This window comes from Diplotaxodon limnothrissa, linkage group LG7 (assembly GCF_057381915.1).
Source record: "Diplotaxodon limnothrissa isolate DT_005_m linkage group LG7, D_limnothrissa_male_GT1.1, whole genome shotgun sequence".
Lineage (NCBI taxonomy): Eukaryota > Metazoa > Chordata > Actinopteri > Cichliformes > Cichlidae > Diplotaxodon > Diplotaxodon limnothrissa.
In genome coordinates this window covers 55326168-55398256 of record NC_140602.1, presented here as the reverse complement: position 1 = coordinate 55398256, position 72089 = coordinate 55326168, and the positions used below count along the sequence as shown (strand labels likewise).

At 39.3% G+C, this 72089-nt stretch overlaps 1 protein-coding gene across 2 annotated transcripts; it reads left to right on the top strand.

The window, feature by feature from the left end:
* The first annotated feature begins 56552 nt into the window (after positions 1 to 56552).
* LOC146629273 (uncharacterized) lies at positions 56553 to 59121 on the top strand. Of its 2 annotated transcripts, XM_085358469.1 has the most exons (5): positions 56553 to 56759; positions 57094 to 57185; positions 57564 to 57758; positions 57847 to 57923; positions 58180 to 59121. In XM_085358469.1, the coding sequence occupies exons 1-5, from the start codon at positions 56609 to 56611 to the stop codon at positions 58817 to 58819; spliced, it is 1155 nt and encodes a 384-aa protein (XP_085214595.1). In that variant the 5' UTR covers positions 56553 to 56608; the 3' UTR covers positions 58820 to 59121. The 2 variants fall into 2 exon arrangements, with proteins under 2 accessions (XP_085214595.1, XP_085214594.1); XM_085358468.1 differs by lacking the exon at positions 57094 to 57185 and having other exon boundaries at positions 56677 to 56759.
* The last annotated feature ends 12968 nt before the right edge of the window (positions 59122 to 72089 follow it).

Below are 72089 nucleotides of genomic sequence, written 5' to 3'. Positions count from 1 at the left end.
GGTGGATCACTTGCTGTATACTTTGTGTTTGTATTTCAGTGGCATACAGAGTATTTCAGTGTTAGAGAGAAAAATAGAGTCAATTAAATTACGGCAAATTCTGAAAGCAAACACGTTCATTTTTGATGAAAAAACACATTAGTTCCACAGTGTACTACCATAAGAGGCACAAGTGGAAATGTTTGAGTTGGCCCTTACAGTCCCCTGACCTAAACTGAAAATCTGTGGATGCTCTTCAAAAGAACAGTGCATGCAGGACAGCCGGAGAATCTCACAGGAGCAAAAAAGCTTTTTGCAGAGAGAATTGGTGAAAATCCCTTAAAAGACAACTGAATTTTCTCAGAGGCTTTAAAGAGCATTCACAAATTGTACTTGAAAAAGGGGATGTAGGATGCCCAAACCTCTGCTTTTCTGTTATTATGAGGCTATAAAGTGTGCAAATGCCCAAGTAAGATTGTTTAAAATATATTTCAAAAGAAATATGTCCCCTTTAAGATTACTCCTCATCTTTTACTCTCTCAGCTATTCTCAGAAATTTTGCCCCAAGTGTACAATCGTTTGCATGCCACTGTAATAGTATGCTGGCTTGTTCTTTCCTGCTTCCTTGCATATTGCTCCCTCTTGACTCTATGCATTCAGAGGTCATTCAGCCAGTCCCCTGCTGCTTGGCCTTGTATCTTGCCAAGCTCCACTCTCAGCGTCCTTGGCAATGCACCTTTCCCAGGAGATTGTACCCGCTCACCCAGCTTATATACTGCCAGAGCAGAAGCTGGAATGGGAATGTAAGAGTCAGTGTACTATCAAAATGATTTTGAAGCAGTTATTTTAATGTATTCGAAGGATTTGGCATCTAATAAAAACATAATCTTACAGCTTTTATTTTTGTATGTCATGCTTTTAATTGACCCAATAGCTTTATAGGCCACAAAAAATGCACATGAAAAGCTTGTATGTTTAAAATTAAAAACGAACGCCTTCTCTGTGGCAGATTATTTTTTTAAAAAGCAGGACTGTGGATTACATATCTCAATAAGAGTAAAATTATGTGTGTAAAAAAACACCCAGCTGCAACTCAGTGATCTCAGATGTACACAAAACTCTAGACTTATTATAATATATGTGTAATCTTGTAGACATTAGACAGAGTTTAAATGAATAAAGAAGTAAAATACTTCAAAATCACATAAGCTATAGCCTAAATAAGTACATAATGAGAACAGTAAACAAGCTAGAGCCTATTCAAAATTGAATCATAATGGTATGCAGACAGGAATGCCACAGGCTTGAAAGATAATTGTAGACACATGGAAGATTGCCTGCTTCCCAAGGTAAGATATGTGGGTGAGTTGAATTTTTCCACTCAAGATAGTGGGAGCGAGTGAAAGAGAATCTTCTTTCCTGCGTGTTCATAAATGAGGACAACTTTTTAAAAGTCAAGTGGCAACCTGAGGGTAAAAAAAACTGTACTTTACTCAGACTTTCATGCAGCAAGTGCACGTTAGGCTTAAAGCCTTTGGGGATTGTTACAAGTTTTAGACATTTTTATTTAACCCCAAAAACACTCCACAGTGCACTGCCTTTACCTTCTCTAATGACTCCCTGTTCGCCCTGCCATTACTTTCTGTCATCAGATAAACTTGGCAGGTCTCAGTGGTAAGTGAGGAATGCTTTGCTCAAACGACCAAAAGGTGCACTAGTGAAACATCTGTTGAGATGGTTTGGAGCTATACTTTGTGTCAGATCATGTCATTGGCAATTATAGCAAATTGCATCAGTACGCTACTGTGCAGTGGCTTATATAAGCTACAGCACTTGACTGCTACAGTGCTTAGAGGCTCCGATGAACATGAACAGCAAGAAATGGCATGATTGGCTGCTGATGGCTAATGCCATAGAATTTCATGGAGGAGACACATTTCTGGCCCCAAATTACAGTGGCCCTGAGTGGTCAAACGCACTGCAATGTCAGAAAAGAGCAGCAAATAGAAAAACATCACAACAACAAAATCAAACATGTATCTACAGTATTATGTGATTCATGTGATTACAGCACACGTTACCTTGCATCTTTTTCTAAAAACACGACACAAGCGAATCCTGCACAGCTCTTAAGTGCAATCCTTTGCATCTTTCGGTTCCTGTCATTTACGCAGCTCTCCCGTCACATTAGTGATTTTGTATGTTGAACTTTTACTTTACTCAACTTCTGTTGTGTTTTGTGTGCTTTTGCAGCAATTTTCTATTTGTCAAGTTTCAGTTTGTTTGACCTCTCAGGGCCACTGTACGAAACTTGAAGAATGAAGAATGAATGAAGTTTGAAAATGAGACAAATCTGTGTGTTAAAATTTAAGGAATCAAAAAAAGGACACCAACAGCAAATCTTCCAAAGGATAAAATCATCAGCATGACCCCTCCTGACATCTTGCATTGATTTATTCGCTTTATAAAAGAGGACAACTGTTATAGCTCACCAGGTTGAGCAGGTGACCCATGTGCCAAAAGGCTACCACGGGGGCCTGGGTTTGATTCTGCCCTGTGTTGTGCAGTGCAATGTCCCAAAAAGAAATCTAAAAAGTAAAAATAAAAGAAGAAAATTGTCTCTCTGCAACTAATAATACCGTAGTGCTGGTATTAATGTTGTTGGATTGGTTCCCTTATGTGAATTTGCACCGCTACTCATCAACCAGTCATACCACTGCACATAGCTCTAAGCAGCCTGACCTGGTGCAGCATGAAGCTTGTTCACCAGGGGGGAAAATGCTTCCAATTTTTAAGAAATCGTGCTTGAAGTCAAATTCTTCTGACTTACTTCTTTTCAGTTTTAAAGATTTTTTGTAAGCTAATCTAACAGTAATCCAGTAAATTGCTTAATTTGTTGACTGCGTTATCAAAATAGTTACATTCCTGCTTGGTGCTAGCTTTAGTAATTAGTCGCCTTATCAACTCTGTGTATGGTTAGTGTGACAGACAATTGAATGTTTCACTGGGAGAGACAGATATACGCACAAAATATCTTGTCATTTCGCCACTGCTCCAACAATGTTTTTATTATTGTTTTCGTAGCAATGCAGTCCCTGCTGTTGTGACCTCCCAGTTTGCCTTTGCTTGTTCCACAGCACTGCATTAACCAATGCAGTTTGCCACTGCGCCTGAATTGGTTTAATTAAATCCAGGAGCTTTAACACCGTCATGAATTTCAAAGAGCGAAGGGATACGTGTACACATATGCTGAAAACCTGCACTAGCCTGATCCTGCTAACTAAATGTTTGATCGTCATTGGTATTCAAGCAGCACACACCAGAGGTCCTGAAATTGAATTTTACATTCTTTAATATTGCTATGTTCATCAGCATGCATATTAATCATAAAGTCTGAATCATTGGATGATTTGTCTCTAATGAACTGTACTACACATCTTTTCATCAGCTTTCCTCATTCCTTTTCTCATCTCAGGTGCTCATAAGCTGACATGAGACTACATAATTAATTCACTTAGTGTATAGACGACAAGGCAATCAGTCAATGTGAGAGACACAGTAAGATTAATTCAGCCTTTTTATATTGATGACTGCTAGCGGAATATTGGATACATTAATGAAATTGTTCATAAGCACTGTGGAAGCTACAGTATAATAAATGACCGCAGCACAAGGGAGTGCATATATTATTTCAAAACAGCAGGGAGGAACATATATATGCATTTTTTATTGAAACCAAAGCTTGACTTAAAGCTGTGTAGTCTTGCATGCATCTCCTTCATCACTTCAGTTTTATCCCTCCGCATTCTGAAGTAAAGAAAGAAAAAAAAAAAAGCAAATTGCTGCTGAGCTGACACCTAGTGAGGCCACACACGGTTATAGTTTTGCTAGCTTACATAACATTTTGCGGCAACCAAAGCAATATAAGGAAAATTGAATTTCATCTGATTGATCTTTGATGCAAGAAAGCACTTCTGTTCATCAAAGCTATATATTGGCCTGTATATGTCACCCTGTAATGTAAACAGAAAGCTGCTGCTGGCATTTTTGAAATTCCATCAAATCCAGGCAGTAGCGAGTGCAATAGGACATACTGGTTTTCTGCTGTGACAAACAGTAAGGCTTTCGTGATCGGTGGTGAAAGGGGTGTCTGTAGAAAAAAAACAACATTGTCGTTGATATATGATATGTGCTAAGAACCACCATGAATCACCCATGTGATCATATGAAGCTTTCCTGTAAGATCCAGCCTTTGATGTTTGCTCTAATTAATCTACTTCCTGTCTTTGATGTGCAATTTTCATTAAGACCACATATGTTCTTTTTTCGTTTTCTTATGAAAACTGTTGATACCCTGAGAACGGTATAGGGTCTGTTATTAGTCTTGCCACTAACCCATGTTTGCTTCCTTTTTAATGTAATAGATTATATTAACAGGACGAGTCTTGAGGGAAAGGTTATTGTGAACACCTTTCAGTCAGTAAAATATGAATCATTTTTACTATACTCAAACGACTTCAGGCAAGACTGGATAAGCTTACTGTAACTTTAGTTCTCCCTTGACCTTTCCTGTCTGCCATGTTGGTCAACTTGAACTAATGACAATAACTGAAATCTTGCCTCTTGTGGCTTTGATCTCATCTGGAATGTAAACATATGGCATGTTAAGTAATGTGAGTAAGTAATAATGGGCAGGCAATTAGTATTTGCGTAAATACAGAGTTTCAGTTGTTCTTGGATAGATTACCAGTAGTGTGCAAGTCTTGAACAACCCATTCATCTTCTAAACAGACTCTCCTTAATCTGCTGCACATCCTTTCTAGCTTGATCTCTCTGTCTAGCCCATCGATAGTATAGAAGTTCATTTCTACTTCTTTATTGCCCAGCCTCACATACAAATCACTGTAAACATTCTCCTTTGAGTTTTAAATCTCACTATACACCAAGCCTCCCAATACTCCTGTCTACTTTCTTAAGCTCCCCTAGCTATCTCACTTTTTCTTTGCTAACCTCTTCCTTTGACTACTTTCCTGTGACTCCTTTTTGCACCCTCAGATCTCATTGTCTTCTTTCCTCTGTCCAGAGGATACATCAAATATCTTCTTCTCTTCCTCACAACTTCAGCTGTACTTTCACAATCATCTGGTAACCACTCCCTACCACCTAGAGTCAGTCTCAACTCCTCATGGAATACTGCATAATGTTCTTCCATCTTCAGCTTCCATCATTTAATCCTTCTTTATTTCCAAAGTCATCTGACACACTACAATCTGATGCTTACTAGCTCTATTTTCCCCTACCTTGTAGTCTCCTATCTCTTTCAGCCTGTGACCCTATGTTCCTCAGTTATTGAAGTATGTATTCACTAAAGTCATTTCAATTCTTTCTGCAAGATCCACTATCACCTCCCCTTCTGTGTCCCTCTCCTTACCACCATACCAAGCGCCTCCTTATCACCTCTGTTCCCTTTACCTACATCATCCTTGAAGTCCTTTCCAAGCACCACTCCTTACCCCTTAGGGATACTTTCTACTACTTAATCAAACTTACTCTAGAATTCTTCTTTGTCTTCTAACTGTCATCTCTTTTGGGGCATATGCACTGACAGCATTTAACATCACACCCCCGTTTTTCCAGCGTCAACTCATGATTCTATCTCACACTCCCTTTTCACCTCTACAACACTACTGACATGTTGTTTCTTCAAGTTTACCACTATTCCATTTGGCTTCTTCTCTACACTGGGGTCAAACAGTCTTGTATCCACCCCCTGGCCTTACTTCTTTTTAACTTGATCTCTCACACGCACAATACATCTTCTTTCCGGCTCTCCGTCATATGAGTGACGTCTCTCACATTATTAGTCGCTACATTTAAAGTCCCTACTCTCACCTCTGCACTCCTGCCTTTTGTTCTCTTTCACTGCTCCCAAACATCCCTTCCACTTCTTCTCTTCCCTTGTCTTAGGCCAGCAGTAGCACAGTTTCCATTGTGGATCAGTTGGGGAACAGGTTAATAATGGCCAGATTAACAATGACAGTAGGTGTCATTGTTAATCTGGACAGCCAGACTGGTATAGCCAACCAATCCATTTTTATTCTCATCTGATGATTTATTCTTGATGATCTTCATGAGCATGTTTGATTTGGCAAAGAGTTTATGCCAGATGGCATTCCATACTCAACTCTCCACATTTAGCCAGAGCACTGGCTTGTGGCCTTACTCATGGCTGGATTGTTACCTCAAAAGACCAAATGCACCTCTCACTGTGCCCAGTCTGTGCCCAGTCTTTGCTGCCCCCCCCCCCCCCCCCCCACCCCCCACTATTATAATTTATATTTAATTCTGTTGTGGTTTGCAGTGTTTTGTGTTGTTTCACTTTAAATTTGTAAAAGGAAAAAGCTGAAAATTTAAATAGTTAAAAGTTGAAATGTGAATAGTTGGTTTTTGTATTATATGATTTATTTATTACATTTTATGTGGAGTGAATAAATAAAAGTATATTTACAGTGGCCCCTACAGACAAAGCACGTACAAACTCCAAAACACGTACAAACTCCGAAGCACGTACAAAACACAACAGAAGTGCTCCAGGATGCTAGGCGCAGTGTTGAGCTTTTGTTACCTAGTGGCTACACAAGCCAGCAAGTACCAACGTAAATAACAGTAACAGGTAAATGAACTTTTTTTTTTAAATTATTTGAATATATATGAATGTTTGTGTATAAATACACAAACAATACACATATGCTTTCATGCTTTCAATTGTGCAATTTAAGTGATCTAGTAGCTCTGTTTTGGAAGTTCAGTTCATGCTAGAAATGTGTTTTGGCGTTTGTATGTGTTTTGTCTCTAGGGGCCACCGCATATATTTATATATAAACATATATAAATAAAGCCACTTTTTTCCTTTTGTGCATAATTTTATATTGTTGTGAATAATAGATTAATTAAAGCAACAAAACAACCTGAAGAGCTGGTTCGGAGCCAAAAGAGCCGGTTCTCCAAAACAGAGCCGGAAATCCCATCACTACAACTTTACTGCACCTCAGCATTGATTAACAGATATTCCCTCCCTTGGTGGTTGGATAGCACTGCCTAACAAATCTTTCCAAAATCTGACATGGGTGTTCATTTAAAATTTTATTGACTGTAAAAATGTACATATGAGTCACATCATACATACTGTGCTGTCATTTTGAAAGAGATTACTCCCTACTCTGGGGAGAAATGTTTCCTGTTTTCATTTATAATGAACAAACATTGCATTGATTTTGCATGACAAATCAAGGCAGCAAAATGCTTCCCACAACATGACACATGCTGCAGTTTTCAGATTCAAGGGTTTATTTTTTCTTGCATTTTTAACTCATTCTTAAATCTCCAGTATAATATGTTGGAATTTGGTCCTAGTGTCATATAGGGTACCTATAGCTTGACATTTTATGTGCAAGACTATATATGAGAACCAAAATGTTCAGGGCTTGACCTATAACATTTTGTAGCTAAGCTGTAGTCTTTGCTTTACTGGCCCCCCTGGTGGGCCAAAAAGGATACTTACAGTGCAGTGCAGTGATAAGAGAAACTAGCTTTGAAATTATTTACAAGTATGTTAAGAGACATATTTATATAACTTTATTAATTTTTATAAAGATTCAATTAAAACTGGTAATCGAAGGTAGTTAGTTTGTGATATTATTCATGACTCTGACCTAAATTGACTGATATATATGCTTTAACACTTTGCATATGAATGGGTAGCATAAGCAGTTTACAGCCATTAATTTGTGTGGTTTATGATTTTTGAATAAGAATTTTAAGAAAATACACTTTCTGTTGTATTTTGATTAGAATGAACACTTGAGATTTGGCCTCATGAAATGTTCCCGTTTTTAAGTGGGCAACAGCAGTCGTGACTTTGGGAATGTCTGTTTTATTTTATTTATATTTAAAGCATTACATTATTATGTTATGATATGCAGCAATTTGTAATTTACTTTCAACTAATTTGAGTTTTTTCCTAACTGGGTCCTAAATATGCTAATGGTAACTTTGTATTAACAATAACTAGCAGCTTAGCTTCATGCAAAGAAAGACGGTTTTGATGCTCATCTTTTTAGTTATTCATGTGTGGGTGTGGACGTTAGCAATCTTTACACTATATTCAAAAACTCCTGGCAAATAGGATCAAAAATGAACAGTAGTTGTTCTTGGAGTAAGCTCTGTAAAGGGTTAAATTCGATTTTTTTCTACAGGGAATTTTACTAGCTGTCACTGCATATTACATGGCAGCTGTAAAATTTACCAGTTATCATATTTTTGCCCACTTGATACAAGTTGTTACTGCGGAAAAACGTCACACAAAGGATTCTGTCTTTCTGTTTCTCAGTATTACTTATACATCACATATTGTGGCGCCCTGCTGTGTAGGGCTTCAGAACATGAGGAGTGTATCCTTTGGGATCTGGGAGTTGCAAATGGTTTGTGGCTGGTCAACACCTTGGGCTCTTTGTTGTATCCTTCAAGCTGTTCCTGAACAGTTTTTGTAGTGTGTGAGGCACATTGTTGCTTGGTCTGCAACAATGCCAAGGCTACACATTGCATTTTAATGAGAGATCCAATTCACCTGTCAGTATTTTTTTTTTCTTACTGACTTTATAAGTCTTGAGTGTATAAGAAGAGGATAACAAAAATAAGCAGGGATTCATATTGTTTTACTGAAAATGTAATATTTGAAAGAAAGTTACAATAAAATATTATTAAGATATTATTGACGTAATGTTTTATTATTTGATTTTATTACTGTGGTCAGTAGCTGAACTCGTATGCACTTCTGTGGAAGAGAGGAAATTCAAAAGAAAATAGAATATCCAATCATTGTGATTAGCCTTTATCTTATTGTAGACACAAATAGCAGCATAGCAGTATGATACTTCATATTGAATAGATTCACAATTTACAGCATCTCTGGGGATTTTTGCTGATCTGAACAATGCAAAACCCTTATAGAGCCGACTACTGTTGACCATACTTGTTAATAGAGACTCACCTAAACTACTTGCCTTGAGCTGTTATTTCTCTAATATGTGATGCTATGTGCCAAGTGAAAGACAATGTGGATGATGGCATTGCATGCATGCATGTTTTACGTGAGTACATATCCCAGCAATTTAAACATACATGGACAAACCTTTCTGGGTTAATTGCTGCATTCTTAGTAGTACAGCTATTTCACACAAGAAACTGCAAACATCAGAGTGGTGGTCCTAGCCTGATGCATTTCACAAGATGATGTATGTATAGTTTATGCTCAGAGGCTTCGCTGCATATATTAAGTCACTGGTGTAATATGTGATATGTGCATCTTGTTTTGATGTGTACACTGCGTGATGTTGATGTTAGTCATTAATAAAAAATGGCACCATCTGTTTCCTGCCTGTGCCAATTCTCTGAGCAGGATATCTGTCTACTACAGTAACGAAGTGATGGACAGCTATTCAATAATCAACCTTAGAATAAGCATGTGTTGGCCCGCAGCAGGAAAAACTTTCTCCCACCATAAGCAGTATATTTACAAATTATGTACCTGCAAGATATAGCTGACCTTCATACAGTCAATAGTATAACAGGAGCAGACCTCAACCATACATACACAACTCCGGTCTGCTTGTTTTAACTTCGACTTCAACTCCTTAACACACCCATGAATCGATTGGTCATGATATGCTAAACAGACTGCCTGTGCTGTTGCTTTAGAAGATTGGGGCAGCAGGGTGGGGGAGATATATAGCACTTATCACTATATCAGCAAAGGCATTGCCACAGTAAAATTTTTTTTGAAATAATGTCAAAACTGGTGGCCTTAGTCAAGATAAATGTGTTTATCTCAGCCTTAAAAACACTCAAGTCAAAAAATGTAAATTCATGATTTATGCATACAATGTGTCCATAATAAGCATTTTTCTCACCAGTGACAGTGTATATATTTTCAGTTTTACTCGGTGCGGAAAACGTATTTTTCTCAATTGCCTTCACAAAAGATCTGATAAAAATGCAGCCGGAGTCTTGATAAAACTGTTAGCGTTAAACTCTCCATATCATAAAATCTTTTCAAAGATGATGCTATTTATTTAGTGCTAAATAGCTCATCGATCTTATAAATAAATAGTTAGAGTTTAAAACCAAGTTTCTATGTTTTAAAAGTCCCTCATCTAATGAAAATTATGTTTTACAGTCGCAATATGGCCTGAAGTTCATGTTATTTATGTGCACTTGACTATATTTAAGTGTGTTTTGCTCTCTCTACTCTCCTTACCTTTCCTCTCCTGGACTGTGTGTGTGTGTGTGTGTGTGTGTGTGTGTGTGTGTGTGTGTGTGTGTGTGTGTGTGTGTGGGTGGAGTGGTGCGTGTATTAGGACACATGTTAGTAAAAACAATGTCATGAAAATAACTAATTGCAGTTCAAAACAAAATATTTTAGGATAACAAAACCCTGTTAAAAACTATGACAACATTTCTGTTCAAGGAGTTAATATCTGGCTACATTTCAGGGGAGCGCAAGAGAGCGCTGTTGGAGAAGAGAGTGAGTGTTGACGCTGATTGGTGGTTTGAAGTTGGCACAGAGTCTTTTGGATATTCATTGTCTTGCTTTTTTCATAAGCGAATGAGATCTCAGGAGCATTACTAGGGTGGGGTGGGTGCAGGAGTTACACATTTCACCATTGCACTCTTGTCCTTTTGTTTCAATAAAAAATAAAAAGTTTGTATTTTCCCTCTAAAAAAGCAAAATCAAATCAGCTGATTGTAGCCAATGCTTATTCACCTGGCGTAATTACATAATTACCTTAACGATTATTAAAGTATTCTGATTCTGTTTCAAATAACTGAAGAACCTTTGCAACACTTTGGATTCCCGCTGGTGCAAGATAGTGTGTTGGAAGTTCCTGCATAGCAAAGGTATTCATGTCACTGACTGACCCTCACTCGCCCCAGACCTGACTCTGAGAACATCTGATGTCTCTGTGAGGAGATCCTGCAGGACACATCTTGTCTCTCATCAGCAGACATTGTCAAGAGTTCATATAAGCATGTTGGAGACATATATTTTACTGAGTGTTGTTTTATCACTAAACCAAATGACTTCTTCAGTCTCAGCTGACTGCTGGTTTCCTTGGCCTTATGAACAGTACAGTTGCAGTATGCAAATTATCATGATCGCTAATGTGATTGAAGCCTTTCCCCTGCTCTCTGTGAATGGTTCTTTCTAAATGGTCATGACATTCAGATTAACGTTGTAGCATTTCCTTACCTGGATGCATCAAGACATCAGTGAACCACACTATGACATAAGCTAGACCAGCCTGTAATTTCAATTTCCTTTGAATTTTTGGTATGACTTTTGAATCCAGGCCTCAAAACTTAACCATTGTTTTTGTCCTTTTGTTCTCAGCAAATGACACAGTGCATATCAATAAAGATTTTCTCCCCTTATTGTTTTTTGAGTAGTGCATAACTAAACGAATACTTTGTCAGTTATTGCAAAATGTCTATACAGAGGCACATAAAGGACATTTAATGTTCACGTCATCCACGTATCCATGTCAGACAGGGTAGAGAAAGGGGGGTATGACTTTTTACTTTCCTCTAGTCTGTATTCCTCCCTCCAGTCTTTATTCCAGGCTAATGACACATGGAGGTTAAGGACCATTAGTCTGCTCTTTGGACTATAGCTGCACCTATTTTAGTGCTACAGCATAGCTTTCTTCAATGGGCCAACCCCACTTTATCACTGCTCACCCAAGACCTTTCCCAGAAGGTCAGGCTTTTCTAATGACTCGTGACTTGAGTCATGAGGAGGAGAAAAAAAGTGAATGGGTAAAATTGCCTGCTGAGAGAGACAGAGCAAGAATGAAAAGAAGGAATGGAAGAAAAAAGAAGGCAAGCAAGGAAAGAGTTTTTGGAGAAGGATATACTGTAGCAGCAATTTTATGTCTCGTATGGATCGATGGTTCGACTGATGGTTCGACTGATTTAACTGGGGTCCCATTCAGAAAATGTTTTAAATAATCCTAAATAAATATTGACTTGTGACATATTTTATTGTTGACTTACATAAACTCCATCACTGACTACAGACGGGAAATTGTACATTCAACTCGGGAATTCTTAATCCAGAAATATAAATTAAATATGTTTTAGTTTTGCTCAGTCTAAATCCCTCACCTTTATTAAATCTAGTTGACTTGTGAGTTTATTGCAAATTACTCTTTGATGAGCCAAATGTTTAGTACAATTTAAACTTACTGACCCCCTTAAAGTGTTTTCCCAATGTAGTCTGAGGAATGGACAAAGGGCAATTCTTATAATTCTAAAAAAGTGAGGAATAATGAGTAACACACATAATCTGGCTAAGCTAACAATAACTCCTTTCCATTTTTATAAAGCTATAAAACACACTCCTGCTGAAATGTAGCAGACCTTGCTACATTTCGATTTCACTGACCAGTGGTTGATTTTTCTTTCTTACAAACATCCCGTAGGGTGTCCACGATACAGCTGAGCCGAGACTCAATTTAATGAGCAGTAAAGTGATTTCACAGCATCAGCTCTTCCTATTAGAACAGCATGGTTTAGTTTTAATTGTCAACAAGTAAGCAGGACAAGCAACACTATCTCCATAATTTTTTGTCATATCTATCTATCTCTATATAGATATATCTATATAGAGATAGATAGATAGATAGATAGATAGATAGATAGATAGATAGATAGATAGATAGATAGATAGATAGATAGATAGATAGATAGATAGATAGATAGATAGATAGATAGATAGATAGATAGATAGATAGATAAGGAGTAAGTGGTGTGTTTGCTAGCTCCACCAAAACAGGAAAATCCACCTGTTAGCTATAAAGTTGGGGGTTGTAAAACACCTTACGAATGACTTTTTTCACAGTTTGTCATCGTGAGTGCATTTCATCATGTGTATTAATTAATACTTTCAATTATTTTTCTATGTACTATACAAGAGTAAGTTACAATATTAAAAACAGATGACAAAACGAAGTGAACAGGGTGTGAGATATAGTAGGGAGCTAGTCAACCATCAGCTCTTTGTGTTGATGTGTTGGAAGGGGCTAATATGTTAATATGTCTAATTTAGGTTCTAGAAGTATTGTGACAGCAAGACGAGGCGACAGAGACAGGTGAGCAAGGCACAGACAGGGAGGAGCACAGAAGAAGGTTAAATCATTTATTTTACCATAACTTTATGCATTTTTTTAAATATTAAAAAAGCATATTGTCACATTCTACCACTTTTTAAGATAGTGAATCAGTATACATCTTTATGTTTTAAAATATAATTCATTAATGTTAAAAGATCATCATATGATCATATCATCTGTGCTCTGTTAAAAAGAAAAGCAAAGGAAAAATTGAATCAGTAGAAAAGACACAAAATGTCTCGATAACTTTCTGCCAGTACATTATCTGTTTGTTATAGTAATAATAAATGGTAAAAAGAAAAAGAATAGAAAAAGAATAAAATAAAATGCCACCTTATAAAATCCCTTTATTTTAAAAGTATATATATTTCTGTATCTTTAAGGATTTTTTGTTCTTTTTCCATTTTGGCCCGAGGAGTTGCTTACGAAGGTCCTGTTGCCTTCTCTTTTAAAAGTTTTTCAGACAGGCTTCATAGAGAAGCGACGTCAGGCAGAAACAAAAAACTGAAAGGAATACGTATCCTTACTGAGCCTAAAGAAGCTGGATGGCATAGCTGGGGAGAAGGATGTGTGGTCCTAGCATGCTGCTACCACGAGACAGACCCAGCTAATCAGTGGGAAACTGAAGGATGGATGGAAAACAGGAACTGTTACACAGAAAATAAGTAATGCTGGCCAGGTTTAGCTTATCAGCCATGAGACATTGGACCACAATGTCTCATGGCTGATGCATTTGGGTACAAATGGTTGAACAAATGAAAGATAGATAAGACAAAGAAAAAAAGCGTAAAAGGGAAAAGATACAGAGTCATTGCTGGAATATTGCCTTCAGAGGTATAGTATGTAGCAGCTTGATAATGTCAGGCTGTGACTGGAAAGTAATTGCTTTCTAATGAATTTCAGTTTTTCCATGAAATATCACCTGTTGCCTTTCTGGAAATGATAGCCATTTGATGTGAAGACATGGTTTCACTGAAATAATGCAAAAGTATTGCATACAATTTAAGTAGTGTGTTGTTATGCAGTAAAACAGTAAAAGAGTGAAACCACCGACTCAAATTATTTTTCCATCTTACTCCAGCATGCTGCAGTTTTCAAGCATTATCATCAGAACAGTGGGATACGTATAGATAGATGTCTTGAGGGCAAATAAAAATTGTGCATGTTGAGAAAGTTATCCTGTCAGTGCAAAAGTTAAGTAAACACCAAAATGTTAAGGCAATATTCACTATTTTTGAAAATAGGTTTAACGACAAGGAGTGAAACAGAGTATGGTCCTGCTATGGTTAGCAGTATGTAGAGCTTTGCTAGCCCACATTTTTCAGAAATATGGGAATCTACCAGTACTTGTGTTTATGTTGGTTCTTTAGCGTTCCTAATGCTGCTCATGATATACATGATATACCATATTAAGAACCATATTTCTTATCATCTATTTTTTTTTTAAATCTTGGATATTTCTAAACACTCTGCTGTAGTTACCTTTTCTGCTTAAAACAAGTTTTGAAACAACTAGCTGTCTGCCAGTGTGCTGATGACTGCACACAAACATTATGGCTCTGGATTGGGGCTAAGCTTAGCTTCAAGTCATTTAAAGTTTTAATGTTTGTAATTGTACCACAAATCAGCATTCGGTGCTTGATGAAAAACCTTCAGGTCTAGCAATGTTTCAGTTTTACAAAGGTGATACACTTCTAATTGCTAACTTATTGCATTGCTGCATACCTAAGCTGCTCTGGAACTGGTTGGGGTTGATAGAGAAGATCAGCATGTAGGAACCCACTGCCTACAGTCTTGTCTTAAACAAATCAGTTCTCTGTAAAATAGTGTTACCATTCTTGGAAGGGCTCTCATCTCTGTGGGGAGATAGAAAGGGCATCTCGCCTACTTTGCATGTTATCAGTCCATTCAGCGAAGTCTTTTTCTTTCCCTGACAAGCATCCATGAAAAGTATAGATCCTTTGAAAGTCTTTTTGTCTTGTGGCAGTGACCACATTCAAAGCAGTTTTACTGTTATAAGTACTGCTAGAGCTCTTAACATTAGGATAGACCTTCCACTCTGTAGAGCACTTTTCCTATCACACACTCACACACTGCTGCTTTGACTCAACAGCTTGTTTTTAATCTTTTTGCATTTAAAAAAAAAAATAAAAAAATGATAGTTTGCCCTTCCTCTCTAAAATATGTTGCTCTGCAGCTTGTAACCTGTCCCTGTTTGTGATCGACTTGTGACTTCTTTGTTTAAATGCTGCCAGCACCACCTCTCTCATGTGTATGTGCTCATAGCTAAATTTGGAAACCAAAGGCTGGCGTATCAAGTTAATAACCAAACCTTCTGTGACAGCTTCGCAGGGTTGCTGATGTTGTGTAAACGGGTAAGAAAATGATTTCTTGGACACTTTGTTAAACCTACTTCACAGTACCCATCGCCAGCCTCTGTACATTGTCGTTAGTTTAACTGCCTCCCTTTGTCCCTTTGTTGGTTTCTCGACAACTTTCTGCACCACCTGTTCCCAATGGCCTAATCACTCTCCCCAGAATATACTCCCCTGTTTCTCTCCATCACTTCCCAGATTGTCTTTGTACTGTGTTATCCAGCTTTTCCACTAGTCCCTTGTGTTCCCACAGTGTTGCTGGTATTTTGTTTGAATTCTTACATGTGTCCCCCGCCCCCTTGGTTCCCTTTTTGATGACATCTTGTCTATTTTTGGGTTTTTGCCTCCTACCTGACTGGATTTGTCTATTACAATGACAGCCCTTGTGCATGATGGTTAGGGTTCTGCATACGGTTTTTTCTTTTTCTTTTAGCAAGTGTTGCAGCGCGTGCATCTCTGCAGTCCCAGCTATGGTTTAATTCCCATAGTCATGTTGTCTGTGTATCAGAAAAGCTATGCAAACGGTGACACACACAGCCCCATAAACTGTACAGTTGCTAGATGCTACAGCTGAAGTTTTTGCTTTGCCCCTATTTGCAGTATTGATGCTATGCTGTTGGTTGTATCACGTTCACTGTACCTCTAGATTTACTGGAAGAATACACATTTTTCTAAAAAAAACAAAAAAAAAAAAACAAAAGAAAAAAGTCAGACTGCTCATTCAAAACCAGTATAAACATATAAAAGTGTCATTTACCCTGTAGCCAACAAAGATCATTTTAAGACTTTATTCTTTAGTGTAATATAAGAACAATGCAAATATGTTAACAGCTTTTCAAGAAAGTTCATGACACCAAAATTAAAAATGTCTATTAGGTATTAAGTCGCTCTTCATTCTGGCCAACCTGGCTGACTTTTAGGGAATTCTGTGTCTTGCAGCAACACAGGTGTTACTCGGGTGGTCCGACTGGAATTGTTTATTTATTTCCCTTTTCTCATAAACAGCTCTGCAGAGTGAGAATCACTGATGCCTTAAACTCCAAAAATTAAAACCAGCAGTTCATGAAAGCATCAAATTGAAATCTAAAACTCGAAAGGGAGACTTTGAGGTAGCAGTAGAAACAACATGAATTTTCACATGACATCGAAAAGCATTATATTTGAAAAATGGTTATGGGTAAATGAGGAGGATTTTTTTTTTTTTTAATGACAAAACTAGCAAAACTTTTTAAGGAAACTTTAAAGCCTTGGAACACCCTGCCTGTCCTTGTGGAGTCATGTTTACAACAACAATGATGATGCTGAAAAGGTTTTTTGTGTGTGGGTGTGCGCATGTACTGAACACACATCATTTTATGCAATGCTTCGGAAGAAAGCTGATTAAAGAGTGAATGAGGAAGCTGATTTCCGCTCCACAGCGGGCCAACAATGTGCGGGATTAATCAGGCCCGGCTCCTATCCATGCAGGTTAATTAGGGTTAAATGATAATTAGGACACCATTAAAAAGGCAAACAACCACCGAGGACCCTTAATCCGCACAATGCTGTGCTGTTGCAGTGAGGGTTTGTTTGTGGAGGCCTGTGTGTACGAATGAAAAGGTGTTTTTGTGCATTTTATCGCTGATGTTTGTGTAGAAATTTATGAACAAGAATTCGGCCTGCGAATGATTTCACCTGTGAAAATGTACGTGTAATGCATTTGATTTTCTGTGTATCCCTTGCAGTATTTCTGGCTTTTGTGGAGCCATGAACAACGAGTTCAAGTGGAAAAGATAACGTCACAGTGTAATTCTGCTCAGTAGGTTTTTAAAATATGATATAAAGTATCTTGAAGTCAAAAGTGCATTTAAAATATTGCATGGGGCTCAAATTTAAATAAAAAAAATCGAATGATATTGTTCTTTACACATTATATGAAGTACTACAGCACTGAACTGCTCCTGAAATGCTCACCACTGAGAAAATAGAATTATGGATAATACCCAGAATGCTTAGCTCCACAACTGATGGGATGCAAATGTGTCTGGGATGACCTGGAACATCCTCTTTGTCCCTACTCAGATACAACAATTTGCTCCCATTTTGTGCTTGCAAATATGACACAAGATGCTGTGGTGAAAAAATTGGAATTGATTGGAGACTTGGCTAAAATGTCTCAGGTTATGACCCCTGAAGCTTAAAAGCATTTTTCTATATTAGTATTCTGCACCTCACACCTCCTACCTCACAGACGATGTAGACTGCAAATAGAATCAACCTGTGTTACTGTCTTTACAGGTTGCTTTTCTTCAAATTACTCTTTTACTATGATATTAATGATAGTATTTGCACCAGAAGAAGTGAACTAAGCTACTTCCCTAATCAAGACAGAGCTCATGTTTGCATATTTTGCGATCAGTTAAAATTGCCGCTCTGAATGTCCTTCTTGCGATTGCCTTCATTGTCCCCCTGTATGTATTTTTTCACATTCATTGCACTTAATGATTAATGTCACCATCGTGCAGCCCGTGGCAGATAGGGGTAGTATTGGCAGTTGTGGTGTGTTAGTCCCGTGTAGGGTCTCCCGATCTCTCGGGCTGGCAACGAACTCTTTCCCTCTGCAGCACTCAGATGTACACTAGGTAAATTTATCAGCGCAAAACACCCTCGGCATGGCTGAGTGAAAGCGGGAGCTTAGCACTGATAGGGTGGTTGTAAAGTAGCTGTGGGCATTTTATTTCAGCGTATTTTTTAATTTTATTTTATTCCTTTCTTGGAAGGTTATATCTGGCGGCCTCCTGTGATCTGACTGCAGCCGGACTGAGTAATTCCTGAGCTGCGATAAGGGCTTGGATAAGCATAATGACGTTTGGAAGTGTGAAGTTTTTGCTCCCTTTAAATGGAGATGGTGATTTTCTCCTCACACCTCTGTGCTTATTTAGAGCCTAGACTATGGCCAGGAATTTCAATAGAGGCTCTTATTCACAGACAGGTTTTTCCTGTGTGTGTGTCAGTGTGCGAGTGCATGCGTGCCTGTGTGTGACCTGCATGCGTTTCTGGTTTTACCACCCATAAGGTGCACATCCTTCCTGACAAGAGCTGAACACGCATACCTGTTGTTCTTTGCTGTAGTTGAAGAGTCCTCTTATCTGATTCAGTACTGGAGTATGCATATCTATATATGTTTATGTGTGTCTGTGCATCTGCAAACACATATGTGGCTGAAGGAATCATAATAACAGAAATATTACACAACTCTTTTCGTGTATAAATGCTTTTTATTGCCAGCGTTAACACTTTACTGTAATATAACTTAAAAATTATACCTTTCCTGGTGTTCTTGGTTACCTCTCACAGCTGGTGATGGGATTTCTAATGTGTATGAAGGATGGATTTCTTCAAGATCGATGTAGCTTCTGAAAAATGAAGCCAATCTGGAAATACTTTAAACCTGTATAGTTTTTTTTTTTAAAGGCCACTGGGGTATGATCCCTCTGATAGCAAGACGCCTTGTCCTGTAGAGGTATATGGGAAAGGTTCAACCCTGACCTCCATAAATGCTTTTCTGGATGACTTTATGATCTTGGTTACTCATTTTGCACTATATTAACTAAAAAGCAAATCTGTTTTGTAAATCTTGATCCACACAGGATTTGCTCATTTGTGATTCATAAGTTGTTGGCCAATGATCATGCACTCTCTGAGTCAAATTCACCCCTTCGTTGTCGCATCTAGTTTTATAACAGGGTCTCACCAACCTATGTGGTTATTTCCATCATTTATAATGTCTATGGGTAAAAAATTAGGCAACTTGGGTTAAATATCTGCTGGTCCAATTCTATGAGTATAGAAAAGCCAACAGCACTTAGCTCACCTGTGAAAGTTTGGACCACAATCTGAACATGAAAAAAAAAAAGACAAGTGCAGCTATTGGATTGTGCAATACAGCCTATTCATGGAATTGTGTTTTTACTGTCATGGAATGCACCGGAAAACACAGACCACACCCACTCTTTTGTTAAACTTTATGCAATTTCTAATTGTACCTCACCATTATAATTTTGTAATTGCCTGTGGGTGTATAATCATAGCTAATGATATGCTATACACTTTGTCTGTTTTTATGGGGAACATTGCCATTGTAGCCTAAATAGTGTTATCTGCTGGGTCTTCAGTTCCTTAAATTCTGGGAGTGCATGAAGACTCATCTTTCCAGCCAACAGAACATTTGGCCTACTTTACTCATGGGTAAGACGAGGCCAAATTCCAATCTGGTCCCTAAATCCTCCCACACCATGACGAGAGTGACCCCAAATAAAGTTTGCATCTGCACAAGAGTCACTTAACTTAGGGAGAGGCTAAAAATACAGTGGCAAACTCTGGAACACCTTTCACCTTTCTCTTCATGCTTATATCCTCTTCATCCCATAGTGAGACATATGACCACAAAAAGTGCCTTCCATTTAACCTCGTTCCTTGCCAGATGCTGAGCTTTCCCCCCAGGAGTAGTCCGTTTCCGGCACCTTTGTCACAACAATTCTCCTTCAGGTGGTATCGACTCTGAACAGCTTTTACATTCGTCTTGGTGTTCAGTTGAGTGGTATCCTCTGGAATTCTGTGGAATTCTGTCAGCTCTCACATGGCATCTCATTTGGCAATCCCAGCCCATGATCTAATCTTCTAAAGTGCACTGAAAAAATTAATCAGTAATGCTCCTGCATTTATTATTTATCAGAAGGGTTTCTGTTTGGAGCTTTGTTTAACCAATATATTGTATGAATTTTTTGTAAGCAGCCCTTGTAAAAAAAAAATTGTAACTCATTGTTTGAAGTGTGTAGAGTGTTGTCCATGTCAGACTCAAATCAGTTGCAACATCTGTGTAACGTTTAAAGTGGACATGATACACTCCACTAAAGACTAATGTAAACTGTGGAGCCCTGCTCTTATGAACGCTCATAGATTTAAAACTGTCTGTAAGGCTGGATGTAAGAAACAAGTGTTTAAAGTTTAAGTTTATAGAACATGTTCAGTGCCCTTTTCTGCCAGAACAGAATGTGACATCATGTGTTTGGTTGGTTGATTTTGGCTAATACTTAGATTAGATTATGTTAGCTAACTAGTGACAAAACCATTAACTCACTGGAACAGTTTTGGGGATCCGTTTTGTACTGCACCTGGCTGCAGCAATGATTTTTCTGTGAGAAACAAAGGTTGTACTATCTGTTTATCCTTTCACTGTCTTTCTCTTAAGCAGATTGTTGTTTGGCTAACTGCCTTTATATATGTAAGGGTTCATGTCTACTTTAAAGGTAATTGTTTATATTCTAACTTTTCTGCCATTGACGCATAATCAAGTAAGGGATTAGCATTACTTATGAAGAAAAGCGACTTTTGCAATGCAAAAAAGCAAAACAAAAGATCCATTTATAAATTTAGGTTTTGATAGGTTTATTGGGGATTTTCCACAGTGTGTGGAGCCTGTTCTACACCTGTCTCTTAATGCAGTGATAGTGCATCATTGTTATAGTGTTATAGTGTGTTAATATGGACCTTTTTCACTCTGTGAGCTGCAACAACATTGTTTATTTCCCTCCAAGTGACAGCTTTAGCAAAACACTAACCATTAGATTTTCACAGGAGTAGCAGTGGTGTCATTCTCTTCTTCAGTTAGCCTTACGACTAGGGTTGTGGAGGTGTGCTTAGCTTGCTTCTGTGAAATATGAAGTGGAACTCAGAGCACCATAACAGCTTCAACACTTATCAGCCTGACACAGAGTCATGTGAAATCTTCAATAACGTGCTCTTTGAAATTCTGCTAGCTGACCTGACTGATACAACTGAACTGAGTATTCAAGTAGTAAGCAGCTGTATGCCGACTCTTTATTACTATTATTAATGTTTTGCTTGTTTAGTCAGAACAATAGGAACAGGGAAATATTTGCCAGTAATGACTCGCTTATTAGAGAAAGCAACAAGCTAACCTTTAAATATAAGAGTTACATTATTTGTGAAACAAAGACAGTAATCTGATTAGTTCACAACAAGTTAGAGTTACACTGCTAGTACTGTCTTTGGTGAGTGTGTTTAGTAAGTCTGCACTGATGCAGACTTGACTTTGAATGGTTTTATAACCCACTCCCACTTAAGGGTCACTGATTTGAAGCTGCACTTAACCCTTGACGTTAAGCTGCAATCAGAGTGGGAGTGTATATGAAGAGGATGCTGGGGTTATATTGGAACTGGGCCTTAAAGTTCACAGTGTGCCTCAGCCAAGAAATTAAAAACAAAACAAAAACAGAGAAAGTTGCTCATTCCTTGTTTGAGGGCATTCCAAACTAGCTGCAAGGCAGGCATTATGCAAATATTTCACACAGTGACATAAGTAATGGAAGAAAAGCCTAGACTACACACAATGTGTTTAAGTCAGTTCAGCTGCAGTGTTTTCTGTAAGAGAGTATAACTTGCTTTAGAATGGACTTTGTTACTTTATAGACCTTTCAAACATACACACAAGCTATATAAGAAGTTGAAGGAAAGGAGAAAACTGAACTACAAACTAAACCAAACCAGTTATTCCATCAGAAGAATGTGAATATACAAAAGAATGAACTTTCTCATCATTTGGGTATTCATTTTAATTAATTACTGAAAACTGTGGCACAGCAGAGATCAAAGACAAATGCGGGGCTTCCTTTTTTTGGCACCTTTGCATTTTGCCTATGGAAACCCAATAAATGGCATTTTCTACTTCAAAGTCTTTGGGTGGATGCTGTGTTAGTCTGACGAGTCCTAATGGTTCTCTCAAGAACCAGGAAACGGGCAGGGAAAATCATCACAGACCCCTCACACCCTGCACACAGACTTTTTGATCTGCTGCCCTCTGGCAGACGGTACAGAAGCCTGCAGACCAGGACCACCCGACACAGGAACAGTTTCTTTCCCCTCGCCATCTCCCTTCTTAACAGTTGACCTGTCACACTGCTCCCACTGCCAGACTGCAACTGCACCTTATGTACATTTTGTAGTATTCATTCCACCTCATTCATTTCTGTATTTTATGTATATAAGTTTAGATTCGTTATTTATAGTTGGTTTACATAGCTTTGTGTATGTATGTGTAATGTGTATATATAGACACTTGTGTGTGTGAGATTTACATTGCTGTGCTTGAGAGCCACCATCTACCGGAACCAAATTCCCTGTATGTGTCTGCACATATACTTGGCCAATAAACACGATTCTGATTCTGATTCTGATACAGCTGCAGCAGCAGTTAGCCATAAAAGCATCAACATGACTCATAAAAGTTTTTTTTTCTAATATGTAAGTCTATTACAGTCATTCGTACAAACATGCTATTTACCTAAGTGCAGTGGATCACATTCTGACTGTCATGTTGTGCAGCAATATGGCAATCCTAGACCATAAAAAGTAAATAATATTTGATTACTTCAAGCAGTTATGAGCAAAACAATAGAAGAAGAAGGTAATTGTAGAATACTGATGACTGACATGTGACCTGATAGGAAATACATTCGAGTGGCAACCAGGAACATCCAGTGACCAGCTGTTCAGCTTCAAAGCAACGTGTAACAAATGAATCACTACCATTGTGTATACAGCTTAAGAATCACCAGTTAACCTAACCCCATCCATGTCTTTTGGAGGAAGCCAGAGTTTACAGAGAGATCGTGCAAATTCCACACAGAAAGATCCCTGGCTTAGAGTCAAACCCCGGACCTTCTTACTGTGATGTGACCGTGCTAACCACCATGGCGCACCACAATCCATTATTTCCTTAAAAAAAAACATAAAACAAACAAAAAAAAATTAGAGAAAGAAACACCCCTTCAATTTAAAGTAGTTTTCTGCCTTGTGCCTTTTTGCAGAGCATTGTGCCTCTCTGGAAAAGTTGCACCAGAGAAATCACTTGACTTTGATAAAATATGTGGGGCAGTGAAAGAGGAAAAGCAGGGGAGAGGAAACAGAAGCAATTTTATGGTTTAAGTGGGGGGAGGAGAGCTGGAGAACAGCTGAGTGATGTGCACGACTGTGGATGTTTTGCCCCATGTGCACTGATTGAGGTTGAGGTCAAAACACACAGGAATGATTACCAACACGGAAAATAAATCAAACGCCCCTTTCACAGCAACAACTGAGAGTTGCTGGCATTTTGCTCTGTTATTATAATTGCCAGGTCTACTTTAGGTGCACGATCATGCTAAATGACGTTAGGCCTTTAGTGACTCGGAAGCCCCTGGTCAGAGGTAATGAGTCCTTGCTTGGAATGATACTGAGCTTCAAACCATGAATCTGCAACAGGGTGGTGGGGGATACACTAGTGCCAGATATCACTACATGTCTATAAATGAATCCTTTATTGCATCTGCATCTTACAAAATCCGACCCGTTTCTGCTCATTTTTGTGTAGCCCAGTTATCCTATGCTTGTTAGATTGTTTATTTCAGGATGTGGAGAGGCTTTGGATTTATATTTCATTCATAATAACTACATGAATATTAGATTTGCTGTTTTAGAATATATACCATTAAAGATCATATTAAAGATGTGATCTTTTAGATGGTCTTAGTTTGAACCTTTGGGCAGCTGTCATTCATCCCTGTCAACTATTTGTGTTACATGACTTGGGAAATTAATTGGAGTTGGGGAGGGTTCAAAAGGTTGCTAGAAAACATTGTAGCAGCTGACCCTTAGTGGACCTTAATCCTCAGCCTTCTCAGTGAAGGACATGGGGCATTCTCTTCCATCACACATGAAAGTCAGCTTTTCATTTCGTTGTAATAAGTAAGTAAGTAAGTGTGAGTTTCTGATCTAAATCTCAAAGTTTCTGCTGTTCTTGGCAGCGGGTTATTTTTCTTTTTACCGCCTGTAATCTCCGGAAGGACGTTTTGTTTTTGGTAGCACTTCAATGCATGTGTGTCATTCTGTCTGTAAAGGAGATAGCTGGAAAAGTTTTGAATTAATTCCGATAAAACTTTGCAGGGGTGTAAGGTGTCGTTACTTAACAATCCATTAAAATTTGGCTTACATCCAACCAATGTCTTTATGGTCTTCAGTGATTTGATGGGAGAAAACTGACAAAAAGCCTTATAAACTACAATTGTTACAAGTGTGCTGTCAGCATTAGTGATGGGATTTCCGGCTCTTTTTAGAGATCCGGCTCTTTCGGTTCGGCTCACTAAAAAGAGCCGGCTCTTTCGGCTCCGAACCGGCTCTTCAGGTTGTTTTGTTTCTTTAATTAATTTATTATTAACAATAATATAAAATTATGCACAAAAGGAATTACTAACGTAAAAACAAGTGGTTTTATTTATATATGTTTATATATAAATATATGCGGTGGCCCCTAGAGACAAAACACGTACAAACTCCAAAACACATTTCTAGCATGAACTGAACTTCCAAAGCAGAGCTACTAGATCACTTAAATTACACAATTGAAAGCATGTGTGTATTGTTTGTGTATTTATACACAGGCACTCATATATATATTCAAATAATTTAAAAAAAAGTTCATTTACCTGTTATTACCACACACCAAATCCGGTCGTTGGTACTTGCTGGCTTGTGTAGCCACAAGATAACAAAGGCTCAACACTGCGCCCAGCATCCTGGAGCACTTCTGTTGTCTTTTGTACGTGTTTTGAGTTTTTATGTGCTTCTGAGTTTTTATATGCTTCTGAGTTTTTACGTGCTTCGGAGTTTGTACGTGTTTTTACGTGTTTTGGAGTTTTTACGTGTTTTGGAGTTTGTACGTGTTTTTACGTGTTTTGGAGTTTGTACATGCTTCAGAGTTCGTACGTGATTTGAAGTTTGTATGTGCTTTGTCTCTAGGGGCCACCGTAAATATACTTTTATTTATTCACTCCACATAAAATGTAATAAATAAATCATATAATACAAAAATCAACTATTCACATTTCAAGTTTTAACTATTTAAATTTTCAGCTTTTTCCTTTCACAAATTTAAAGTGAAAAGAACACAAAACACTGCAAACCACAACACAATTAAATATAAATTATAATATGAAAACTAAAAGAACATGCATATTCTCTGTCATATGGACCTGCATGAATAAATTTTCTCAATCCTTTATCATCTGCAACCGAAAATAGTTGTGGATGATTACTATACCTTTCTAATGTTGTTGTCCCTGCCTCTCTTTCTCTCTCTCTGGCTCTGTTCCTGTGCTACTGAGTGTAACTACCGCCCCTCCCCCCTCTGCCCAGCGTAAAGCACAAGGCTCGCGTGCAGAGTGAAGCGGAAAAAAAGTGCGAGAGAGAGGCTGAGAGAAAAAAAAAAAAAAAAAAAAACCCCACGTGACGGCTCGCGATAAGGAGCCGGCTCGCGTCGTTCACGTCAAAGAGCCGGCTCTAAGAGCCATTTCGTTCGCGAACGACCCATCACTAGTCAGCATATAGAAAGTACAGTGTACACATTTGACCCCTGACTTCTCATCAAGGTCAATAGATTGATCTGAAGGTCAAAGTGATAATAATGCATGGAGAGTTATTTAAAACTATGTTTCTCACTTCCATTATTTGTACTGACAACATATAAGCATATAGGGAGTGACATATCATGTTAGTTTGGACCTCTGACCTTTTTTTCAAAGTCATATAAGGTCAAATGTTCATAAAATGTCTATTATTATTAACATTTAGGGAATGATACTGGCATATGGGGATTCAAACTAGCACATTATAGTTTCCATCCAAATATCATGTCACACCTGATCTCTGATTTCACTTTTATATTTCACATCTGCCTTTCTTTCCAGTTGACCCCAAAATGTATGATGTATTGTCTAGAGAAAGGGAATGAGCTGCCTAGTTAGTTAGAAATACAATGCAGTTTAAGATATAATAAGCTCAAGTTATTTCTGTCCAGTTATTTACAAATCAATACCTATTATCCATTACCTTTGTATATAATTTTTATATACAAAATACAATATTATTCCCTTTAAAGTAAATACTGCCCAGAGAGTTAGCTGCTTTGGGGTAGGTTTGCATTCTCTGAGTGCTTCCTCTTTTCTGATATAGATTCTTTTTTTTCCTGGAAATTTTGTTGTCGTATGAACCATTTGGCATGGCTCTTTAGAACAAAGCATTGCAGCATTTTCTGCCTTTTCACTAAATTGGACCATAGGTCAAACTGGCTGCATTTGCTGTCTGAATTGGTTTGCTTTGATTCACCTCATTCAGAGCATCCACTCAGAGTGCATTGAATGCCCTGAAGTATTGATTGAATTAGACAAAGAACCCTCATGAGGAGAAAAAAGATAGAATGCAATCATATTCCCATTAGTGGCAGACTGAATGGGAGAAGCGTGTGCTGGCCTTTTCTTCTAGCCTTCCTTGTTCAGCATTAATTACTGTTCATTTCACACATTCTGTTCTTTCTTCCCCACTTTCCTGCAGCCCCCCACCCCACTCATCAGGTTGGTTTCGCTGAGCTACTTACTGAATGATACTGAATGAGGTGTAAATGGTCAGAATTATTTAATATTGGGCTTCTTGAACCCTTCACTTCAATTTGAAGCAGATTTTAAATTCAAAAGATTGAGATTAATTTGATGGCTGATGTGCACATAAATCAAGCCATGCAGAATAAGAGTGGCTTCAGAAGGCTACTGTAGAGAACTACGATGAGAATTGTGTTCCATGAGTGCTTACGTAAGGCAAGGGAGAATTGCATCCTTTTATTCTGCCAGTGGCACTTTAAGCTTTTGCCTCAGAGCAAACGTCTTTTTGCGTTTTCATCACTGTCACAAATGCTGCAGATTTCACTTAAGCTTAAGTCTTCCCATTTGACTCATATTCCAAATGTTGTAACAGAAGTCTTTGGTTCTCCAGCGTAACCTTGATCGAGCACTGATGTGCTTGAGATTTATTTAGCTTAGAGTGTTGAGGTGGAAACCTGCCTGGCAAGGACTAAAGCAGACTGTAAGAAAATTGCTCATTCCTTGTCTTTAAGGCATTTAAAAAGGAGTCTGTCCACAAATGTGTGGCTTCTATTAAAGAAGAACTTGTGTTGTGTTGCGCACAGCTTGACTCTGAGTAACTCTGGCACTGGGGGGGCGGAGGATAGGTTAGATAACCAGGGAATTTTCATTATGCCAAGTTTGATCCATAAAGGGTTTACATACACTGGTATGTTCTGTCAGCAGGAAATAATGATATGCACGCATATTTAGTCTGAATTGTCAGTGCTTTCATGTCCTTGGCTTTTATATATTGCAAAACTAACTGCCAGCTGGCAGCTAGCAAGTACATATATAGAACCTTAAATAGAAATGTTTAGCTTCCTTTAACAATCAGCACGGTGAAGGAGACCTGATTGTCCCTCTGTACCATTTATTGCAGCTGTACTTACTGTTATTTTAAAGCAAATAAGTGTAATGCAGTTTTGCTAAATTACCACAAAATAAAAATCCACCACTAGGTGGCGATATTTATTAGAAAGTCTGAGATTAGGCCGCTGCAGTGGAAGGCATTGTTAAATTTCAACAAGGTTCTGGGTTCAGATGTATATCTGTAAAATTTCTCCCACAGTGGCATCCTTATTATCTAAATGTAACCATATTTAATATTCGCATACAGAGATGAGTTGGAGAGCAACTTGGGGTTAGTATCCTGCCCAAGGATAATTGACTTGAAGACTGGAGCAGACAGGGATTGAACCACCAACCTTCTAATGAGTAGGTGCCCTGCCACCCCTATGTCTGTGAGGTTCTGTGTCTCGGTGCACCCATCCCGCATCAGAGTATAGCAGGTGGCACTAGCCAATGCCACTCTAAATTGGACAAACAGATACAGATCCTACTGTAAGTGGCTCCAGTGAGATTATTGTTTTCACACAATCATGAACTACTCAGATGCTGGTTTAACAAACAGCTTTAAAACCATATATCAAGATCAGTTAGAAAGTAAGACAAACCACACACTGTATACACAGCACAGCCAAAACTAGCTCTCTATAGACATTACTCAAAGGATATAAACTTAAGTCATCTAAACAGAGGCCAAATCATTTCAAACAAAGTACATAAATGGCAGCCTGGTCTCAGACAAAGGAACTGAACTAAACATACCCAGGCACCAGGGCTGGACTGGGACAAAAAATCGGCTCAGGCATTTTGACTAGAGACCGGCCCCCCAGGTATTAAAGCCATAAAGCCTTTGAATGAAAACAAAGGCTGTTGTGACAGTGATGCACGCTGTCTTGTTGGTATATGTATGATTTCTATACATTTTACGTCAGATAAAAACTTTGGTTGTAAGATTCAGATAATTATTTAATAACAGCGAGACATTTTAAATTAGAATAAGAAAGAAAAGTATTTCTTTGTGCCCCCCTTTCCCTGTTAATGCCCTACCTGGCCCCCTGGCAAGACTTTGCTAGATCCACCCCTGCACAGTTACAAGCTGTCAGCTACTTAGGATCCTGGTGTTATTTGTCTCTCAGAAACAGTTCATAACTTCCCTTCAACTCATTCATGTAACCTAAAAGGTAAACCTGTTTCTCCATCACCTGTTCAGCTCTGATGATTCAGTAAGGACATCTCCTGGTTTCATCTTCATGTTTCCCTCTCACCAGATAACCAAACCGATATCAGGACCAGCAGCTTTTACAGCTGTGGCTCCAGCAAACATCAGCTGATACTAGAAATTGATATTAAATAAATTCTAACAACAGCTGATCAAGCTTAAACGTGCTGCTGTTGTTTAGCGCGACATCTGCTGGTTTCCTCTTTCTGGCGCAAAGTGGGCGATAAACAAACAAGAGAGAAAAGTTGATCAGCTGATCATTGATCAGTTTCATGATTGAAGTAGCAACAGGAGAGGCATGGGGAGAAAATTAGAGAAGAAGCAGCAGCTGTGCGGCGTAAACACAGAATAACTCCAGCTTTGTGTCTTTTTCTATTCTAGCTGAAGTCCGGGACAAACTGTGTTCCTTTTCGTCTCAAACAAAACGCGTAATATTTTCTCTGAATGCTAGACGATTCCGTTTTTTACGGGATGGTTGGCAACTCTACTAACTAACCTTATGAATAAAATAAGGTTCACTATCAGTAACATCATAGCACCCACCCAGCTGTATAGAAACTGTACGAGTTATTGTAACTGACTGTAAAAAGTCAGCACAACGAAGATAAACTCCACCTAAACTTGGTTTCTATCTGACCCGGATAGACTGCAGGTCATAACTTCTTACCGGAAGTTCAGTTCACCTGACACTCGGACCGGCGGCCGCCTCGGGTCTCTCCTCCTCCTGGCTCCCCTTCCCTCATCCACCTGTTGCCTCTGTGGAAGCTCCGCCATAGCCACCACCAAACCACTGAGTTATTTTTACACATCGACCAGCATCTGACCAATCCACCACCTCTCATTGTTTATGCCGTTACAAAAACAAACAAACAAAAAAAAAACCATTGGCCCACTGGGCAAAAGGCCAGTCCAGCTATGCCAGGCACTATATGAACTTATGACTTTCCCTCTCTTCACTGCATTGACAGGTGCATGTCTTCTAACTCTCCTGGTCTCATATACTACATGGAATATTTAAAATGAAATAATAGCGTAGGATAGGAATGTTGTACTTTAGGTTGGGACAGATAGAATAAAAAAAAAAAAAAGAAAGATGCAATCTAACATTGCGAGTTTCTGATTTTTTTCACTCAGTGCACTACTTAAAGTTTTCCGTCACGAGCATACGTGTGTGTAAGGCACTAATGATGTGCAGCACTCTGATACCACATGATGCTAGGAATGTAACTCAACCAGGCACACTGACTTTCATCAAAGTCTTCAAACATCAACACTGCAGCAGCTATGTACACGACTGTGGTGACTGTTGATCATGGTTACTGTCTGAAAAATCTTGCTCTTGACAGGTTGCAAAAACAGAACTCCTGATGGACCGCTGCTTGTTATGGTAATTTTGCAAGCACTCAACTCCATCTATAACCCCTCCTCAACAACTAGAAGACGCTAACGCATCCAGAATAGATTCTTTTTTGACCATCTTTGTGTATCCGTTTTTGTATTTTTGTTTTTAATGAGGTTTACCTTCATTATTATTGCCATGAGGCTTTCCATCTCGGGAATGGAACATCTGCTGTTTGGGCTTTTTGTTTAGCTGACAATTATACACGCAAAGCTGTTTTGTACAAACATTTCTCATGCTAATCCTTTTACCCATGATCGCACATGTATCATTCTTAGTCTATTGGTGCAATATTTTAGTCAGACGCCAAAAATGCCAGTAATAAAATATATGTACGATTTTATGTTGTTTTCTTTGTTTTTTCTATTTTTGTGTGAATTATTTGACAATCTTCCATAACTTTAACTGTCCGGATGTCTTGTGTGACATTTTTATTGTAAACAACAGCACGATTCGTGACAGACTTTGATAACTGAGGCCTCCATAACAGTAAACTGAGACTTGCATAAGCAAAAGGATGACAGACTTACGATTGCATCATTATTTTGTGAGAGTAGAGAAATTAGAAAAAGCACTAATCTGTGATGTGTCCCGGTTTTACTTTATTTTCTGTAAGACATGCCACTGATGTTTAAATGAAGATGTACAATATGCTAGAAATGAGAAACACTTTCTAAATAATTTAATGTAGTTGTACATTTTTGAAGCCGTGCCATGATGCTGATCAAGATGCATGAGCAACACACAGACACACCAAGCGTATCTCACAAAAGCAGTCAATAAGTGATATTGAATTTTGGGGTGGGAAACAATTACTTCTGGAACCTTTGATAGAAAGTGAATGTATTTTCTTTTGTCAGTTCATAAGCAAAGAGTGTGACCGGCTCATGAATTCACATAGCTTATGCCCAACACAGCAGGGTGGTATAGGGCAAAGAGTCTTTGAAGAGGTTTTTAGTTAAGAAAACTAAAAACCTCTTCAAATGATGCAATGATGCAAGCATCATTGTCTTGCCTACAGCCTGCTAAGCTAATATTAAACAGTGAATTCCACGAGAGAGGACAAATAACACACTGGCAAAAAGGAAGATTACTCTTTCCAGCGCTTGAACGTACACTGAGAAACTCAGAAGACAAATGTGTGTCAGGTGGGCTTTAGAAAATGCAACACAAATCAATTCTCTGAACTTATTTATTCCAATATGTACTTTAAGTAATTCAGAATTAAAAATATGACTTGCATTTCCACTTTAGTAAATGCACCTTGCTAGTACTTTCTTGGACATGTGCTTTGCTTTCTTGCCAGCTACAGATCCATGATGCAAATCTCCAGTTCCGTCACATCTGAAAGGTGCTGTGTTTCACTGAAACCTGGTGAGTGTGTAGGCCATTTGAATACATTGAACTGATGATGATATTCAAACCAGCCTACCTGTTCAAAGTCACTGAAATCACATTTTTATCCTCATTTAGATGCTTGGCTTGAACTTCAGCAGTCATCTTGAACATGTATATAACCCTAAATGCATTCATTTGACTCTATATTTGTGTCAATGAGCAGCTGAACAGGTGTACATAGTGAAGCGCCCATTGAGTGAACAGAACTCATTTGGAAGCTGAATCACAGTTAAAATATACAGGGACACTTAGAGGGTGAACAGAGCTACTGTTAGTTTTATTAGTTACACCTGTGTTTAAACTGATATATGGTAAAGTGAGTGCAGCTAAAGCTGTGTGATTAACTGCACGAATAACACAAGCAGTAGGCAGGAAGTGTTCACCATTATGAGACAAATACAGTTGGGGAAAATAGAAAATAAAAACATGATCATGCACAGTAGACAAATAACATGGATTACCACAGTATTGAATTGTGATGTGGTCCTACTGGCGTCATTGATTCGTGTCCTGTAGCTTGCTCTTCTTTTAGCACTTTGCAGATGAATTTTAATCAGAAAAGTTAGCATCCAGTTTGAAGCTGTTGTTTCTAACCAGAAATGAGTGGGATTCTTCAAGTGGGGGAGTTCAAGTAACTTGGGATACAAACGCATTTCATGAGCTTTTTCTGAAGGTTTTTTTTTTTTTGAGGAAGCTTTTTTGGTGAGGAAGCTCACCCAAGTGATAGAGGTAAGTTGAGGAACTCAGTCATTTGGGAGGGGCTCAGAGTAGAGTAGCAGGAGTAGCTGAGGAGGTTCTGGCATTTGTCTACAAAGCCTCCGAGGCACATCTTAGTTGAGGAGTTAGGTTCACGCCCCTGAAGCAGACATAATAGTGAGGCAGCTTTAGAGGGAAGTTGTTTCATCTTTATACTACAGATTCTTTAATTTAATTTAACCTGCAGATTTTTAGTATAGTGGCATATGCCCAGTGTCTAGCATTTACTGCCATTGTGCTTCTTATTTGGTAATTTATTATTCAAGGTTTATATTACGAGGACAATGTTCTGTCAGGCTCAGACTTTTCTTCCTTTGAGTCTTTAAGTAATTCCACTACCCAACTCCTATCAGTCACCACCATGACCTGAAAATGTCATATTATAGGAAAATCTGGACCAAGATGCAGACTTCTGAAACAACAAAGAACTAATGCAAACTGAGGGTTTAAAAACACAGAGTTATTAAAGGAGATGGTACAAGATAAAGCTAAAACAGATCAAAGAAAAGACAGGGGAAGCAAAACTGGGAACAAGTAACAAAAGATGAAAACTACCAAAATAAAACAGGAAGTGACAAAACGAGGAAACGCCTAACACAGAAAGTGAGAATTAACAACACAGAACACAGGAGTCTGGGAATTAATTGTAAACAATAACAATAATTATGAATTATAAAAGGAGACAGAACTAAAACTGAGAATAAAATCATGGTAAAGAAAACATGAGTAATATGCTAAAATGCAGAACTCAAAATGAGCAGAACAAAGAACAAGCTAAACAGGAAGCAAACACAACAGAACTAAAATAAATAAACAAAACTAAAATGTCAAACTGAAAATGCAGGGTCGAAACACAGGACATAAAAATGTCCAGTGGCACTGTTAGCTGAGTTTTATTGACTAATCATATTTGAGCTGGCTTTCACTGCATGACTATAAACTGTCCCTGTGGAGCACAAAAACCCTAAGCTATCATATGATTTATAATCTGTTATATAATCTGTCCTCACACTGCCCCTCTGCATGTCTTCCTTCACTACATAACATATCTATACTTTAGAATGTCTAAACAGAGACAGACAGAGACTCTGAGGCTGGCTGAACAGTATGGCAGGGTCACAGTGTCAATTGCAGTTCATCATAGCTTGTTCAGCATCTCTTTCAGGAGTATTCGCTATCCAGTACTGATATGAACTCTATTGAATTCATAAGATAACTGATGAGTAGTTGTAGTTCTCGAGGACATTTGGAACTCTATGGCTATTCTCAGTCCCATAGTCCATATAAACATGGTATTTCTCCTGGTCACATTGTATTATTACATAAATATGCAATTCTGAAACATTTTTGATTCTGTGTAAAATAATAAATAAAAATCGAAAGCAATGATTTGTAGATATAATAATATCAGGATCTGAGGCAGGCTGGGAATTCTTTCTCGCTCTTAGTTTCTCTTTTTCTCTGTTTTCTCTCAGATGGGTAGGTGAGTGGATTATCAGGGCCTCCACAAAGTGGAGTGGAGTGAGTGGAGCTGCCCTTATTCCAGGTTTGGTCTCGCACATGTGTAACTCGTTTATTCATCAGTGCTGTGTGTCTTCAAGGACAGCTGTCACGGATTGGACTGTTGTCTTCACTGTGGTGGCAAAATGGCTGTGATTATTTGACGTTTGCAAGTTTTACTTACTGACCCTTGTGTCCTGTCTGCTTCCTAGTTTCCTTCCTGGATTTCTTGCCTCACAATCTGATAAACCTACCTGCTATCTCATGTGGAGTCTAAGCCCCAAAGCTTGACTAGTACAGCAGCAGCATTCAGGTTTTGTGATTCTCTTTGCAAACATGGACTTACCTGAAGCTCACCTGCCTGCCCACTCTCCACTGAAGCACACTCTTCTTTTCCAAACTCCTGCTTGCCTGCCAACTACACTTCTCAAGGTTCAATATTCAGTTTTGACAGGTAAGATCTCGAAGCTTCACACTGAGGAACTGCATTCCACTACCTCTTCCCCTCTAAACAGAGCCTCTCTGGACACCACTATTGCAGTTAGCCATCACCTGAGAAACCACCTGTCCTTTAGTCGCCCAAATCCTGTTGTAAATTTGATGGGGAAACAAAAAGGCTGGAAACATACTTGATGCAACAAAGATACAGCCAGAGGAGCATTTTGGAAATGTTGTAATCGAGTTACCTGGCAACACATCAGCAACATGATTACGTATTAAAAAGAAATCAAAAGATTCTGGGGAAATCTCTGTGTACAAAGCACTAGGCTGCAAATCAATATACCTGTGATCTTTGAGCACTCAAGCAGGGCTGCATTATTTTGTCATGGAAACTATCTGTGAATACAGTTTGCTGTGCTATTCACACATGCAGGTTTAAACTTTCATGCAGAGAAACCACATGTGGACAAAATCCAGAAAGACTACTGTCTTCTCTGAGCCAAGATCATTTAAAATAGGCTGACTTATTTTTTGGCCAAAGGAACAAAAATTTGAAATTATTTTTTGAACATATGGATCCTCTGAGCTAAAGAGAAGAACCATCCAACATGTTATCAGTGATCACTTAAAAAAACAGCATGTCTGATGGTATGGGGATGCATTACTGCCTATTGCATTGGCAGCTTGCACATCTGGAAAGATGCTGTCATTGCTGAAAGGTAAACAGGTTGAATCCAATCAATGTTATTCAGGGGAGGCCTAGCATATTTTAACAAGACAATGCTAAATTACATACTAGAACAGATGCTACACAATGGTAAACATGGCCTTGTCCCTTTTTTTCTTTATTTTGAGTCATATTGCAGTCATGAAATTTAGAATTACCTCTTTTTTTTTATAGGTTTAAACATTTAATATATTTTTATGTTCTATTGTGAATAAAATATGGGTTTCTAATCATTAGTTGGAATTGGAGGTATAAATTTTGCTCAAGACAATTCATCCATCCATCCATCTTCTTCCGGTCATCCAGGGCTGGGTCACGGGGGCAGCAGCCCAAGCAGAGAAGCCCAGACCTCCCCCTCCCCAGCCACCTCCTCTAGCTTGTCTGGGGGAACACCCAGGCGTTCCCAGGCCAGTCAAGAGATATAATCTCCCCAACGTGTCCTGGGTCTGCCCTGGGGCCTCCTCCCGGTGGGACATACCAGAAACGCCTCACCCAGGAGGCGCCCAGGAGGCATCCTTGTCAGATGCCCAAACCACCTCAACTGGCTCCTTTCAATGTGAAGGAGCAGCAGCGGCTCTACTCTCAGCCCCTCCTGAATAGCCGAACTTCTCACCCTAAGGGAGAGGCCAGCCACCCTTCGGAAGAAGCCCAGTTCCGCAGCTTGTATCCACGATCTTGTTCTTTCGGCCCCTACCCACAGCTCGTGACCATAGGTGAGGGTAGGGACATAGATCGCAGAATCACTGCGATCTACTTGAGGCAGGAACTCGTCCCTGAACCGGAGTGGGCACTACACCCTTTTCCGGCTGAGAACCATGGCCTCAGATTTGGAGGTGCTGATTCTCATTCCCACTGCTTCACGCTTGGCTGCAAACCATTCCAAAGCAAGCTGGAAGCCATCACCCGATGAAGCCAACAGAAACACATCATCCGTGAAAAGCAGAGATGAGATTCTGAGACCACCCAGGTGAAAGCCTTCTGCCACTGACTGCGCCTAGAAATTCTGTCCATAAAAATTACGAACAGAATCGGTGACAAAGGGCAGCCCTGGCGGAGCCCATCACCCACCAGGAATGAGTCCGACTCATTGCTGGCTATGCAGACAAAGCTCTTGCAATGGTTGTATAAGGACTGAATGGTTCGTATGGGCCATTCACCCCATACTCCCAGAGCACCCCCCACAGGACACCCCGAGGGACACGGTCGAATGCCTTCTCCAAGTCCACAAAATACATGTAGACTGGTTAGGCAAACTCCCATGCACCCTCAAGTATCCTTGAGAGGATAAAGAGCTGATCCAGTGTTTCACGACCAGGACGAGAACCACATTGTTCCTCCTGTATCTGAGGTTCGACTAACGGACAGACACAGAATGTTTCTGTGCTATAGCTGAAGACACAACTATCTTCACCTTCTCGGTTCAGTGCAAAAAATAAAAAAAATCGAATCTCAAAGTGTGTGAGAGCTGAGTGCTCTACCCCGTTGGACCTTATAATGTGATTTCTCACATTATAAAAGCTTATAATGTGTCCTCATATTCACTGAGGTCAGTTTAACAAAATAGAGTTTTTCATTTGCTCTGTTTGCTTTCATTAATAGCTTCAGTACTCCACATAATGAGGCCACCTTGAATAGTTTTCAATGCACAGACAATGACTTTGGGTCAGTCTCTTCATTTCAAATGCTTTCTTTTGGTACGAAAGGCTATTTATAGCTTTTCTCTACGTTAAAATACAGGCCACCTAGAACCATAGGAATTAAGGAATTTTTTGTCAGTGTGCTGAGAGCTGTCATACTGTGGATACAGTCACAAATTTAAATGCATTTGTTTGGACATTTCTCTTTTTATTTTCCTTTTTAAATTTAAATGGAAATCATTGTGAACGTACTGTAGCAGTGGTGCCCAAAATTAATTAAAGGCAACACCAAGAAGTTGTTTTATCTCATAGTCATACTATATTTGTAATGGACTGTTTCTGATTTTTTAAACCGATTCCGCCATCAATGGTATGCACACCTTGCTAAATCTTTAAATTATGCTTTAGATAATCATTTCTCCCAAGCTATCAACTTCTCCCATCTCTAGATCCACTCATTAATGAAGAGTTTTATTAATTGAAAAACAAAAAAACCTCTTGACATGACCCTTTTAGACATCTTGAAAAGCAGTTTTACAGCTTAGTTATTTTAAAAAATGCAATTAAAACTGTTATACTTCTTAGAAAAAGTAAGAAATATAATATAACAGTTTTAATTAATTTTAAGAAGTGAAAAAGAGGATCATTTGCAAAGGCCAATAGTACGTGGGCACAATTATTTTTTATTTTTTTCCAAGAAATGCGTTACAGAGTGCTGCAGTTCTGATCTGAGCTAAATTTGTGCCGTGCTGTAGTGATGTGCGGATCGATCCTGAAATATCGATTCCTCCGATACCAATCATTTATGTTCTAGAATCGATTCTCACATTAAAATATCGATATTTTAGTAATTTAGAGTAAATTTGTAGTTTATCATTAACAGGAACACAGTGGAAAGAAACTATAACATTCGGATTGCCTACATTCAAAGGAACTACTTCCTCTTCCGCCTTTCATAGTCATGTGCGAAATACGGCTGTATAAATGTCTCGCAGCCCCTTGACGTGCGCACTCACAACAATGGCTGAGCGTAATTGTGCGGATGTATTTTACCTCCACAAACAGCTGAGCCGTGGTTTGCAATAAATGTGGCAAAAAAAGTGAGGTGTTGTGGCCATACTTGCCAACCTTGAGACCTCAGAATTAGGGAGACATTCAAAAGGGCTGTTTGGGCGGATAAATATATTTTACAGGGTTTATTTATCGGATAAAATACGTTAAATGTCACCGTTATTATTGGCCGGCCCGGAAACAGCGGGGGTGTCCAAATTCAGAGGCTGCTTCCACCTGAGGACCGGCCTTCGCGGTCTAAAGAAAGCCGGGTAGTACGTCACGAGCTCCCTCGGTGGAGTGAAACTCTGCCGTCTGCTCCTTGCTGTCTAAAATATAACCGGACACTGACGTAAACTCTTCTGTTTAATCAGTTTTCTGTTTGACGTTTATTCAGCTGTGTGAAAACCCCGGAGGAACCCTCCCGAGGGAATAATAAAGTTTAATTTAATTTAATCTAATCTAATAACTTTAATCTCAGCCAAACCGATTTACTCACGAACAAATAAAACACTGAAAAAGCCAAACAAGAACATTTTTAAGTTATCAAAGTGACTTGTACATCATGTTTAACCCGAGTGGTGAAAGACCGCGGGGGTTTGAAGACGATGTGTCGGTCGGCTCAGATATTTGAAGTTTACACAGCTACATTCTCACCTGAAAATATGTTAAAAGTTTTTTTGCGACCCAGAAAGAGAAATAAGAGTGATATTAAAACTAAGTCGCTGCCGTCATTGTTGGAAACTGGAATTGGCTGGGCCGCGCTATGAATTCTGCGATATGGTTTTTCAACTTTGTTGTCCGGGTGGAAAATCTGGAGAAAGGTGGGATTCTCCCGGAAAAATCGGGAGGGTTGGCATGTATGGTTGTGGCAACATCACTAACCTTGTCAAACACCTCAGAGTAAATCATATCACAAAATATGACGAGCGTATGTTGAGGCGAACTGAAGAGGAGGAGAGGGACAGGTGCTGCTAGGGTGAGAGTCTCTCACGGAGTCCTTTAGTCCTCCAGGCAGGCAAGGTGTTCAAATAGCACACAACTTTAGTTTTTTTATTTCTATATGATGAACTCTGCATTATTAAGTGATAAGAAGAAGGTATTCTGATGTCCTGTAATCATTATGACGCTATAATTTGAGATACAATAAATAAAATCCGTTTTGTACAAAGTATCGGTATCGGATCAGTATCGTCGATACCACCCTGAATATTACTTGGTATCGGATCGGAAAGGAAATCAGTGGTATCGCACATCACTACCGTGCTGCTTCCAACACATTTTTGTTTCTGTGCTATTGTTTTCTATTATCCTCCCCTCAGCGCGCGCATGCGACAGTGATGGCTGACAGTGACGGATTGACATGGACAGATTATTAAACACTGGCTGTCAGACACTTGCTTTGCTCTGCAGTGGAGCATTTATCCAGAGCTCAGTCTTTCTGCCTCACAGTCAACTCCACAGGTTAGAAAGCATCAAACCTCTAATCGACTTCAGTTAGTGCAGGGACATATTCAAACCATGTTTCATCATTAGAAGGCAGACAGAGATCTGAAAATTAGCTTAATAAAATTAGTTGGGTGCAGTTCAGAATGAGGTCATTCTCAGGCCCCGTGTCACCGACTGACAGTCAGTCGACCAGATGTTCAAAGAGAATCGCACATTTATTTTACCTCCAGAACTTTTCTCCTATGAAAAAGTGCTGGGAGAATGCTCCACATGAATAAAAATAAAAGGAAATAGAACTGTATGCGGTGGGCACACATGTAGTTTACAGCGAGGAAGCTTTTACAATTTAAAGGATAACAAGCTGTGCAGTTATCAAAAAATAATGGACCATACTACAGCGTGCAGGTAAGGATTAACATTTGAGGAGTGGTAGAAAAATCAGTTAAATGATCGTGTTTCTTTGTCTCCAGGAAAGGAAAGTAGCCTGAAAAGTATACATTATGAGTTTAGATTCTCTCTGCAATGGCACATTATGAATATGAATATGTTTAAAATATACATTCCTACCAGCAAATCAAAGAGAAACTTTGCTGTTGATTTGAAGCACCATTAAAATAGAGAAGATTAATATTATTTTCTAACATCTGTGAAAACGTTGGGGAAAACAGAATTGATTAGCTCAGATTGACATAAAGACTAATAGCAAAAACAGCAGCATATGGTTAAAATGAAAACAAATGAATATTCTCAGTAGTCAGTTGATAATGGCACACTATCTCTCTGGACTTAAATAGTCAGATTCTAGAAATGTGTGAAATAATTTTGATACCGACACATATCAAATTGCACAATATGGATATACTGTTGCGTTGTTATGTATTCCAGGCAATGAAAATGTCCATGTGAAGTATCACACAGCACTCTGCTCATCAGCCAATGCAAAATCTCCCATGGAGTAAATGACTTTCCTAATATATAGCTTCAAGGCAGACTAGAGGAAATTCTGTGGCTAATTCAAGATGCCTGCCAAGCAGCAAAACAATATGGTGAGACATTTGGCTAAGCACGAGGATAATGTTGAGCCTTGAAAGTGGCCAACTATTACTAGACACAGTAGCTTCTAGACAGCTTAAACAACCCTAAGCAGTAAGCATTCCCAGCCAGAAGGGAAAGCTGCGATACAGTACCAGTCAAACAAGACTTTTGATTGTTTTAGGCAGCTAAGTGGCTGTGAATGTCATTTTGCTGCTCAATGTACTGTCCCAGAGTGTTTTGCTACCTGCAAATGTCATCGTATTCAGGCTGCTGTTTGCTTTTACACAGGTGTCTGTATGACTGCAAGAGTGACATACAGGCATACAGGTATTTAATAATATGACCACTAGTATGATTTGTAGAGCAAACTGTTAAAATGCTACTAAAGAGTCAAATTGATTGGCTGTTTTACCATAAAAGTAAACATACTCCTTTTAATTTACATATTAAAAAGATGATGAGACGAGACCAAAGTGGAGATGTTTGCCATAATGCACAGCACCACATTTGGCAAAAACCTGAACACACAATATCGACTGTCAGGCACAGTGGTGGACGGGTGACGATGTGGGCTTGTTTTGCAGCCACAGGACCTGGGAAAATCAGAACCTCAGATGAAATCGGGTCATGTGACAAGATAAACCTGGCAGCGAATCTACAATAGAAAGGCTGAAAAGATAAAAATCAAGGTGCTGCAATGGCATAAAGTCCAAAGCTAAAATGGTGTAGTGGTGGGACCTTAAGAGAGCTGTGCATAAATGAATCCACACAAAATGTAATGAACTGAAGAAGAGTAACATTTCTAAAGTTTTGTTTAAATATGTTTACAGACTGACAGGGAGCTCAGGATTTTTTATTATTATTTCCAAGATTGCAGATTTTATTATCTATGACATGCTGTGACTTACAGATGCATATGTTCCATCTTCTTGACGTGTGTGTGTGTGTGTGTGTGTGTGTGTGTGTGTGTGTGTGTATCCAATCCAGGGTATCTGTCAGAAAATGTACCAATCCCAGCTGCTCAGCAGGGGGGTGATTTTGGCAGCGCGCAAAAATCATAAAATAAAAAACAAAAATAAAGCTAAACTGCTTGTTCACTGCTGGCAGGGATGCACTGGTTAAATCTTGCAATTAGATTTATTCTCAGTCCTGCTGGTCATAACACAAAATACAATTTTTAGGCAATTCATTCATTTGTATGTTATCTGATTATGTTAGTTAGAAATTAAATAACTTAATCCCATAACCCTTTCAGTGTCACTAAAGAAAGTTTCTTAGTGACACCACCAAATGTAGTGATTGATAGGCCCAATATATCATTCAGGGCAGGTTAAAGGAAACTTTAGATGCTTTCATGACAACAAATCAATATGCTGGGACACTCGGAACAAGATAATGTAATTCACTACAGATGTTGACAGTTTTGCAGAAAAATAACATCATAATTAGTATTTTTATCAGAAATGTGCAGCCTTGCAGTGGTATGATGTTGACTAGAGGGAATAGCTTTAAAGATAGGGCTCACAAAAAGACCAGATAGCTGAACACATAGTTCCATCAAAGGAGGAGACAGAAAATGTAGTTTCCATTATTTTCAGTGTTTTCAACCATGTAATTCTACACCCACATGCATGCAGACTCTCACATTCTTCCACATTCATCTAGCTTTCTTTTTTTTTAACTCATGCCATTGCGCTTAGCTCTTAAATTTCATGAAATGCATTCATACATTCAACTCGCAGAAATAATTATGAGAAATGTGTGAAAGTGCTGCTTATTTATTCAACTTTTAAATAAAAAAAAGTCAAGGGAGGTGGAAAAAACGTTAATCACAAAATGGCACCGAAGCCATCTCATATAGCAAACATACAGAGCTGCTATTTGTCTAGTTGCTGATGTTCTTCCCTCACATTTTTTTTTCTCACATCAATTTAAAACCATGTGTCTTCAAAGGTTTAACAAGTCACAGTATAAGAAAAAGTACGTCTATGTTTGATAAGAGCCAACCCTCATTTGTTTGGACTTTGCTAGAGAGGTGGGGAAAAGGTGCGAACATTTACTGAAACATTGCAAAAATAAATGTAACTAGAGTATATAAGAAAAAAGATTATAGTTATAACCAGCCTTGAAAATGTTGTTAAAATTCCCCTTTATTCTATATTCTTAAACACAGTCAGAAATCTTATAAAAACGTTCTTGTAATTTCCTCATGTAGTCTTTAGAAAGAGTTCTCCAGTTTTCTTGAAGGATAGTCAAAGCTCTTGTTTGAATTCTCTGTCTGCTTCAATAATATTGAGGTCTGGGCTCTGGGGAGGCCAATCCACGACTGATTATGTACCATTGTGTGCTTTTCTATCCCAGTACATTTTTAATGTATTGTTTGGGATCATTAACATGCTGAAATGTGAAGCCTCTGCCAATCAGAAATCATTATGACTTCCCAGATGGCACTGCCTACTGACAATGATTTGATCAAAAAATGTCATCTTTGGATCAAAACTGTTGGCACTGATTTTGATTCAGTTTCTTGTGTAATGTGGCAAACCTTAGCCTTTTCTCATTGTTTCCCTTTCTTAAGACTGGCTGCTTGACAGCCACCCTTCCACTGAAAGCATTTCTGATGAGGCTTCAGTGAACAGTCAATGGATCAACTGAAGCTTTAGATGCATCTTCTCAGGTCCTGTGCCAGGTCTTTTTTGGATTTCTTTCCTATTTCCAAAATACATGATGTTCCTATACTGTTCACCTGCTGTAGATGGTTTGTTAGACCTGCCACTTCTTCTTTTGTTCACTTGAAAGTTTAAGGATACACAGCACGCCAAGTTTTTAGCTCTTTGAGAATTACCCTGTTAGTGTATAAATACTAGTTTTTGCCTGTCAAACTGTCTTATCTTTGGCATTTTTTATAGATTCGACTAAAGAAATGGGAACAAATGATTTGTTCTTGTAACAGGCTGCTAGCAGCAAAGTACCTGAAGATAAAATTGGTTCTTTGCTAAGTTGTCTCTTATGTGTATGCATGCCTTTTTACGCTTTAAAAAGGTTAGATACAAGGACGAGGCTTGTACCTGATAAACTTTGAAAAACCTTCAGAAAGCCCAGAGAACTATTGCTCAAAACAGCTTTAAAATATACAAGAACGTCTAACTGCATGAAAGCAAAATATAAAGAAAAGTAAATCAGAGTAGTTAGAGAATTTTGCTTAATCCTGTATAAATTAAAAAGAGTTCACAGAAGTCTCTCTTTGTTGGTTTACCAAGGCTTTTTAAAAAAATAAAAAATAAAACATATAAAGTAACAAAATGAGTTCCCTAACGATTAGTTTAAAAGTAAAAACTGTATGAATGTTCAGCCGCCTACAAATGTGCCGTTACACCAACAGTACCTACCTGCAGCTTTTAAGATGCCATACTGTAAAATACATTATCATCATCCTACTCAAAATAGCAATGAGAAAGGGCATACTTGTTAGAGCGCATCAACTTACACAGCCAATGCTTGTTTGTCATTTACCTTGTGGACAGTGCATTTTCATAGGTTCTTTAACACCATTAGAGGAAGACTGTGGGAAATGTAATGTAGACATGGTTGAATGGCGATATTACAACACTTGTATATTTTGGATTCTGAGTACCACACTAATGTGACAGTGGGAATACTGATTAGCTCAATCCAGGGTTTTAAGCTTGACATTGATGTTATGCTAATGCAGCGCCACTCTCCTGTGCCCAATCACATGGAGCAGTTTCTACCATTAGCCGCCAGTTTCATGTGATCTGTCGATAATGGAGAGCCATTTTATTCAGAGGAAGTGATGGAGGATACCAGGTATAATCATAGCTGTGAAAATTACACCTATTCATCTTTGTCTCTTACGTTTGTCTCTCATAACTGCTCCACATAAAGATGCAGGATTCCCCTGCAGGACATAACATGATGTTTAACCAAAAACGATATATGACCTCTGTATTCTGTACCCAGAACACAAAACAAGATGGATTATGAAACAAGCTCAGGCCTATGAAACATAAATCATCAGCTTGTGTGTTTAATTTTTAAAGTGAAAATGCAGGATTAACCCTGCCTTCACAGTTTTGGTGGTGGTATGTCAATATCATAGAGACAAACAACTCTAATCAGCATGACAGAAGCCTCCCCGAGGTAGCCTGAGTGAGCATCACTGTGATTTTTATTTTAAAAATCAATTTATCATGCACGCATGAGGCATCAGCTAAACAAACCCAGCGTTTTAATAAAAGTGGTGGCCTGCTGGCTGGGACATGTTGCTACTTGCATGTCCTTATGGACGACTGCATGTGTGTCTCTGTGAAAGTGTCTTGATCTGGTAGTAAATCTGATTTCAACAACGAAGGGTGCTCTGCTATGAAAACAAGACAAGGTTTGAATTTACTTATTACGCATGGGTTTTTATTCAACCAATCGTCTTTCTTATAATGAATGACAATGCAAGTATTTAGTGTTGTGAGGATATAATTTTATGTTTGATGCTGTAGCTTTTTCTCGTTTTCAGCAAAGTAATTCTACAACATAATAACTACAAAAAGGAAAAATAAATGAAGCAGCTTTATGATTTTTTTTCCGTTAAATTGTTGTCAGGATAAATAAATGTTGGCTAAGTAGATCAGTAAATAAAAATGCTAATTGGGGTTATCTTTGGAGTGCTTTCTGCTTTGTGCAAAAACAGCAAGTCAGTGGGATTTTAACTAACCTCCAAGATAAACCTTCAAAGTTCTCTCCTCTGGCCATTTCCATTGCACTAATATGCTGAACCAAGCAACTGATCTAAATGTCTTAATTACTGTGCAACCTGAGATAATGCTTGCATTAGCCTCCTTGAGCAGGGATGCACAAATGCAAACGCACCCACTTATTACGCCTGAATGTTAAAGCAAGGTTAAAACATACCTTAGCGTAAACACCTTTTGTGTATACATGGTGACTGATTATTTCCTGCTTATGTTAGAGACTGATTCATGTGTTTATTTATACACGTCCCCTAAAGTCTCAGTGCCGTTAACAGCTGTGAGTATGACTTGTAACGGGCTAGTGAAAAAAGAGCCATTTAGGAAATAGCCTCTCACATCTTATATCCCTCAGGATGCACTGCTTTCCTTGATAAATGTTGGCAATTATGTATAGATGGACTTACGTTTTAATTATAGTTGGAGATTATTTGCAACTATGGCAAGGTATCTTGAGAAGCAACCACCGTTTCTTACATAACATAAGAAATGTTATGTTACCTGACTTTATTTTGACATTTTGGGTGACACTAGCTGAATAAAAGTGAGCACAGTCCAAAACTTTGAGGAGGAGATGGTCTAAAAAACTGTGCGTGGGATTGTTATGGTTTATTTCTTGTACTAAGAGAAAGATCTTTAGGACACCCTTAAAGCTGATGCTCAGACACATTAATTGCTAGATGAGAAGGCAACATGATTTTTTTTCCAGAAACCGGTAAGGATCTGTTACATTCAGCACGAGCTTTAGTATTGCGAAACAAGTTCTTTTCCATCACCCCTGCAATTTAATTAAACTCAGTATAAAGCGCCTATCTCAATTCAAACTGAAGGCAGATTATCATCTGCTCATTTTCAATTGAGGGGTTTTAATCAGAATGTGTACTGTTGCAGTATTTAGGAAACTAGAAATTCGGTAATTAAATGTTGACTTTTCATGTAAACTCTGTGGAAGCGTACAAGGGACTATAAAAAATGATAATATAATGCAAATTAAACTCTACAATAGCTTTATAATTTTCCACATGTGTGTTGCTATTATTTTTTTGGAGGAGGGGAGTAAAAAGCAAATGTGCTAGAATAATTTACAATTTTATTTTCTCATTCTCCATTGGGCACCCTATCACACTGACTTGATTAAAAAGTAATCCAGTATTTGGTGGCCAGTATTTAAATGTTAAAGGTAATCCGGTTGTTCAGTCTGACGTCACTAGCCGTGTCTGGACCTAAACTCCGCTGCAGGTCCATATATCAAACGATAACTATGGCATTACTGAGAGTTGAAAAACTGTCTAAAGTCTTTAATCTTTAATAAAATGATCAGCCTTCTGCTCTACCAGGTGTAACAATTGAGTTTAACATCCAGGCATCCATGAAAACGGAATTTATGACATTTAACGGAGTTAGAAGTTAGCAGGGAGTTAGCTCGCTAGCTCCTATCTAAATACAATATAGCATGTCCTGACTGCGTGGTTTTGGAAACAAATTAAAACGTACAGCTCTGTTATCACTTCCAGCATAAATGAAGACAGAAAACTAAACAGCAGTGACGTTTGTAGGGTTACTGAAGTTTGGCTAGCTGGTATATAATGATGTGCTACGTGACCGCTAGCGACACAGCTATGTTAGCATAATATAAACAAGCTAACTTTTTTCCACTCGATAAAAGTTAACGTGAGTGTTCTCGGTGGTCAGGAACAAATGTAATCGCATGGCGAGATGCTGTAAAAGAACCAAACTTCAGCCAGGAGAACAACTGAGATAATCCATCCACAATACGAGGTTAGTTGTTCATATACTGCTGCATGGGCTGGGCTGTAGTTACATCCTAAGGTTTTAAAAACTGAGCTTAAATAAATGATTAGTGGTAATAAAAGCCGAGGGAGGTCAACAGTGATCACTGACTGTTTTAGGAGCTTTTTGAGATCAAATAGAAGAAAATACATAACATTAAACATGTTAACAACACAAAAGCCACATTAAACGCAGACTACTTTAGGCCTAGAAGTAGGATTCGTCGCGTCATCACTGAACAACCGGATAATTGACTACTATCAATGAAACATGGCAGCTGACCTGGGACCATGGTTCTCTCCATTTACACTAAACTGACTAAACATGCACTTTAAATTACTTAAACATTTTCAATAAAGGTTATTTGTGTCTGTGTGTGTAACTGCGTCAGATTGGCTGGATCTGACCACCTCTGCATGTCCCTCACCCCCACCTACACCCCCCTGCTGAGAAAAACAAAGCCCCAGACAAAGACAATAAAAACCTGGCCTGAAGGAGCCCTTTCTCAACTGCAGGACTGCTTCTCAACAACTGTATGGGATTTATTCTCCAGCCACAACCTCCAGGAGTACACGGACACTGTACTCTCGTACATCAGGAACTGTGTTGACAATGTCACCGTCAACAAAAGGGTCAGGGTGTTTCCAAATCAAAAACCCTGGATGAATAGCGAAGTGCAATCCCTCCTAAAAAGCCGCAACACTGCCTTCAAGTCAGGGGACAGGGCTGCGTATAGGGCGGCCAGGGCAGACCTGAGTAGAGGCATCAGGAAAGCTAAGGCTGCCTATAGGAGAAGGATTGAAGATCACTTTGCTGACAACGACCCCAGAAAAATGTGGCAGGGGATCAATCACATTACCAACTACAGAAGCAATAACCAGGCAACATCTAGGACTGATGCCTCACTGGCTGAGGATCTAAACCGTTTCTTCGCCCGCTTTGAGACGACCAAGCCCTCAGCTGCCACACCACTTCCACCCGCCCCCAGCACTGGCACACTAACACTTAGGGAGCACCAAGTGAGGTGTGTTCTAAGGTCAGTGAATCCCAGGAAGGCGGAAGATCCCGATGGAATACATGGAAAGGTTCTCAGAGCATGTGCTGACGAACTGACCGGAGTCTTCACTAAAATCTTCAACCTTTCCTTGTCATCAAACACCGTCCCGCCCTGCCTCAAAACCTCCACCATCATCCCCATCGCCAAGAAGACAGCTGTGGCCAGCCCAAATGACTACAGGCCTGTTGCACTTACGCCTGTAGTGATGAAGTGCTTTGAGAGACTGGTCTGTCAGCACATCAGGGCCGGTCTGCCTCCCACTCTGGACCCCCACCAATTTGCCTACAGGACAAATCGTTCCACCGAGGACGCTATCACCATAGCGCTCCACACTGCGCTGAGTCACCTGGAGCACCGAGGAAGCTATGTGAGAATGCTCTTTCTGGACTTCAGCTCAGCATTCAATCATATCATCCCGGAGATCCTGGTCCAGAAACTGTCTCACCTGGGACTCTCCACCCCCATCTGCCTCTGGATCAAGGACTTCCTGACAAATAGACCACAGTCTGTCAGACTCGGCCCCCACCGGTCCAGCACCATCACACTCAGCACCGGGTCTCCACAAGGATGTGTTTTGAGTCCCCTCCTGTTTACGCTCTACACATCCGACTGCTCCCCTACCCATCTCTCAAACACCATCATAAAGTTCGCGGATGACACCACAGTGGTTGGACTCATCTCAAGGGGGGATGAGTCGGACTACAGAGATGAGGTCAACAGACTGACTGAGTGGTGTTCAGTTAACAACCTCCAACTGAACACCACGAAAACTAAAGAACTTATCTTGGACTTCAGGAAGGGCAGAGCAGACCCGGCCCCACTTTACATTCACGGGAGCTGTGTGGAGAGGGTACACTCCATGAGGTTTCTGGGCGTGCAGATATCTGATGACCTCTCCTGGACTGCAAATACTACAGCGGTGGTTAAAAAGGCCCAGCAGCGTCTCCACTTTCTGAGAGTGCTCAGGAGGAACAACCTGGAGGAGAGGCTGCTGGTGACATTTTACAGAGCCACCATAGAGAGCATCCTAACGTACGGCATAACAACATGGTATGCAGGGTGCTCAGCTGCAGACAGGAAAGTACTGCAGAGGGTCATCAACACAGCCCAGAAGCTCACTGGCTGCTCTCTGCCCAGCCTGGAGGTCACTGCAAACTCTCGGTACCTCAGCAGAGCTGGCAATATCATCAAGGACCACTCTCACCCCAGCAACCAACTGTTTGAACTATTACCGTCAGGCCGACGGTACAGGTCACATAAAACCAGGACAAACAGATTCAGGGATAGCTTCTTTCCCAGAGCTATCACCGTAGTAAATAAGCACAAAAACAATTGAACCTATCCCATACCGTCACTGTCATTATATTATGCTGCTATTCATACTGTCATTATATTAATGCTGCTATCCTGTATATATTGTACATACTATTGTTTGAGTACTTGCGATTGTTTTTTTTGTACTTTTTATATTTTACATTTATATTTATTATTGAAACTTGCACCAAGGGAGTGGCACTCCAATTTCGTTGTACTCTGTACAATGACAATAAAGGCTATTCTATTCTATTCTATTCTATTGACATCATATTTATGTCTTTTGCACTGCAGAAACAAGGTCCACTGATCCCCAGGGGTTCTCAGTTTATGCAGCAGACAACAGAAATGGACCCCACTCTTGCCTTTGTGTGTGTGTGTTTTGTTTTCTGGGTTTTTTTTTTTTTTTTTTTTGCTGTAGACTTAGTTCTCTTTTTAAAAGGCATTTTTGTTTCTAGGTATTCTTTGTGGGCAGGTTAAAGTGGGGCACAAACTGTATGCAAAAGATGGATGTAGCCACCACTGCATTATTCACTGAGTGCCAGCAGGAAGCCTAAGCTGATCTGATTGAGGGGTGGACCTGATGCTGCTGGTCACTAGTTTAGCCTCGCTCATTCAATAATATGAATCCATTTTTTCAACTACAGGAGTCCCCCTCTTTCTGAACATTAGAAAAATGTAACTTTAAGCCATTTTTGTGATCTTCAGGAACTGTTGTCTTCTACCCCCAACACATCAGCTCAGTCCTTAGATGTCTAGTAATGTACTCCTGCCAGCTCCAGTACATGGACAACAAAGTGAAAATGTTAGTGAAGAGCATGCAGGTAGCTCACTGCAGATAGCTATGTTCAAAATTCAGGAAAGGAACCATAATTATTGCAGGTCACACAGTGTTTGCACCCTTATATTTTGCTGTTGTTTTAAGTGAGTGTACTGACTGTATAGGCTTCGTATCTTGTACCTTCGTGGACCCCCTTTGTTTTAAGAGCTGCCTCAATTCCTCATGGCATAGATTCAACAAGGTGTTAGAACCAGAGATTTTTGTCCATGTCACATGACAGCATTATGTAGTTGCTGCAGTCAGCGGTGCATTCATGATGCAAATCTCCTGCTCCACCACATCTGAAGGGTGCTCTATTGGAATGAAATCTGGTGAGTGTGTTTGCAAAAAGTAAGCACATTGTCATTTTCAGGCAAAACAGTTGGAGATGGTTTAATCTTTGTGACATGGCATGTTATCCTGCTGGAAGCAGCCATCAAAAGATAGTAAACTGGTTATAAAGTGAAGAACATGCTGAAGAACAAGCAAGAGCATTCAGGTAGGCTTTCTGCAGCTCTTGTGCCATTGTAGCCTATCGCGGTTTGGTGTGTTGTGCATTCAGAGACACTCTTCTGCATCCCTTTGTTGTAACAAGTGGTTATTTCAGGTATTGTTGCCTCCTTATCAGCTTGAAGCATTGTGGGCTCTCTCAGATCTTTTCCATCAATAAGGAACTTTTACCCAGAAAACTGCTCTACTGGATATTTCAGGATTTTCCCACACAATTCTCTGTAAACTCTAGAGATTGTTGTGTGGGAAAATCCCCATAGATCAGCAGTTTCTTAAAAACTCAGACCAACCTGTTGGGCACCAACAACTATACCACAATAAGTGTCACTTAAATCACTTTTCTTCCCCATTCTGATATGTTAAACTTCAGCAGGTACGTCTACATGCCTTGATGCATTTAGTTGGTGCCGTGTCAATAACCAATTAGATACTTGTATTAACAAGTATGATCAGGTGTACCCAATAATGGATAGTGGTACAGTTAAACACTACCTGTATATTATAGTTTATATTTAAATTATAGAGTGTGCTTTAGGAAAAAGTTTTACTGATCCAATCCCGTTCTCCACACTTGTGTGTCAAAGACTTTGGGGCACATTCCCTCTAAGTGAGCGAAGATTTGAAGGTGTCAACATGTCTAAAGGTTAAGTGCATGGGCTCTGATGTAGATGCATACAATTATACATGCTGTGATTCTAAATATCTGCAGAATTTCTGAAGGGACTTAGCTAGAATTCATGTTTAAACTAGTGATGGAATGTATTAATTGTTCTAGTCTCCACAAAATGTACACCACACCAAGCACTGATGGTAGAGAGTTTTTCTGTTACTAACAGCAGCATCTGGTTGCTCACCCCACATTGTTCGTGTAATTTTCATTCAAATCACATGGGCTTCACTTATGTTCATGGCTTCTCTTGCTTTTGCTAGTTTGATAAAAAGAAATAAATACATTTGAAAAAGCTTTGAAAATTTTAATGCTACAAACAGAGAGTGATCAACAAATAAAAAGCTTTTTCGCTCTAATTGCAAAGCTTTGTTTCTAGGTTTGTCGTATTCCTCCTTTTCATGCCGTTTTGAGACTTTATGAACTCATACATTCAAGCACTACAGCTGGGCACACATATGACTTCAATTAAGGCAGTGAGAACCTTAGTGATTAGGCCTCAGGGTGGAGGTTGGGGAGGGAACACTGCCATTAGCTGCTTATTTAACACTGTCTCATTCAGAGTAGAGGTTCAGATCAGAGAAAGTTACATTTTATGTAGTCAATCAGGGGTCTTCTTATTAGCATCAGTTAATTTTTTTACATTCAGTGCTGGCAACAAGGAGCCTTGTCACACTATAGATTCTAATACAACACCTGTGAAATGACAAAAAGCTGAAAAATTCGCTTTTTATTCTTCAAGATTTGGAGTTAAACATGACCACTCGTTGTTTTGTTTTGTTTTGTAATGCCTAAGGGATTCAGTATCCTTTTTCAACATGTTTATGCTGAGGTAGTGGTAAAGATCTATCACACAATACAGAAGTTTGCTTGTTTAATGGCAAAATAGTTAGTATATACTGATTCCATCTTTTGAATATCTTCTGGGTCTGTTATGTAAGGTTGATTTGATGTTCAAAGACAACTTTGAAGGAAGTGGTAAAAGGTAAAGAAAGTCTAACTACTGATCTCTTAAATTGCTATCCAGTGAAGAAAAAACATTTATAAGAACTTTAGGGTTGAAACACCTCAGCGTCTGACAGTTATTGCCTATGTTTACAGTTACAGTGACAGTTATTTCCTATTTCCTCTTTTAGATTAAACACATAAACCCTCATTACTTCACATCTACATTCTCTACTAATGATACAGGGAAGTCCCACTGATATCTATTTCAGTACACTTGGAAGCCAAAAACATGTTTTACTCCCTTTCTCACTGCAACCCACTGACAGTGAAAATATCAGGAAACAGCACCTTCGGTGAAACGCCAGGCCATTTATTATTCTGCTCTCTGGCTGTGACGGGTCTTTTAATTCCACGAGACCTTTCACTCTGCTTGCAATCAGGCCTCCTTGGTGGGCAGTGTTGGCCTTCTTTGTGGGGTTGCTCTGCAGGTGGAGTCAGATTGTTGTCAGCATCAATAGTCCCACACAAAGCCCACCCATACATGGCCTCTGAGGTCAGAGAGACACACCCTGGATGAGACGAAATGGAAGGCTCAGCTAGACAGCTGACTCAAGGTCAAGCCTCCGTGGAGCTTTAATATTCTTTTTGAAGTCTTTCTACGACTGGCTGTCTAGAAAAATAACTTAATTTCAGGACTGCTTTTTTTAATTATTATTATTACTTCACTGCATCTTCTGGTTGTAGCTAAAAATTAGATTAAGGCACTTCCTCTGTTACACAGATGTTGCACCCGTGGCACATTCCTTATTTTTAAGTAGTCAAGTCTCAGTTGAGTATTGTATTTCAAGCCGAACAAATCTGTTTACAATCCAAAACAACCCAAACCCTCTTAAAGAGCTGACATAGCATACTTAACATTGATTGATCAACTTGATACACAGAGTTTTAACATGCTTTCTGTATAAACATGATATTAAAGTGAATTTAATTTCCTTTTAGTCTTCTTTGTGCTTGTTAGAGCTTAAAGCTGTAGGTTTCCTTTACTGCATTTTTATTTGAGACATCTGACAGTTAATAAAACTGCACAACTAGCCCAACCAGTTCTCACTCAGATACTTCCAAGGGGTTTGCCATTAAGCAAAGGTATAACTAAGCCAGATCTTCCCAAAGTGTGGCAGGGGGGGCGCGGTATGAAAAGGAAAAAAACAAAACGCTTGTACACTGCTAGCACTGGGCGCCCACACAAACGCAAAGCAGGAGATGAAGCATAGCTGAATATGTTTCCAAACCAAACTCATTCTAAGCCAAAGACTAGAAAATATGGTGAAGCATATCTTCCCTTTGGTTTCACCTGCACAAGTGCCAAGGTAGGTCTCCCCTGCAGAATTGGTTTTCCCTTTGTCGGGAGCAGCGCTGGGCTGTTCAAATCATGGACAAACAGTATCCCACATTGTTGATTTTTAGTTCGCAAACACTTGTTGTAATGACTAACTACTGACATTTTGGAGATGTTAGCTCTTTATACAGTAAAGTTACAGCGGGATACAAATTATATCAGGCTGATCCTGCCACGATTTGTTCCCCCTGTCAAATCACAGACAAACAGTATCCCACAGTTGTTTATGTTTTTAAACCCATTTTGCACAGAGAGGCATTTTTTGAAAAATGTATTGACAGCAATGTTGAATATTATTACACAGGAAAAAAAAACAACTACACGTAAAATAATTACACCGTGACGCCTCTGTCTGTGTAAATGGAGGGACAGTAACTGCGTGTAAAACCTGCAGATAGTCAGATTAACAGTATTTTGTCTCTATCTGCCATTCCACAATTCATCTCATGTAAACAATAACCTGGCGCACAGCGTGACGTGAAAAAAGGCACATACCTTTGACGTTGTGTGACAAACTCTGTATTCCTCGTCCACACGTAAACGCAAAAAATGAGTTTTAAAAAATCTCAGTTTTTGGTGATTCAAAACGCTGTTTATGTGTGGACGAAACAGCTGCGTTTTCAAAAATACCCGTGCAGGTGTGGACGTAGCATAAAAGAGTTAGTAGTTTATTTTCTTACTACCTGCAGATTACTTGTATTTGCTTAATTGTTTACTAAATGTTTGAGGTGAGAAATAAACCGCAATGGAGCAGAATATGGGTGTGTGTGGTTGGAGGATGTGCGAGTGTGTGTGTGTGGGGGGGGGGGTGCAGCATTTTTCATGTAAAACAAAGGGGGCCCCAGCAAAAAAAAGTTTGGGAACCACTGAACTAAGCATTGGTGATTCTATAGCCTGTTGTGCCTCCCTTACTACTTTCACCATTGTGTTAGCATTTAGTTAGCTTGTTTGGAAACAGCTTTCATTAGTCAACTTGAAAAAAAACAAACCCATAGTGTTCTGTTAGCTGATTTCCCTGAAATCCCTTCCCTATTCATGTGCTATAAAACAATAGCTAAAACATTACTCCAGAAACTTCAGAGACCATCTTTACTTTGGTAACAATACCTAGTTAGACCTAGCTGACTTCTTTTAGCCTGCTAGCGACTAACAAATCAACTGGTGGTGTCTTGATTCGGACTCCCAGCTATGGCTAGCCGACCTGGACACACTAGTTATTCAAATGTATCTCTTCAATACTTAAGGCACTATTTTCAGCATTTAACTATTAAGTGTTATATTTAATCATCTTTTCTTTGTTCTACTATCACTCCCACAACGATAACTCCTCTTCGTTTTCATTCAGTGGCTTTAATTGTTGTCATAAGGTTCGCTTCAGGGGAACTCGGTTCTCTCTAAACATCTCTACAAAAAGACCACTCGTATAGTTTAAAGTTTTTGAGCCCTATTTGACTCTTGTCTGTTTCCCCAATCAGTTGCTTCCCTTGCAACTGGCAACTGGCTTCAACTACGCATCTGAACTTATTCAGACAGTTTGTGACCAAATCAAGAACCGGTATTTCCAGTAATAGAAACTGATCCATTACCCAAAAGTTTTCCAAGCCTCCTGGTGCATTTCTTAAGAGGCTACCTAGTGCAACAATCATGGAACTGGATGCAGGAATTTTTTTTTCTTTATATCAGCTGCTTCAGTTTATGACTAAGGATTTTTCAGAACAAGTTTGATAACTTCACTGTGTTCAGACTCATTATTAGATTAGTCTTTACTTTTTCACCTAATTAGGAGGAAAAAAGGTCATTGTACTGGAGCTTTAAAAGTTTCACTCTGCATAAGGATAAGGACACCTACAGTATTGTATTGTCCCAAGCAACATATGTTATGTTTGTTTTTTGGTGTTGCAGCTGTCACTGGCTAATTTTCCCCTGGTGGTCTGTAAGGTGAAAAAATGTTTCTTAAGCTTCCGATTAAGTGTTTAAAATGGTTAGAAGAAAAGATATGTAAAGTAACATTGTTGATTTTGCAGCTGTTGTATATTTATATATTCACAAGAAACGAGAAGAAGTTATAGGAAAAGAAGGAAAACTTTATTATCGTTAATAAAAATCTCGCTTATTCAAGACAGATTTAATTTGCATCCTTGTCATGAAATACCGGTCATTCAATGAATATTTCCACAAGACTAAGCCTTCTTTTAACTTCCATCAGCATAACAGGCAGTCATTATTATTGATGGCTTGACAGGCACTAAATATCAGCAAAAGGTAAACTGGCAGTTATCTGAAGTGCAGTATTTACTACAATGATGTGTTTGTGAGATGAATGATAATTAGAGGCAGCACTGGAAGCCCCACAGAAAGCAGTGGACGGAAGAATGGAAAGTTTAAAAGAGATGCGCACAGAAGGAGAGGACACTTACCCCTTAACTCGAAACTATGTGGTCTGTAATTGAAAGGATAGTGAGCAAATCAGCTCTCAATCCCAGTATCTTCTGTCAAAAGAAGCCACATTACAAAGGCTCCCACAGTTCACTCATGCTCACTTCTTCAGTGCCTTTATAACGAGGCTGTCCTACTCTAATACACATTGGAGCTGTGAAAACAAAGCTCTTATAATTAGATATCGCCAACCCTCATACGATTAAGGTGTGAATGCACCCACATAAGCGCGCCATCACAGAAGTTCTTACCCCCTCCAAGGTAGAAAAAAAAAGTTGCTTTTCTAAATCTTTTTTTAAACCCTCCAATGGACTACTTGCACTAACACTTCCGCGTTCTATGTAGTCCTGCCCCAGTGCTTCCGGTGCGGTTAAACCATGGCGACGTTCTACACTCGCTGCCTACAAGAGCTCCCAAAATTGAACATCACCGATGTTCATCGGATTTGCAGAGTGACGACTACCCCCGCCAGCAAATTAGATAAAGGATTTAAGTTATATGCTGCATCATATATACACAACTACGAAGGTAAGAAAACGTAAATTAACCGACAAAGAAACGCTAGCTAACGTCAAATGCAAACACTACGTTACTCCGCTATGTCCTTCATTTGATGTCAGTTCTCTACATTACATGTTTTCTTAAACGGTGTTTTATGTCGTCCTAAACTATAGTTGAGGTTTTCTTAACTAATGTCACTTTTGTAGTTAGACACTGTTATAATGGCGTTAGGTAGTTGGCTAACTATGGAGGTAGTTAACTACCTAATGCTACTCTTGCTAAGTGTAAAATATATATGTTTAAGACATGCTGAAATGAGTAATACAGAAATAATGCTAATGGTACTTGTATCTTTATTCAGTGTCCAATAAAGACAGGTTGTCAGGGGAGGTCGGTGTGAGAGCCCTGTGCTACAGGTCAATGAGGAAGAGTGAGGCACCACACAGACTAAGTGTAGGCAGGAAGCTGTGTAAAGTTGTTAATCCCCGTTCAGTGGGGTTCAGTTCATTTAAGCATTAGTTAAGTTCATTCCTAAAGGCCCATCAACTTGAATGTTTTCCTTGTCTCCCTGCTTTATCACTCCTAATTTGACTAGTCAGATAGTTAAATCAACGTGTGTTTGGGTGATCAGAAACATTTGACAACAAGTTAATACTGCAAATATACACAATCTAAGTTATTACAGTTATCAAGCATGGTTAAGTTGTTTTAATAGGGAGAGAAGGAAACACTAAGCATTCAGGAGGGTGCGTAACCATAACACTGAACTATGTTCCTGTTCGGCTCTTCCATGAAGATGTTACATTTTTAATTTTCGTTCTTTCTTCTTAGATTAAGCTTCTGGATTCATCGCCGGTGATACTGACACATAGCCAGTGCTCCTGTGTGGCAGGCGCTGTTATGTGCAATCACACAGTGGCACTGCTCTTCCAAACAGCACACTACTCACAACTCAGAGTGCCGGTTGTCCCCCCTGTGCATAGCTGCACGGAATCTGAACAGCAATGGCACAAGCCACGGACAGTGGTAATTTAAATGAGGTTAAAGTTTTTGAATTAGTCCATGTTTACATATGAACAGCAACACCATCCATAGTAAATGTGTCTTCTGTTAGGGTGTGAAGCCAGGACCCATCAACTCCATGATCTTCACTAAGCCGGTACCAAATAGGATGGCCCAGACTGGAGTACGGTAATTAGATTTGTAAAATTTGGTTTCACGTGTTACAAATGTATGTTGCTATTTTTTTCATACATACATGTGTCAGAATAGGTATTAATTTACATACAACATTACACTTTCTGAAGACGGCTAACTCAGTCATGTACATATACATCCCAGTCTCTAACTTATGCACCACTGTTTTACACCTTTTAGTTTTTAGTTTAGTTGTTGTTCAGTATAACAACCTTCTTCCTTACATTATTGTCATTGATGTTTTCTTTAGGAGTGGCTTCTACAGAGGCATGGTGGGTCCGTTACCAGATCCCTGCTTGTTCAGAATAACGGAGGCATATGCAAAATTTAATATTGAGGACAGGCCACTTGTGACCACAATGAACATGAGACCTGACAAGCCCCTTGTGGAAAGTGCCTTTGGGCTGGTGCAGGAGGGCAGTGTTCTGTCATATCAGCAGCCGGTTTTGACAACCCGGTACATCACACTACACCGCGATGCACCACCAACACCGCACTTGCCTCTGGAGGGGTATGACATCTTGCCATCAGATTGTGTGTTTGTGTGCTCAGAAGAAGAGCTTCTGCATCTGAAAAGCTTGTCTGTAACTCTGGAAATGGCTCAAAAAATAGAGGAAGCTACACGTGAGCAAAGCTCTTCGTCTGAGTGGCATCAGCTCCGCAGGCCCAGAGTGACTGCCTCTAGGTTTCGGGAGGTGTGTCACGTCAGAGGCCAGAGCTCGGCCGAGTCACTAGCAGAGCGTATATTGAAGGGAACAAGGCAGACAGCAGACATGAGGAGAGGAACTGAGATGGAGCCTGCAATAGCAGCAGAGTATAGTAGGCTAATGAATGTTAACTACTCACCCTGTGGTCTGGTCATTCACCCCATTGCTTGCTGCATCTCCTGATGGTGTTGTTTTTGACCCCAATGAATACCCCCAGTTTGGCTTCGTCGAATTCAAATGTCCCAATGTACAAAACTTTATTGACTGCAAATATGTGCAGATGGAATGTGGTACCCCTAAACTAAAAAAGAGCCACGCATATTACTGGCAAGTGCAAGGACAACTGCTCATCAGTGGGATGCAGTGGTGTGACTTTGTTGTGTGGGCACAAGAGGACTACCTAGTGCAAAGAATATACATGGATACAGATGTGCACAATGCAATCAGAGAAAAGGCAGACTATTTCTTTTTTTACATATATATGCCAAGATACCTTTGTTTGAAAAAATGAACAGTGAAAACATAGCAAAAAGAAAAACAGATCCTTCAGGCTGGCTGGAACAAAATAACTGATGTTTTATTTTCAATATATTTCATGAATTCTTTTGTTGTTACATGTTACCTTTATGTGACATCAATAAACTGTTATTTAAGCAATGGCATCAATTTAATTTTTAAAAACACACATTAAAACGTTGAATTTGTGCAGAACTTATTTACATGGTAAGTATTTAAAACTCCATGCCTAGCATACTGATATACATTTAGACAATAACACAACTGAACTGTAGAAAATGACAAATGGTATTTTTGATGTTACAAAAGTTCAATGTCACTTATGATTTTAAAACGATTTAGTGATTTACTTTATAATTTTGATAAACAGTTTTGTTGAATCTGAATAGTAATATAGTAATATAATTAAACAGTATTATTAACATTAAACATTTGCAATGAATTTGAATTATCAATAACTGAAACTCAACTATCAGCACTCAAGTACCAGTTCTGTAATCAAGTATTGTCAGCTGAGAAGGAAGAAATGCAACTGTAGTGGCCTCAGCTGCAGGTCATTTTCCATAAGTTACTGGCACTGGTGTCTTGGGAAAAATCCATCTTGTCTCACTTAACCCATTTTTTAACTAATGCTGTGTTCTGGTAATTTGACAGCATACATGCCACTGCAAACAGTTGGTTGATATTATAAACATGTGACATGGTAATGATGCTATCAAAAAGTTTGTTCTGTTTGATCCTCCTAATGACTCGCTCCACATGTACCCTGAGTCTGGCTATGGCCTGCGTCTCCTTAACCTGGTATGCTGGCATCTGCTTCTGCTTAGATAGAAAAGGTGGGCAGTACACTTTGCATTTACAACAATCAGTGATTAGGAAGCCCTTATCTACCATCACTGCCATGTCTTCAGTCAACTTCTCAGCAATGCCTGATTGTTTGAATAGTTCCTTGTCACTAACCGAACCAGCATACAGATTAGAGATGAAAAGTAAATATCTATTTTGTTTTCATTAAGACTGGAAAAACTTTCGAAATTTAACTGATGGTGACCTTGGTATATTTTAAACAGTTAGCTTGAATAGAACTTAGGTGTACCTGGTATAGAATCGGATGTCAGTGTCGGAGCCAGCAAAACGCTGTAACCCAAATTCTCGCTGGACACGTAACTCCTGTATTTCCTTCCTCAGAGTCTCCACGTCTTTGGACAGGTCTTCTGCAGCTGATGCAGATATGTCCAATGCAGACGGCTCAGGGACTGAGCAGTAGTCATGATCTCTTGTAAGACTTTGCTCTTCTTGATCGTCAGGAGGAACTAGTTCAGGGCGTCGCTCTGTTCTCTCCCAAACACTACGCCGCGGTGGTTCAACTTTATAGCCATTCCACTCAAAAAGTGTTGGTACAGCACCTTTAATAAGCCTCCTTCGACCATCGAGGGTTGTTGGCTCTATGAGTTGATCACTGGCAAAGTGTCTGCAGCAGACCCTGGTGTGAGAGGTGATCGTGAAATGATCCCGGCGTATGTTTACCGGCCATTGTCTTCTCAAGTCGGAATGGGTCGGAAAGGCATGAAAACTTAGTATGCCATTAAATTTGGCTGAAGCTGAACAAAGTGGGACACAGCAATGCTCGGAGTATTTCTTCTCCTGTTTTTGAAAATGTTCTGTTTTAAATACTTTCCTTTTTATACTCATTCTGAAGCGACATTAGCATAGCTACCAATAGATAAGCAAACGTACCGGAAACGCACAAGCGGTACTATTTGGAAACGGAAATACGTCACATGCCCTAGTGCAAGTAGTCTATTTAATTTGTGTCACAGAGACCCTTCATCCTAAAAGGACTACTGAAACTGCAAGTACTGAACGCTCAGTACACTTTAGTCTCGCTTGTAAAAGGAATGCTGTGCTTTAAACTGCAAGGGTGCAGTTCTTGAAGTGAATAGCCTGATCTGATTGCAGATACCTGTATAGATGCTGTATACCAAATTCCTTTATTTTGCATCATCTTAAGGTAGTAATCTGGACCCAGCACTGTAGTTCACAATGACTGAGTTTAAAAGAAAAGAGCCTTTGAGTAACTTAGGCTATGTTCACACTGCAGGTCTTAATGCTCAATTCCGATTTTTTGATCAAATCCGATTTTTTTGTCTGCTCGTTCACGCTACAAATAAAATGCGACAGCAAACGTGCTCTAGTGTGAACGCTCAAAGCGGCCCGCATGCGCAAAAGAAGACTTCACACACAACGCGCTCTGTTTAGACCCAGAGCAAACAGTATTGTTTGATAGATGGCCCTTAATATAAAGAGTTCGGACTTTACATTTCCCAATTTTTGCTTTAAGTTATTTTGTTATTTACATAATAATGTAAATAACCTAATAATGATCCTTATTGCTGTTTTAGAGAGGAGCGGTGCTTCAAAGGATAGTTGCAGATTTCTGTCAGAATCTGCAGATTATACAGTACAAATAAAATGTTCACGTTTCTCCAACATTGTCCTCCCAACAGTTTCACTGATATCTACACGGGATGGCCAGAGAAGCGTTCGCGATGTCTTCTCTGGCGCTTCTCTGGCACTGATAATTGGCGTCTGTCTTGTGTCAGTGACGTAAAAGACGGATTTAATGCGATCTGACCGTTCAAACAGCAGTCGCTTTCTAAAACATCGGATATGTATCGGATTCAGTACCACATACGAAAGTGACCCAGATCGGATTTGAAAATATCGGATTTGTGCCGTTCACACTGTCATACCATGATCGGATATGGGTCGCATAGGGTCAAAAAAATCGGATTTGATGCGCTTTCGCCTGCAGTGTGAACGTAGCCTTAGGGCTCTTTTTTTTCTTCTTCTTGACTCTTGTGTAATTGTATTTGGCATGTATTTGGTAATTGAAAAAGAAGAAGAAATATGATATTGATTTAAGCATAATGGTAATACATGAACTCTAAATACTTACAGGACATATACTATATAATACTATATAATACTTAGGGACCCAGATGATTACCTAACACAACAATTCAGGTTCTGGGAGAAGAAAAAACTTAGATAAACCCAAAATAGGTTTAAGACTTTGATTTCTTTTAGTTTACAGTAGATAGTACAATATTATCTAGTGTACATGGGGCGATCGTGGCTCAAGAGTTAGGAGTTCGCCTTGTAATCGGAAGGTTGCCGGTTCGAGCCCCGGCTCGGACAGTCTCGGTCGTTGTGTCCTTGGGCAAGACACTTCACCTGTTGCCTACTGGTGGTGGTCAGAGGGCCCGGTGGCGCCAGTGTCCGGCAGCCTCGCCTCTGTCAGTGCGCCCCAGGGTGGCTGTGGTTACAATGTAGCTTGCCATCACCAGTGTGCGAATGTGTGTGTGAATGGGTGGATGACTGGATATGTAAAGCGCTTTGGGGTCCTTAGGGACTAGTAAAGCGCTATATAAATACAGGCCATTTACCATTTACTATGTCTAAGGAGCCAGAGCTTCTTGTAATTTTAAAGTGGTCTGAGCACCAGAGATGGGCAGTAACGCGTTATTTGTGACGTGTTACTGTAATCTGATTACTTTTTTCAAGTAACTTGACCAACACTGCTGAGCACTATCTTTCTGGGCTTTCTGGTGGTATTTAAAAGTTTTTCTTTGGGCATTTGCTGATTCCAAACATTGCCAATGCGGTTAAAGTGCATCTGGCTCGGAAAACACGCAATGGAACACTATCAGTCATAGAATGATAACATAACAAAACAAGCGCCAGCATAAAAAAACAAACGGTTTGGAATGTGTGAATGTCTTTATCCAAAGACAACCTGTCCAGGGTGTAACCCGCCTCTTGTCCTGTGCTAGGCTCTGGCTCCTGTTCATACTTTTATAGTAGTGGATAGCCTTTTAGTTAGTCTGAGAAAAAAATCCAAAGAACCAGATTTTAGACCATGGAGGGACAAACCAAATCTACAACCATGTTAGCAAACATCCTATCTTACATCTTACAGCCACGTTGCTAGGAATGTCTTTATTTTTTCTGCTGTTATAAATATGTGACAAGTTGAATTTTTGCCTGGAATTAAGGCATTAGCAAAGTTATTACGTGTCAGAGATGTGTTATATTCTTTGCTGTGGTTGTTAAAGTATTTCAGTACTGGACTGTCAGGCCGACTGACAGAGCCACCCAGGAACATGACTGCCAAGTTATGTATGTGTTAACATGTGCTGTCGTTTTACCTTTTAATCATGTTGTTATTGACTGTGCTTAAGCAGATAAGATATGTATAAATGCTTAAGTGTGTGCAATAACAGCTGACTGCTGCTATAACCAAGAGGAGATTGTAAAAGAAAACAAATTCCAAGCTCTTTTGTTTTGGGAAGTAACCTTTAACTTTCAAGTTCTCCTAAGCATACCCTACAGCAGTGGTTCCCAAACTATTTTCGCTGGGCCCCCCTTTGTTTTACAGAAAAATGTTCGCCCCCCCCTTCGCGCGCGCACACACACACACACACACACACACACACTAACACAACCTCCAACCACACACACCCATATTTTGCTCAATTGCGGTTTATTTCACACCTCAAACATTTAGTAAACAATTAAGCAAATACAAGTAATCTGCAGGTAGTAAGAAAATAAACTACTAACTCTTTTACGCTACGTCCGCACCTACACAGGTATTTTTGAAAACGCAGCTGTTTTGTACACACGTAAACGGCGTTTCGAATCACCGAAAACTGAGATTTTTTAAAACTCATTTTTTGCGTTTACGTGTGGACGAGTGATAGTAGAACAAAGAAAAGATGATTAAATATAACAATTAATAGCTAAATGCTGAAAATAGTGCCTTAAGTATTGAAGAGATACACTTGAATAACTAGTGTGTCCAGGTCGGCTAGCCATAGCTGGGAGTCCGAATCAAGACACCACCAGTTGATTTGTTAGTGTCGCTAGCAGGCTAAAAGAAGTCAGCTAGGTCTAGGGTTGCCAACCGTCCCTTAAAATACGGAATCGTCCCGTATTTCGAAACAAAAGTACACGTCCCGTATTGAGCTAATAAGGGACGCACTTTGTCCCGTAATACAGTGAGAATCAAAAGTAGTCTATAACTTTTAATGGAATTAACGCTTTGTTTGAAAACATAATTCCCAGCCCCTCTCCTGCTTTGTGACCAATGAGCTGACAGCACACTTACGAGTATGACAATTCAGATTACCACTCATCTCATTGGTCGAGGAAAGGTCGCTTACGGAGAAAATACCGGAAGACAACAAATGACCACAACAAGAAGCATGGCCAACAGGGAAACAAACGCAGACACTGCGGTGCAAGTCTCGGACGACAGTAAACCTAAAGCTGGGCAGACACTGTGCAATTTTTTTCAGTCACGTTATTCAGCTCCTGCTCAAACTGCACGATTGACTCGCAGTTGGTAGGTCACGATGCAGGTCTCACACTATACCGCCCGATGCTCTGATGCGACCTGAGTGCTCACACTGTGCCTCCATAAAATGAAGGTTATAACAGAAAATCTGTCGCGCTCTCTCTCTCCGTCTTACACTCACACAGACACACACACCACCACCATCAACTTTGCTAAATTGCTAATGAAAAACATTGATCGGGCAGCTGTGACTGAGCAGCAATGTAAATCCAACTATTTTCACGGTTGTTGTGGTCGTGATAATTTTGTGATGCCACATCGAAAAGGCTCGGATGAGCTTTCCAAAGTTCTACAAGTTGTGCCTCCATCGCTTGTGTCCAGATCACAGGCTGCACAGCCGTGCTGCTCCATCTTTTACACCAACGTTTACGTGTTTGCGCGCGAGCAGTGTGAGCGGCTGTGGTGAGACCCTCACGAGCGATTGATGATCGGGAGCTGGTCGTGAGGTGTTAATCACTTCTCGTTACCCCACGTATACTACACGATGCACGATGAAGGCCAAAATCGGCTCAAAATGGGCCTAAAACTGCACAGTGTAAGCCCAGCATTAGAGCAGCAATGTTTGTTCCCCTCAGAGAAAGGGAAGAATGGGAAAAGGAAAACACCTGGCTGGAAAAAGTTAATATGGGCATGTGCAGTGAATATCAGCGCTATGTGGCCAGAAGTGTGATAATATAATTTATTTTGTGTAATAAACAACTGCAAGAATAGATGATTACAACAAATAGATGACTAATACATAAAAGTAATACATAGATGAATAATGATGATGAGTTAAGATGCGTAATCATGGGAGCAAGTGGGTTTACAAACAGGAGCAGCTGATTAGCATTAGAAAAGCTGAAATAATACCTCAGCTGAAGCCAATTGTACTAAATGCACTAAATGTGCACTGTTACAAGAATGTTTTTCTTTCTATTGTTTTCTATTATTTTAAGTTAAGCAGGACAGAGTTCTTTTAAAGAAAGATTTACTTATATTCTCAAAAGTTAAGCATGACAGGCTTCTGTTTAAGAAGGAGACCTGTTTTATTGTGTTAATGTTGTCATTTTGAGCTAAAAATAAATGGCTAAATGATCATTTGTTTCACATGTGTTCATATCACAAAGAATACACATCTACTTAAATCAAATTCAAGTCAAATGGTTAAAAAAAATAATTTCACACAAAAAAAGAGCTAGAAAATTCACCACACTGGGAAGGGTGAAGACAATTGGGTCGCCCGGCCCTGGCCACGAGGTGTCCCTTATTTATTTTTCAGGGAGTTGGCAACCCTAGCTAGGTCTAACTAGGTATTGTTACCAAAGTAAAGATGGTCTCTGAAGTTTCTGGAGTAATGTTTTAGCTATTGTTTTATAGCACATGAATAGGGAAGGGATTTCAGGGAAATCAGCTAACAGAACACTATGGGGGTTTTTTTTTTCAAGTTGACTAATAAAAGCTGTTTCCAAACAAGCTAACTAAATGCTAGCACAATGGTGAAAGTAGTAAGGGAGGCACAACAGGCTATAGAATCACCAATGCTTAGTTCAGTGGTTCCCAAACTTTTTTTTGCTGGGGCCCCCTTTGTTTTACATGAAAAATGCAGAACCTCCTTCCATCAGGAAGGAGGTTCTGCAGCATCCGGTCCCGTACCAGCAGACTGAGAGACAGCTTTTTCCATCAGGCCATCAGACTGCTGAACACGTCATAGACACCTCAGCTTCACTACTGGAACTTCAACATTATGCACTCCACACTGTATATAAATGCCACTTGTTTTGCACATATTCAACTCTGTATATTTTATATATTTTATTATTATTATTATTATTTTATTTTATTTTTTTACTATTTAATTTGTAAAAATGTGTATACACACACACACACACACACACACACACACACGTAGGAAAATATTTAGTATACACATCCAGAAATGCATACACTATTATATATTGTACATATATTTATTAGTTTCAGGTTGGCCATTCTTGTATTTTGCTCGTTTGTGTTGTTGTGTTTGCACATCTCTGTTGCTTGTGGGGCTCGCACACAAGAATTTCACTCGCATGTGCTGTGCCAGTGTGCCTGCACATGTGATGTGACAATAAAAAGTGATTTGATTTGATAATGCTGCACCCCCCCCCCCCCCCCCCCCCCCCCCCCCCCACTAGTGATGGGATTTCCGGCTCTTTTTAGAGATCCGGCTCTTTCGGTTCGGCTCACTAAAAAGAGCCGGCTCTTTCGGCTCCGAACCGGCTCTTCAGGTTGTTTTGTTGCTTTAATTAATTTATTATTAACAATAATATAAAATTATGCACAAAAGGAATTACTAACATAAAAACAAGTGGTTTTATTTATATATGTTTATATATAAATATATGCGGTGGCCCCTAGAGACAAAACACGTACAAACTCCAAAACACATTTCTAGCATGAACTGAACTTCCAAAGCCGAGCTACTAGATCACTTAAATTACACAATTGAAAGCATGTGTGTATTGTTTGTGTATTTATACACAGGCACTCATATATATATTCAAATAATTTAAAAAAAAGTTCATTTACCTGTTATTACCACACACCAAATCCGGTCGTTGGTACTTGCTGGCTTGTGTAGCCACAAGATAACAAAGGCTCAACACTGCGCCCAGCATCCTGGAGCACTTCTGTTGTCTTTTGTACGTGTTTTGAGTTTTTATGTGCTTCTGAGTTTTTACGTGCTTCGGAGTTTGTACGTGTTTTTACGTGTTTTGGAGTTTTTACGTGTTTTGGAGTTTGTACGTGTTTTTACGTGTTTTGGAGTTTGTACATGCTTCAGAGTTCGTACGTGATTTGAAGTTTGTATGTGCTTTGTCTCTAGGGGCCACCGTAAATATACTTTTATTTATTCACTCCACATAAAATGTAATAAATAAATCATATAATACAAAAATCAACTATTCACATTTCAAGTTTTAACTATTTAAATTTTCAGCTTTTTCCTTTCACAAATTTAAAGTGAAAAGAACACAAAACACTGCAAACCACAACACAATTAAATATAAATTATAATATGAAAATTAAAAGAACATGCATATTCTCTGTCATATGGACCTGCATGAATAAACTTTCTCAATCCTTTATCATCTGCAACTGAAAATAGTTGTGGATGATTACTATACCTTTCTAATGTTGTTGTCCCTGCCTCTCTTTCTCTCTCTGGCTCTGTTCCTGTGCTACTGAGTGTAACTACCGCCCCTCCCCCCTCTGCCCAGCATAAAGCACAAGGCTCGCGTGCAGAGTGAAGCGGAAAAAAAGTGCGAGAGAGAGGCTGAGAGAAAGAAAAAAAAAAAAGAAAACCCACGTGACGGCTCGCGATAAGGAGCCGGCTCGCGTCGTTCACGTCAAAGAGCCGGCTCTAAGAGCCATTTCGTTCGCGAACGACCCATCACTAGTAACTACCGCCCCTCCCCCCTCTGCCCAGCATAAAGCACAAGGCTCGCGTGCAGAGTGAAGCGGAAAAAAAGTGCGAGAGAGAGGCTGAGAGAAAGAAAAAAAAAAAGAAAACCCACGTGACGGCTCGCGATAAGGAGCCGGCTCGCGTCGTTCACGTCAAAGAGCCGGCTCTAAGAGCCATTTCGTTCGCGAACGACCCATCACTAGTAACTACCGCCCCTCCCCCCTCTGCCCAGCATAAAGCACAAGGCTCGCGTGCAGAGTGAAGCGGAAAAAAAGTGCGAGAGAGAGGCTGAGAGAAAGAAAAAAAAAAAGAAAACCCACGTGACGGCTCGCGATAAGGAGCCGGCTCGCGTCGTTCACGTCAAAGAGCCGGCTCTAAGAGCCATTTCGTTCGCGAACGACCCATCACTACCCCCCCCCCACACACACACACACACAACTAACTCTTTTATGCTACATCCACACCTACACAGGTATTTTTTGAAAACGCAGCTGTTTCGTCCACACATAAACAGCGTTTTGAATCACCGAAAACTGAGATTTTTTATTAAAACTCATTTTTTGCGTTTACGTGTGGACGAGGAATACAGAGTTCGTCTTGCAACTCAAAGGTATGTGCCCTTTTTCACGTCAGCTGTGCGCCACGTTATTGCTCACATGAGAGGAATTGCAGAATGGCAGATAGTCAGATTAACAGTATTTTGTCTCTATCTTCAGGTTTTACACGCTTACATATACACACGCAGTTACTGTCCCTCCATTTAGAAAGGCAGAGGCGTCACAGTGTAATTATTTTACGTGTAGTTGTTTTTTCCCTGTGTAATAATATTCAACATTGCTGTCAATACATTAAAAAAAAAAGCCTCTCTGTGCAAAATGGGTTTAAAAACATAAACAACTGTGGGATACTGTTTGTCCGTGATTTAGACAGGGGGAACAAATCGTGGCAGGATCAGCCTGATATAATTTGTATCCCGCTGTAACTTTACTGTATAAAGAGCTAACATCTCCAAAATGTCAGTAGTTAGTCATTACAACAAGTGTTTGTGAACTAAAAATCAAGAATGTGGGATACTGTTTGTCCATGATTTGAACAGCCCAGCGCTGCTCCCGACAAAGGGAAAACCAATTCTGCAGGGGAGACCTACCTTGGCACTTGTGCAGGTGAAACCAAAGGGAAGATATGCTTCACCATATTTTCTAGTCTTTGGCTTAGAATGAGGTTGGTTTGGAAACATATTCAGCTATGCTTCATCTCCTGCTTTGCGTTTGTGTGGGAGCCCCATGGTTGTTGTTTTTTTTTTTTCCCCCCTTTTCAAAGGGTAAAAAATCCTTGATTTAAACAGAAACACATATGCCCTTTCAGGCCTGTTATTAAATAGGTGGAGTCCCATGATTTGGTGTCAGACACTGCTCTATAAGCTTTCATATTTGCACGCTAAATATGCAATATTTAGAATTAGAGAGAAGGAACCTCATTAATCTCCTAACACTGTTCAGAATGGTGATAAACATTATTAGTCAGATTACACCCTTCGGGGTCTTATGTAGTACCAACAAAGGGTAATTGAAAGAAACAAGGCAGTGCCGCAAGTAAACCAAATGAAGTCAGAGCAAGCAGGGTCTGAACATCAAAACAAACCTGCAGGTGGTTGGTGTAAAGGAAGTGCAAGAAAGGTACAAGCCATAAAAGATAGACAGATAAGGAAACTTCAAGAAATTCATTTTTTTTTAATGAACACAGATCCACTTCTCTATTTTCATTCTCCTCCATTTTATTGTCTCTGAGCAGGGATGTACCCAGAGGAGGAGCAAGGGGTGGCACTGCCCCAGAAACCTGAAATATAATCATATAATTTTGTTATTTTGTACCTTTTATCATTTACTTTAAAGCTATGCTTACTTTTTCTTCTATTATATAAATCTATTAACACAAATCATCACCAGTGTAACTAAATAAAGCTATAGCATTTAGGTGATGCTCAAAGAAATGAATCAGTGATCCAAATGAACATAACATAATCTCCACCACATCAACTGTCCACATTCAGTATACTATGAACCTGACTGTCGTCAAGTGAAGACCATGTTATGCTATCATGCCACGTGAAGGAAACACCCCATCAAACAACTTACTCGAGCTCTACTTGAATTATTTATATGGGCTCAAAATGTGGTCATAAATATTTTGTACTTGTAAATCAGGATTTGTATGTGTAAAAAGAATTTGTGTGTGCGTGAAAAAGATTTAATCTAATGTAATCTAATGTATCTAATAAGCCAATCACATTTCAGAAACTCTGTCTGCTATAAGTAGATACAGTATTATGCACAGACATAAATGTTGAGTCAAATCGGCAAAGTGCTGCTTTAAACATATATGTTAAAGCTTAATGTGTGTAATATATTAGAATGCCATCCATCCAGTTTCTTCGTGCCCATGTGTGACCTTTTCTTGGGTGTAGTGGTGGGTGAGCTGATATGCCAGCTAATAATTGAATACTATCTACAAAGAGAAGTGCAAGAGGAGCAGAGGGAAGAGAAAGAAAGTTCAAAGTTTCTAATAGCATAACCAATAAAGATGCCCGTGTGAATTTCGTTCTATAGTTATGTCGCTGTGGAAATTTTGCTCTGCCCTTGGCCTTTTATGTATCACCATAACTAACCACATTTTTTTGTTGTTGTTAAAATTTAAGCCTTTGATCAGTGTCCATGACAGTATTTACCCCAGTGTCATCTTGTCACATATATTGTTTCTCGCAAAATTATAGCCATTGTTTTTCTTATTCATTTGACTGCACTTAGGTCTTTCATTTCTGCTTGAAGCACAAAACTATTTCCTTCATGCTGTGTGTGACAAAGCAAACGTATCAGCTCACTGGAAAAAAATAAAAACCAAAAGCAAAAGGCAGTCTGACATGAAGCAATACTTGAAAAGTCCCTTGTTTATTTCCATCTAAGGTGGAAGAAACCTTCAAATCAAGCGTTTTTACACACCCTTTTTTGCTGCAGTTTCTTTTCCCTGGAACTCTGTCACTTTTGTAGGGTTGCTGAGCTAGATGTAGCTTTTTCCCTTTGCACACACAAATACACACACATAAGCACACTTACAGCATTGTAAAATTTATTATTTGTGTACATTGCGAAACTGTCACTACTTGCCTACACATGTTAGCAACTCGATACAAGCTGTTACCTAATTAATAAACTATGAATAATAATTACAGAACACAAAGATTTGGTTTGATCCTGGAAGGAGGCACAAATCCCTATAGGCTTGTATCAAGAACAGCATCAAGAGTTTAAAAATCTGGATGCCCTGAGCTCCCTGCTGTATGATCCCTTGTGTGAATAAGGAAAGCAACAGAAAGTTCCTTTAAAAGACTATGTGGTAATATTAACTGTGGTATTCTGCTTTGACTCTTCCAGTATCCATGAGCATTCCTTTACTAAGTCTGCATGGGATTATGCTTTTATAGGTTCACTGATAGGTAGAACATTTTGCAATTAGTAACCTAGAGATTAAATACAGGACAGGAACAATAAGACCAGCCATTTGTGCCCAATTAAATGACACACTGACTCCATGTCAGTGTGACATGGAGTCCCAATAAAATTTGGCTTGTGGCTCAACTTGTATTTTGTCAGGGGTATATTGTTCCAGATTCCAGGGTAGGCTGAACAGTTACTAGCTATTGTACTAACTGAATTTAATACTAAAAAGTATAACCATATTAATACAATTAATACAAATACAATAATTATTTCAGAGCTTTGCATATGTTGTTGGTATTCATGAAATAGACATGCCATCTAAATTTACAATAAGTCTGAAACAAAGATACTTTACCAAGTATCTGGAATTAAGAAACAGACATCATCCATCCATCTATTTATTTTCTTAAATGTGTATCCAGCCAGGGTAAAGCCTATTCCAGGTGACAGTGGGCAAGAGGCAGTAAAACTCTTGACCCATCCATTATAGGGCTAACACAGAGTACAGATATGATGGATAATCCAGGATGTATGTTATGACTTCTGTCTTCTCCACGGTAGGGGCTAAACTGAAGGAGTGATTGTGTGGTTGTGTGG

What these genes read in the sequence shown, in the direction of transcription:
- LOC146629273 (XM_085358469.1), top strand. Translation starts at nt 56,609, where the DNA reads ATGGCGACGTTCTACACTCGCTGCCTACAAGAGCTCCCAAAATTGAAC. An exon ending in ATATATACACAACTACGAAG is followed by an intron (nt 56,760 to 57,093) that starts GTAAGAAAACGT and finishes ATCTTTATTCAG; the next exon opens with TGTCCAATAAAGACAGGTTG. An exon ending in ATGGCCCAGACTGGAGTACG is followed by an intron (nt 57,924 to 58,179) that starts GTAATTAGATTT and finishes TGTTTTCTTTAG; the next exon opens with GAGTGGCTTCTACAGAGGCA.